At 37.9% G+C, this 72,089-nt stretch overlaps 1 protein-coding gene, 1 long non-coding RNA gene and 1 other non-coding gene across 3 annotated transcripts; 2 read left to right on the plus strand and 1 right to left on the minus strand.

The window, feature by feature from the left end:
- Positions 1–7,638: 7,638 nt before the first annotated feature.
- On the minus strand, positions 7,639–7,745 carry LOC111908047 (small nucleolar RNA R71). Its single transcript, XR_002855742.2, has one exon. It is a non-coding gene; the product is annotated as a small nucleolar RNA R71 (small nucleolar RNA).
- A 23,247-nt stretch (positions 7,746–30,992) lies between these two features.
- LOC111908037 (uncharacterized) lies at positions 30,993–32,662 on the plus strand. Its single transcript, XM_023903857.3, has 3 exons — positions 30,993–31,221; positions 31,824–32,055; positions 32,151–32,662. The coding sequence occupies exons 1-3, from the start codon at positions 31,058–31,060 to the stop codon at positions 32,448–32,450; spliced, it is 696 nt and encodes a 231-aa protein (XP_023759625.1). The 5' UTR covers positions 30,993–31,057; the 3' UTR covers positions 32,451–32,662.
- Positions 32,663–34,449: 1,787 nt separating this feature from the next.
- LOC122198007 (uncharacterized) lies at positions 34,450–35,241 on the plus strand. Its single transcript, XR_006191810.2, has 2 exons — positions 34,450–34,795; positions 34,929–35,241. It is a non-coding gene; the product is annotated as an uncharacterized LOC122198007 (long non-coding RNA).
- The last annotated feature ends 36,848 nt before the right edge of the window (positions 35,242–72,089 follow it).

Here is a 72,089-nt window from a genome sequence, read left to right on the forward strand (position 1 = left end):
CCTAGGGATGAAGTCACACATTGATAGGTTAAGAATGTTGGGATCCGTTGTTTGTAAGGAAATGGCTGTTGATTGGGTTCTTCAGTCACTTCCTAACTCATATAGTGAGTTCGTAAGAGAGTACTATATGATGAACCGCGACATGACCCTTATAGATCTCACCTATATGCTTATTGCTGCTGAATAAGCAATGGTTTGGCGCAATGGAAAAGCAAAGTTGATTGGTGAATCTACCTTCAAGACCTCTATGGGTATAGACAATGGAAACGAAAGACATGCTATGATCGAAAAGTTTGATCATATGAGAAAGGCAATGTCTAAAGTAGTTCCATGTCATGTTCCAAAAGAGTGAATTTGCTTTTATTGCCAAGAGAAAGGGCATTGGAGACGAAGCTGCCCCATTTACTTAAGAGATCTAAGAGATGGGAGAGTCGAAACGTATGGCTCTAATATAGGTAAAATCCATTAACTAACTCTTTTAAGCTTCTATTCTAGATTCTTAATACATAATGTGATAAGATTACATTTGATGTTTTGTAGGATCGAAGAAAAGAAAGGAAGCTTAAAGGAAGAAGTGAGCAGAATCTAACCATGAAGGAATGGATTTCGATTGCATTTCTCGAAGATTAGATTCTTAAGCTACTACTTAGAGTTAGAGTTAGATTGCTAAGAAAGATGTATTAGCATAAGTTTTTCAATGAGTTGCATTGTAAGGACAAATTTTTCCGCAATAAAATGAATTTTGATTTTAAATTTTATTTATTATCCTTACAATGGCGTGTATGAAAAATTGATGTTAAAACGTTTCTATTATTAGCAATAATGGATTTAGTTCTTATTATGTTATTTATGGAAAGTCGAGAATTTACCAAATAGGGAGAGTTTCTCATCGCCCAAGTTTCAATTGGATAGAAACTTGGAATCATGCAACTTGGTTGCACGATGAATGAGAAATTTCATATTTGAAAATTAGACTAATTCATTGACAAAGTGTCAAGTGAAGGACTAGGAGATCGAGTACACAAAGTTGTGTGTTGATCAAGTTCACCATAAGAGTAACAAATATATTCGTCATGATTTACTAAAGGTTTAGTAAATATGATTATACTTACAAGATTAAGTGTAATTCTGAATTGATTGAAAAAGTTTAAATCAATAGCAGAACGAATAAGAAGAATCAAGTAGGCAGAAAGATAAAAGTTTCTCCATTCTAAGAAGATGGGAGAGTACCTTTTATGCTTTATGATAGGTCTTAATGATTAACAACCATATGTCAATTGATTCTCTAAGTGAGTCTTAGTACAATTGTATGTCTAAGAAGAGGAATCAAGAATTGAAGAAATGGTTAAATCAATAAGTCAATCATACTTCGTTCCAATAACAAGTCTTAAAGTTAAGATTGTGACATCGAGTGAAAAAGTAAGGTTTATAACATTCATCAAATGTGGAAAGTTGTGATGTCTTGGATAAGACAAAGACCAACTAGGACCAATTTATGAAGTATTTTGATATGAGCTACACTAACTCTTGGATATTTGGTTGTCAAGAAATGGTTATTGACAAGAGAATCTTATATGTCAAGGAGTAAGTGGGAATCTTAATGGTCTTGAAAGGTTTCAAGAACAAATCAAATAAACCTTATCGATAATCACTAGCACACGAGTTGAGGTTTACAACCTATCGTGTTGACATTATTTTGTTTCTGTGCCAATCCAATCGAGTTAATTATGCATGTGAGTTCTATGAGTTCTCATTTTGAACGCATAAGAGGCAAAGCACCTTAATCAATGAAAGGTACATTGATAGGAAAGGGTGAGCTGCTTAACTACTTGGAAGCAATGGTGGGCAGTTGTGCTACCATAAGGCAAGAAATCAAAATTAAGAAAGTTCGGTCCATATGAGTTTGAATTTGTCGTAAACTTTAGTTTTAACAAATTCACATGGATAGGAACACATACACCGTTTAAATCTAAGTTTCATAAGATTTCCTCCTTCATGAAAATGACTGTGAGGAAATACTTTCACTAAGAGAGATTTTAAGAAGATAGTGATTGTAAAATTGCATTCTCGAATTCAATCATGGTTACGGTATCCCTTTCCATAATTTGAATTGTGAGATTTGGCAATTAGTCTTAATTGTTTAGACACACATATGAACTATCGAAGGCAAAGGTGTATAAGTTCAAGAAGCATTGATAAAGGATTATCGAAGCACTAAGTATTAGAAACATGAACTTAAGAAATTCAATAAGTATTGTTTTCTGAAAGTTAAGATGTTTATGAATACATGTCGAAGCTAGTGGGAGCATAAGTGTTATGTTTTATAATAATCATCATGATAGTGGGAGCATAAATGTTATGATTGTATGATTATTAAGGAAAGTATTGCAAGGTTAGCAATATTAATTATAGAAAACAAGAGTCATACTTTGCCAAGTTGTAAGAGTTGAAAGGTTGTTTTGCTATAATTAAGGGAGAGAATATTATGCTTCATTTCAAATCTAAAGGATTAGGTTGTGGAATGTTAATAAAATTTAGTCAAAGGTACGTAGTGTGTTCTTAAAATTTCGATTATGATTACGACATCCCTCTTCACAATTCGAATTTTGAGAACATAGCAAATAAAACATTGTGCGTCGTTTCCCATACGCTTCGGGTATAGGATCGATTGCAAATGCTTTAATGTTTGACCATTCTAAAATTTTCCAAATGTCGAGCACATTTAGAGGGAAAAAGGACTAGAATTGGTTTTGACTAAAATAATTAAACAACTATCAAAGGACAATCCAAGTTCGACGAGGATTGGTCGCTTGTGAGTAGTTGGAAGTATAGTATTGGAAAATATGGAAATGGTTCCATATTGGATGGACCATATCGACATCATTACGAATAGATAAGATTCTATTAAGAATGAGTTCTCATATGGAAAATATGGAAGCGTGTCCATATTGGGAATTGAATATTGAAAATCTATGTCTAGATTAGAAACTTTTATGCAAAAGGATGTTCAAAGGAATGTACTTTGAGTGAGAGACATCATATCTAAGGAATTGTCTTGTAACAATGTCCGATAGAGGACTTTGTAATATCATTGGCAATAGTCTTTGTGACTTTGGTGCAGTGACATTACGAAAGGATCATTGCATAGAATGTTAGAGTCTAGCATATTTTATAAGTAACAAGAATTTGATATTCTCACACTTATGAAAAAGGATTTGGAGTTGTGAAATGAGAATGATTGGAAATGTGTTCAATTTGATCTATTTCACAAAAGTAAGAACCATAGGTAAACATTGTGTGCATGCTAGGAGCATGGGACAAGTGTTGTAATTCAAGTAAGAAGTTGATTACCCGAAATGACAAATAATGAGTAATCGATATGGTGATAAATAAAAGGTGTTTTATTTATACTCAAATGTTTGAGGCCATATGGGATTAGTATTATTCTTGTGTTTCATATTTGCATGTTTTGACTTCCAGAATAATTGAGTTTATTAAGAATAATCGAATTATTCAAACGGGCCACAGTCGTTCATATGTTGGAAGTAGATATGAATGAAGACTGTCGTGAATTGGTGTGTGGATTGTCTAGAAAAGTATTAGACATAAGCAAATGTTTGCTGCAACGTTCATGAGTGCTTATGAATGTGATTTGAGCATTGGATTAGACCCACGCTCACTTGAATCACTCCATGGATTGTATCACGAGTGATTGGTGAGACGATAACATCTTATATTCTTGAAACCGAGATGTGTGAGTTGTATCTTGCGAATCGGTTGCACATTGATAATATGTAAACGCACTAGTAACTTGGTGTTATAAAACATATTGTTGTGTGTGATTCGGTGAGTGAGTGCAAGCAAGCATTGTATCAAAGTTTATCCGTTCCTTTTATCCAAGGTAGGATAAAAGCGATATCTTTGGGCCCTCGATGATTTTGTGATGACAAACGTAAATCTCGGCCGGGCTAGGGCTAATTTGATTTGTTCAATTAGTCAGTCGTCATAAATCGGGAATCGAGATATAGTACAAAGAGAATGATTTGAAATCATATCTCATATGATATCTAGATTGGAGGAATATATGATCCCTTATCTAAGGACACGCGTATCTGATAGGATCAGAGTTGACAACGGCTTTAGAAAGCTACGATTGCAGATCAGGATCTGAAGTCATACGCAAAATAGTTATTAGACTTATCCAAGTGGGAGACTGTTGGATTAGTGTCTAAGTCCATAACTGTTTTGGTATGTACTTGACCCGATGGTGCATGGTCCTTTTGGGTTGCCTTCACCAAAGCAACTTGATAGGATGAATTATGGAGAGAAAGGACTAAATATGATTTATTAATATATTATGGGAATAATATATTAAAGGAATAATCATATTGTTTAATTAATATTAGTCAATAATTAATTGGTAATTAGTTTTGTGACTAAAAGATATTAATTAAACTTAAGGGACTGGAATTGTAATTATAAGATAATTGCAATTTGGGCCATGGATTGCCTTTTATTATAAGGTGGACGAATTCTATGGGGGAAGCCCATATGAAATCGTCTAAGGCCTTATGGAAAGGGCTCCATGGGTTGCTTAGGGCTTAAGCAACTAAATTAGGGTTTCCTTATAAGATAACCCTAATTGCCTCACTATATATAGATCCCTTAAGGACCAAAAACGTGGCTAAGCTTCTTTTCTAGGGTTAGAACACGTTTTGGGCAGCCTCCATCCTCTCTCCTCTTCATCCTCTTACTTATGGTGTTTGTGAGCCATTAGAGGAGTGACACTTGTGACTCTAAGCCTTCCAAAGTCAATTCAAGGAGGAATTGAGATTGTTATTGCTACATAACAATCAAAGGTAATATCATAAACCTAATTATATGTTAATATTGATTTCCATATGCTACAATTAGGGTTTATAGTCTTGGATTCAAAGCATGTACAATAGAGAAACCTAGATCCAAGCATTAGGGTTTGTATGAGCACATAGGATGTCTTATGACCAAAACCCATCAAGATCTGGGGGCCGAAAGGGCCATACTTGTGGGAAGTGCAACAAGGAGCATAAGGATGCTTGTCGATCATTATCTGGGTGCCATAATTGTGGCCGACCGGGCCACATGGCGAGGGATTGCCGCCAGCAGGCTCCGACACTCAGTTTATGTGATTTGTTATCATTGCGACCAGGTTGGCCATGCGAAGGCATTGGTTAATCGCTCGCTGCCAGGTCAGCGCAGGCTCCAGTGCCGACTACTTTGAGGATCACTGACGAAAGTCAGGGCAGGGCAGAGACCTCGAGGGCTCGAGGTCGCTGATATGTGCATATTTAGTTCATATTAAGTATAGATTATTATTCATTTATTAGCTAAATTATTGCATTTTATGGACAAAAGGTACTTAAAAGTGTTTGAATTATATTTTTTGTCCAAAAATGAAGCTCGGAAGCAGGAGAAGCGGTTGGGAGATCGAGAATGGAACAAAGAAGAAAAACACCAAAAATAGCACCTACTCGGCGAGTCCAAGCGAAGATCCGAGAAGATAAAGACTCGAGATCCCAGAGTCTTATCACAATACGGGGACTAAGAGATGGACTCGACGAGTCGCCACCTGACTCAACGAGTCGATTCGTATATATAAAGATAACTCCTCAGAACGATGCAGAGAAAATTCTAGAACGATTCAGAAGAGTTTAGCTGCGATAAAGAGGTCAGAAAAACCCTAGAAGACGACGAGAGAAGCTAGAATTCAATCCCGAAGGAGAATTGAGGCAAAATTTCATCATCCCACTTAATCTTTTGTTTTGACATTTTGTTTAAACAATTAGACTTAGTTTGTTTGCTGTTATTTACTTCAATTATGAGCTAAACCCTTTAGACTTCTGTTTGGGGATACAAAATTGATAATATGGTTTGATTGATTGATAGGATTAATTCTAAGTTGGTGATTTTTGTTATTTTAGCTTGCTAAAGAACCTTGTGTGTGAATAATAATTAATTTTCTGTTAATAGGAAGATAATTGATTAGCATGAACATCTATTGATTATCAATCTCATATGCTATGTGATCACTTTGCCATATGTCTAGGATTAATGAACATGAAACTAGAGTTAATAAGAAAATTGAGTAAATTCATGTGCAAGCTTGTGTGATGACCATCAACAAGAAGTTAATTAAAAGATTAAATTAGTTAACTATTGCAAGTCTAAATTAACCCGAATAATTAATCTAGTAAATTTAATTGAATTAGACAACTGGCCACTGTTTAAGTTAGTTTATTTGCTAAGGATTAGTGTAGTGAATGCGAATCTAATCACTTGAATCGGTAACCAACAAAAGAATTAATACATTGCACCATTACCTTGAAATCAACCATAGGATCAATTGAGTTGAACTAAACAGAAGTTCCTTTCCAATTATTGAATCTAGTTAGTTCTTTGTTTTCTAGTTTTTAAATTAGTAATAGTTAGCAAGTTTGTAGTCTTGTAAAACTAGAGAAAACCCCCTATTTATTAATTAATTTATATAGAATTAGTTTTTAGTTTTAATTTGTCGTTCCCTGTGTTCGATACCCTACTTATTCAACTATACCACAATTGATAGGTTCACTGCCTTTGTGTGTTATTTAATAATTAAAAGTAGGTTTAAAACTAAGTGAGTTTGCAAACATCAAGTTTTTGGCGCCGTTGCCAGAGAACGGTTCTAAAATTAACATTAAATTCTAATTTAATCGATCCTTTGTGTGGGATTTATCTTACACAAAGTTATTTTAAAAGGTAATTCAGTAAGTAGAACTAGTTTTAATAAAATCCCGTTTTTAGAGTAACTAGAAAATTTTTCTGTTTTTGCCTTGAACTCGCCGAGTGCACTCGTTCCGACTCGGCGAGTACATCGCTGTTACAGCTTTAAATTTTTTATTTCATTTTTGTTCTTTTTACGTGTTTTCTGTTTTATTTACAGTTGTTTCATGACCCGAGGATCTGATACACCTCTGGTCCCTCCTCTTGAAGACCCGGAATCCGCACTAAGGAGGAGCAAAGGCAAAACCGTTGGAGAATCCGCTTCTTTAAAGAACTCACCACTCAAAAACCTAAAGTCCGTTTTTAGCAAGAAGAGAAGCAGCAAATCAGGAGCATCCAGTGCCTCTTTGACAATCGGCGACCCAATTCAAGAAGATATCGAGTACGAGACCGAGGAAGAAGAAGAGCCCACATACGAGCACGACTCCGAGTTTGAAGACGATTTAGCTATCACTATGGCTAATATCGATGAAGTCCCCATGGGGGAATGGAAGAAGAGGATGCGCGATGACACCGGCCCGGGACTTGTGCAGCCCGCAATTCCCGCGACCGCTACTTTCGAACTAAAAGGCCATATTCTCGCCCAACTCAAGGAGATCCCTTTTTTATGGGAAAGATCACGAAGACGCCTACAAGCACTTGGATGAAGTGAATGATGTGGTTGACTACTTCAATGTACCGAATGTCCCCCACGAGACCCAGCTTCTTCGCATGCTTCCAGTCACGTTCAAAGGAGCTGCAAAGGATTGGCTAAAGTTACTTCCTCCCCGATCGGTCACCACATGGGCCAAGATGAAAGAAGAGTTCATAGACCACTTTTGCCCGCCCTCCAAAATAGCCAAGCTAAAGAAAGCCATTTCCAACTTCGAGCAACAACCCGGAGAATCTCTTTATGAAGCTTGGGAAAGGTACAAGAGCTTGCTTAGAAATTGCCCACACCATGACCTTAATAGCCAACAAGAGGTCTCCATTTTCTATGATGGAGTCAATGTCACCACAAGGCAATTGCTCGATTCTCAAGGCCCGCTCACGAAGAAGCCGCCCCCGGTAATCAAGGAGCTAATTGAAGAATTCTCTAAGCACTCTAGGAATACCACAATCCAAGAAATAAAGTAAGTCGGGGGGTAGTGAACTTGGCAAGTGATAGCATGGCGGCGGTGATAGCTAAGCTCGATAATCTAGATAGGAGGATGGCAAAAATGGATCAAACAATCCATGCTATTCGGGTTGGATGTGAGAATTGTAGAGGGCCCCATCTCACAAAGGATTGTGATTTGGATGAGAATGGAAACAAAAAGGCTCAAGTATTCTATTCAAGTGGCAATCGATATGACGAAAATTGGCGGAAACCGAAGAAAGAATGGCTCCCATACGAAGAATATAAGAAGGCTAAGGAGGAGAAATACAAGCAGAAAGAGAGGGGGTATTATCAAAAGGAAGAACCGGTGATAGAAAAGAAAGCCGATTTGGAAGAATTGTTCACTAGATTCATAGCCGCGTCCGAAAAAAGACACAATGATCACGATGCTGCAATACACGAGACCAGAAACATGCTAAGGAATCAGCAGGCATCCATTCTCAACATTGAGAAACAGCTGGGACAGATTGCACACCAAGTGAACGAAAGAAGATCGGGTCAACTTCCAAGTAACACCGAAACCAATCCGAGAATGGAGAATGTGAGTGCAGTGACCTCCAGCAATGAAGAAATTGTCACACATGCACAGAGGATCTCCAAGAGGAAGACAGAAAAGGTAGAAGAGTCGGCTCCAGCTAAACCCGACCTGACCCGCCGAGTCCCTCTAATGGACTCGACGAGTCCAAGCGTAAATGACAAAACTGTCATTCCCTTAAATCCATATAATCCTCCTTTGCCATTCCCAATCAAAGCCATGCCTGTGGAAAAAGTTGAAGCCTATAGAGCCTTTATGAAGCATGTTAAATCCCTCCAAGTCAATGTGCCATTTGTAGAGACGATGCTCACAACACCCAAGTACTTCAACTTACTAGAAAGTCTCTTTGCTGCTAGGAAAGACTTGGCTGAAGAAGCGGAAATAATATTGAGTGAGCTACCCAAAAAGAAGGGCGATCCGGGGAATATTATAACTCCGTGCCAGTTTGGAAATACATTTGTCACTCAAGCGTTGACCGACTCAGGTGCAAGAATCAATCTGATGCCTTTCTCTTTCTTTAAGAAGTTGAATTTACCGGAGCCAAGACCGGTAAACATGAAGATCCATTTGGTGGACAAGACAACAATTCATCCACGAGGCGTTTGTGAGGATCTTCTCATTAATGTCGACAAGTTCATTTTTTCAGTAGACTTTGTGGTGATTGACATGGAAGAAGACCCCAAAATTCCAATTATTTTGGGGAGATCATTTTTAAACACCGCATGTGCTTTAATTGATGTATGTGAGTCTACACTAACGTTGAGGGTAGATGACGAGTCCGCAATGTTTAGAGCCGTACCAGAAGCCAAGCAAGAAGAAGAAAGAAAAGAAGAAATCTCATTTATCCATTTGGATGATGAGATACTACAAAAAGAACTTGAACTCTTGCAAGAAGAAGATCCAAGCAAGTTTCTGCTACATTCTGGAGAGGATGGAGATGTTAACAAGGACTTGGAGGAAATAGAAAAGCTACTGGGAGGAGCTTACTCGGAAAACACAGAGGAAATAGTGGAAAACAATCCGACTCGCCGAGTCACTCTCCTGGACTCGACGAGTCCAGTCGAAATCACTAACAACTTGGACGAATAGATCTGCTTGTTGCTAGTTCTATGCATATTCTGGACTTGGATATTTTTCATGATTCTTCAGAAGAACATACAGCAGAAGGAGAAATGGAAACGGAAGTTCAACACGCCCATATAGCATGTCTTGATGCAATTACGCTTGAAGATGGGGTAAGCATAGAAAAAGAGGAGAAGGCAAAGGATAGGAGAGTGGAGGCTGATCAACCATTCACTACCAAACCTAGAGCACGCACTTTCACAAAATACGAAGTAATTAAGTTTGAAGAAAAGGAGGTGCAAGAGAAGGTGAAAAAGAATGGGGTGAAGAAGAAAAAGAGGAGAAGGGAAGCCCAAGTAGCTGAGGATGATGTTGTGAAAAAGAAGAGAGAGGAATCAAAACGGGCTTACAAAAAGAAGATTCACGCTTACAAAACGAAGTACAAACCACAAAAGATTAGGCGTGTATTCCCGATGCTGGAAGATGACGAGACGTAGACGGGAAGGAGTCCAGCTAACGACTCCTTAAAAAGAAGCGCTTGGCTGGAGGCAACCCGTTATTTAGAGTTTGCTTTCTTTTACCTTTTTACTTTTGTTTGAATTTTTTTCGTTTCTTAGAATTTTAATTCTCCAAATCATCGGACATGTCTGCTTGAGAGTGCGTATGGACTAAGTGTGGGGTGGAATAAATTTTCTTTTCTAAATGAATGACAAAAACTTTATAATTTTTGAATTGTTTGCAAGAGACTCGCCGAGTCTGACCATGACTCGACGAGTCCATTTAGATTTCAGAAAAAAAATAAGATCGCGACCAGACTCACCGAGTCTGACCATGACTCGACGAGTCGACATTATTTACAGAAATAATAATAATAATAATAATGAATTTACTTTTACAACCGGTAACTAGGGTTTTAACCCTAAAGAAATCAGTTTCTTTTTCACAACACACTCGTCGTGCACCTCCCTCCAACATTTTCTCTCAAGCATTCATCTTCTTCAAATCTTCTTCCATTGTTCTTCAAGTTTTTCAAGTTCTATCACAAAAGGTAACTAATTTCTTCCTATTTTCTGTTAGAAGCATGATTTTAAGATGATATAGGGTAGTAATTTCATAGAAAACCCGATTTTAAAGAATAGTGAATTTCTAGGGTTTCAATTTTTCATGAATTATGTTGTTTTGCATGACTATTCTTGCCCTAATACCTTATAGACATGCCCCTGGACAAAACCCTTGAAGTAATTTTGAGATTTCATGGTTCAATTTAGACCGACTCGCCGACTGACTCGCACAGTTCTTGCGACTCGCCGAGTCGTTCATGGACTCGACGAGTCGAGTCGGGGACACAAGAGTGACTTATTTTAATGATTTTCTGGGTTTGCTTGGTTTTATGTTCTGTGTTGTGCAGGAAAATGTTTCACAGGGGGCAAGGTTGAAGTGGACACCAAGGAGATTTTCCTTGGTTAAATTTCCCTCAAATCGAGTCCGCTTCTACTATGACGAGGTGGAAGAAGAAATTGGCTGAAGTAAGAAAGAAAGAAATTTACGTGCCCAACAGAATTGATTGGGGTTGGTTGCAAAGCGTGCGCTATGAAGAGGAGTTGACTCCTTATCTTTTAAAGGAGTTTGTTTATGACAGAGAGACGATGGTATGCGATGGGTGGAGCCGGGTCTTCTGTATTCAAGAGCCGGTGTACCGGGAGCTTTTCCTGGAATTCTTCTCCACGGTATCTTTTCTTGGGGGGAATGACTGCTATCACCCGACAAGTGTCAGTTTCTGTCTTGGGGGTGAGTTTCATCAGTGCTCCGTTGTTGACTTGGCTTGTCGGATGGGTATATATGATCGGTCATTGGTGTTGACCGCTATTTTCTATGCATTTATGGAACACTCTCACAAAGTGTTCCCCGATGGAGTGACGAGCACGGGTTGGTGGAATACGATTGCCAACAAAGTGTACATTCCGAAATCAGCCCAGGAAGGAAGCATTCGATCGCCTTATCCACCGCCTTATTTCCACCACCATTAACTAAAGAAAGGATGATGACAAGGTTTCTAACCTTGATGTCTTCTACTTATGGAGCATTATCACACCCGATACTTTCTGCAATATTCCTTGGTGTTTAGCCTCATACTTGGCTGAGGGTGCGGTCAAAGACCGCAAGACATTAAAGATTAATGGTGGAATGTTTGTCACACGACTCGCTAATTCATTTGGATTGATGACCCGTGGCGCGTGGAACTTGATGACTATGATTCCTACCCCTCCATTCAATCCTATTCTTTTTAGGAGGGCCTAGGATCATTGAGGACTATGGTGGAGGTCATTATGCTATTCCACATGATGATCCTGTTGTTCGTCCCGAGGCGCCGGGAAGGAGGGTCCGGTCGAGGCGAGAGCGTGATGTAGAGGATGAACCGCCGGTGATTCCGGTAGACAATGATGAAGTACCAATGGATTGGTACAATGTTGAGATGAGGCGGTTACAAGATCAAATGGCGCGGGGTATCAACTTTAGCAATCAATCCCATATTTGGTTATTTGACCACTTCAACATTCCGCATATTGATGGTGGTAACTTCCCGTATATTCCGTCGTGGGAAGAGGTGATCAATGCGAGAAGGAGCGGTGCGAGTGGAAGTGGAGCGGCGCCGGATCATGACGATGATGAGGAGGATTAGTTTCTTTGTGTTTTTATTGAACAATTTTTATCTTTGTTTTTTTTTCTTATTTAGTGTGTTTGGAATTTGTTTAAAACTTTTTACTGTTTGGCTTGATGTTTGATTGCCTTGATTATTTTTCAGAATTGAATTAGGAGTGCTTGCATAGAAGGGTTAGAGTATAGAGTCAAGAGGGTTATAAAGAGTGCAAGAGAGAGTCGAGAAAGGAAAGCGTTAAAGTCAAAGTGTCGAGCCCGGTCCTTAGGGACATGAGCGAGTGAGTCCAGAAGTGAGGAGAAATTTTGAAGATTAATTAGAGGCTGGAACAAATGCATAATATCATTTTTTTTCGTCCAGCGGTCTACTCGTCGAGTGCACTAAACTGACTCGACGAGTCGCCTTGTAATCTCACATATTCGAAGATGTCCGCGCTTATACTCGACGAGTCGCATATATGACTCGACGAGTCATTCATTTTTATACCGTGAGGACTGCTGATTTGATGCTGATGAGTGTACCACTTGACCACTTATTCTTCCATATTTATTCTTGAAGATCTTACACTGTTTCCCCTACATATTTGGAGCTGCCACACGAGATTTTGATACCCAAGTCATGGATGAGCTGTTCCCATGGCTAAAGTCAAGAGAAGATGGAGCTGAAGAGAAGAGTATCAACCTATCGACTGCTACCCCAGGGGAGTTTGTTCCAATTCCCTATCTCTATATTTGCATTTTTATTATTTGCATAATATGCAATGAGGGCATTGCATAAAATAAGTGTGGGGTAGGGGGTTGGTCACATATTAGAAAATTTAGAATCTTAATTTAGTCTAATTTTGAAAAATTGTTGCATACCAAAAATATTACTTAGGGACTTAATTTAGAAAATCTTGGTAAAAGCAAATTAACATTCCATGTTAGAATTGTGTTGATAATTGCATGAAAACCCAAATGTTTAGTTGAGCCTATATACGTTCTAGTGCATTTGTGGCTTCCTTATTCCAGTGAAATCATGGAACAAAAACACGAGCTCGCTTAGTTTGAAGGATGCAATATGTTTAGCAACCTAAACCTGAAATGTATCCAAGAAAATTATTATCGTTAGCCAATAAAGGTTGAGGTTGAGCGCCCCTGATTAAGCATGTAGGTTTATTGAGTGAAAAAAGTGAGTTACATGTTTAAAAAAAAGAGAGAGAATTACAAGAAAAGTTGAAGAATTTTTGGAGCAAATAAAGTGAAGATCAAAAGATCAAAATTCCGAAGATTCAAAAAGTTGAAGATACCAAAAATTAAACAATAAAGGTGGTGAATTCAAAGAGATCAAAGATCAAATTATCAAGGAAGTGAAGAATTCAAAAGAGCTCCATAGTAGTATCAAAAAGTTGTAATTCTAGATTATGTATGCTTGGGTTGCTCAATTAAAAATACCTTGAGGGTAAGAGGTTTTCTGCGGATGGATTCGGAGGGTTGCAAAAAATGAGCATAGTTCGGGGTGAGTGGGCGAATGTCTATGAGGATTGTGAGTATTTGGAGTATGGGGGTACTTAAGGCAAATTTAGACACAAATGCATGCGTTGTGGTCTTGGCATAATGGTTGGGTTAGATTGGAGTTGTCATATGTGATTCTAATGTTTAAAATTCAGTTTTGCTTGGGGGCAAGCGAAAGTCAAGTGTGGGGTATTTTGATATGTGCATATTTAGTTCATATTAAGTATAGATTATTATTCATTTATTAGCTAAATTATTGCATTTTATGGACAAAAGGTACTTAAAAGTGTTTGAATTATATTTTCAGTCCAAAAATGAAGCTCGGAAGCAGAAGGAAGCAGGAGAAGCGGTTAGGAGATCGAGAATGGAACAAAGAAGAAAAACACCAAAAATAGCACCTACTCGGCGAGTCCAAGCGAAGATTCGAGAAGATGAAGACTCGAGATCCCAGAGACTTATCACAATACGGGGTCTGAGAGATGGACTCGATGAGTCGCCACCTGACTCGACGAGTCGATTCATATATATAAAGATAACTCCTCAGAACGATGGAGAGAAAATTCTGGAACGATTCAGAAGAGTTTAGCTGCGATAAAGAGGTCAGAAAAACCCTAGAAGACGACGAGAGAAGCTAGAATTCAATCCCGAAGGAGAATTGAGGCAAAATTTCATCATCCCACTTAATCTTTTGTTTTGACATTTTGTTTAAACAATTAGACTTAGTTTGTTTGCTGTTATTTACTTCAATTATGAGCTAAACCCTTTAGACTTCTGTTTGGGGATACAAAATTGATAATATGGTTTGATTGATTGATAGGATTAATTCTAAGTTGGTGATTTTTGTTATTTTAGCTTGCTAAAGAACCTTGTGTGTGAATAATAATTAATTTTCTGTTAATAGGAAGATAATTGATTAGCATGAACATCTATTGATTATCAATCTCATATGCTATGTGATCACTTTGCCATATGTCTAGGATTAATGAACATGAAACTAGAGTTAATAAGAAAATTGAGTAAATTCATGTGCAAGCTTGTGTGATGACCATCAACAAGAAGTTAATTAAAAGATTAAATTAGTTAACTATTGCAAGTCTAAATTAACCCGAATAATTAATCTAGTAAATTTAATTGAATTAGACAACTGGCCACTGTTTAAGTTAGTTTATTTGCTAAGGATTAGTGTAGTGAATGCGAATCTAATCACTTGAATCGGTAACCAACAAAAGAATTAATACATTGCACCATTACCTTGAAATCAACCATAGGATCAATTGAGTTGAACTAAACAGAAGTTCCTTTCCAATTATTGAATCTAGTTAGTTCTTTGTTTTCTAGTTTTTAAATTAGTAATAGTTAGCAAGTTTGTAGTCTTGTAAAACTAGAGAAAACCCCCTATTTATTAATTAATTTATATAGAATTAGTTTTTAGTTTTAATTTGTCGTTCCCTGTGTTCGATACCCTACTTATTCAACTATACCACAATTGATAGGTTCACTGCCTTTGTGTGTTATTTAATAATTAAAAGTAGGTTTAAAACTAAGTGAGTTTGCAAACATCAAGTTTTTGGCGCCGTTGCCAGAGAACGGTTCTAAAATTAACATTAAATTCTAATTTAATCGATCCTTTGTGTGGGATTTATCTTACACAAAGTTATTTTAAAAGGTAATTCAGTAAGTAGAACTATTTTTAATAAAATCCCGTTTTTAGAGTAACTAGAAAATTTTTTCTGTTTTTGCCTTGAACTCGCCGAGTGCACTCGTTCCGACTCGGCGAGTACATCGCTGTTACAGCTTAAAATTTTTTATTTCATTTTTGTTCTTTTTACGTGTTTTCTGTTTTATTTACAGTTGTTTCATGACTCGAGGACCTGATACACCTCTGGTCCCTCCTCTTGCACACATCAGTCGCGCTTTCTAATTTACTGCCGAGGAGGCCAGAGCAACACCATATGTTGTGATTGGTATGTTTCTATCCCTTATCTTATTGATTATGTTTGTATTATGCTTATATATTTTTACCTTTGGTAGGTACGTTGCTAGTGAACTCCTTGCCTGCTTTAGTGTTGTTTAACTCGGGTGCGTGTCGGTCCTTTATTTCTCGGTCATTTAGTAAGGAGTTTGCTATGCCCTTAGGGGAGTTGGAGTGTCCATTGTGGGTTTCTATCACCAACAGACATGGGGTTTCTGCTTCTTCAGTGTATCAGGGTTGTACTCTGGAGATCTTTGGGGTATCCTTTCCGATCGATTTGATCCTTATGCTCATAGGGGATGTTTGCGTGATTGTAGGTATAGATTGGCTTAGCTGTTTTGGTGCTATGATCGATTGCGAGGGCCAACACGTGGTAGTTTGAACCCCAAGTGGGGGAGAACTGGTTATTTATGGAGACGACACCAAGATGAGTTTAGGGTTTTGTTCTGCAACAAGGGCTCGAAAGTATATTCAGCATGGGTGTGCAGGTTATTTGGCTTATATGGTGGATACGCATGTTGGGGATCAGGTTTCAGTCTCAAGAGGTCTCGGTGGTCAAGGATTTCGCTGATGCATTTCTGGAGGAGTTACCCGGTACGTCTACTGAGAGGCAGGTCGAGTTCCCGATCGACCTCATGCCAGGTGCGGCCCCGATTGCCAAGGTTCCATCCTTTTTGGCACCTCCGGAGATGCAGGAGTTGTCATCTCAGTTACAGGAACTACTAGGCAAGCAGTTCATTAGATCGAGTAGTTCTCCATGGGGAGCACTGATTTTATTCGTCAAGAAGAAGGATGGTTCATACCAGATGTGTATTGATTACCGGGAGTTGAACAAGTTAACGGTGAAGAACAATTATCCCCTTCCGTGGATTGATGATCTCTTTGATCAGTTGTAGGGTGCATCTTGGTTGTCCAAGATAGATCTGAGATTCAGATATCATCATGTTAGGGCAAGAGAGGAGGACGTGAAGATGACCGCATTCCAGACTCGTTATGGGCACTAAGAGTTCGTAGTGATGCCATTTGGGCTCACCAATGCACCTGTAGTATTCATGGATTTGATGAACTGGGTATGCAAACCGATGCCCGATCGGTCGGTTATCATGTTTATTGATGATATCTTGGTATATTCTAAGATCAGAGAGTAGCATGAGGAGCATCTTCGTGAGCTTCTGGGGGTTTTGAGGCGAGAACGACTTTATGCTAAGTTCTCAAAGTGCGAGTTCTGGTTACGAGAGGTTTAGTTCCTTGGACACCTCGTTAACCAGGATAAGATTTTGGTCGATTTGGCCAAGATTGAGGCGTTGATGCAGTGGGATGTTTCGAAATCTCCCTTAGATTTCAGGAGTTTCTTGGGATTGGTAAGGTACTACCGGAGATTCATTCAGTGTTTCTCTAAGATTGCAACACCACTCACTCATTTGACGAGGAAGGGGGTGGATTTACGGTGGGCCCTGAGTAGGAGACGAAATTCGAGACCCTTCGGCAGAGATTATGTGTGGCCCCAGTTTTGACCCTCCCATAAGGGATTAAGGATTTTGTGGTGTTTTGTGATGCTTCCATCACTGGTTTAGGGGCAGTCCTCATGCATAGGGGACAAGTGATAACTTATAGCATGAGACGAGATATCCCACACATGATCTGGAATTGGGGGCGGTGCTCTTTACCCTCAAGATTCGGAGGCGTTATCTGTATGGGGTGTGCTGTACCATCTACATAGATCACAAGAGTTTGAGACACATTATGGATCAGCTAAACCTGAACATGAGGCAATGCAGGTAGCTATACATAGTCAAGGATTATGATTGTGAGATCCTTTTACCATCCGGGTAAAGCGAATGTGGTGGTGGATGCCTTGAGCGGAAAGTCGGCTGGACCTTCTGATAGGGTGTTGTGTATGAGGATTTTAATGAATTATTTACTTGTGGGATTGATTAGGGAGGCTTAGACTGAGGGTGTTCGGGAAGAGAATTGGAAGATTGAGAGAATCAAGGGGTTAATTCACCAGATTTGTTCTTGACAGTCGTGGTTTGTTAACCCGTTGTGGTCGAGTTTGTGTTCATAAGTCTCGTTTTTTTATTCATCCGGGGGCTACCAAGATGTATCGGGATCTGATATTGAGCTACCGGTGGCCGTGTATGAAGAGGGAGATTGTCTGGTACATGGAGAGGTGCTTGAACTGTAGGATGGTCAAGGCCGAGCATCATAGGCCGCATGACAAGCTGCAGCCTCTGAAGGTTCCCATGCGGAAATATGAGCAAATTCGATGAACTTCATCACCAAGTTGCTGAAGACGACAAAGGGTTTTGATGATATTTGGGTCATAGTGGATTGGTTGACAAAAATTGCCCATTTCGTGGCGATTCAAGAGAGTTCTTCGGCCAAGAAGTTGGCTGATGTGTATATTTGCGAGATCGTTGCTTGCCATGGGGTTCCGGTCTCCATTGTTTTAGAACGTGATGTTCTGTTCACCTCCCGATTTTGGCAGAAGTTCCATTAGGAACTCGGTACGAGGCTGCACGTCAACACAACTTATCATCTGCATACGTCCATAGTAAGAGGACGATACATACTCTAGATGATATGTTGCGAGCCTGTGTCATTGATTTTGGTGGGAGCTGGGACTCCCACCTACCTCTTGCAGAGTTCTCCTACAACAACAGCCACTCCATCATTGGTGCTCCGTCCTTTGAGCTCTTGTATGGACAGAGATGTCGTACCCCGGTTTACTGGGGCAATGTTGGTCACAGGGTTATGGGGTAGACCAAGGTGGCCCTTCAGAATACAGAGATAATCTAACAGATCAGGCAGAGATTGCAGACTCCTCAGATTCGGCAGAAGAGTTATGCCGATCGGCGCCGATCTGAGTTGGAGTTTCAGGTCGGCGACATGGTGTTGCTGAAGGTCTCACCTTGGAAAGGTGTGATTCACTTCAGGAAGAGGCGGAAGTTGGGTCCCTGATATATTGGGCCATTCCGGGTTATTGCCAGGGTTGGAAAAGTTGCTTATAGATTGGATCTTCCTGAGGAGCTTAGGGGTTGTTTGGTAGGATCTGAATTTTTAGAGGTCTAAACTTCTAAGAGGGTCTGAACTTTTAAGATTTGAACTTTTAACATATTGTTTGGTTGGAACCTCTGAATTGTAATCTGAATGATAAAAAAAATGGCCAGTTTACCCTTCTATATCTCTATGCTGTGCTAAATGATACATGCATAATTGATAAAAATTACAGGTGATCATACAATAACCAAATTGAACATAAATTCTTTCAAAGTCATTTTTTTCGATCCATTGTAACATACAAATATACAATATAACTAAATTAAACATAAATTCTTCCAAATTCACTTCTTTCAATCCATGGAAACATAAACATCATACAATAGCCAAATAAAAAATACTTCTTTCAATCCATGGTGCAACTAGTGAACCAAAGATCTTCTATTTCCTGCACATTTAAGAAACAACCATACAATTTATCACTCTTTTATCAACAAAAAAATAACGAAAACTTTTCAGCACAAATCAAAAGAAATCATTCATTTCAACAAGAAATTGCCCATTAGCAACAAGTGCACAAGTTAATAATCATTCATAACATTATTTAACATCATATTTTTTGATTTCATAGTATCATTTGACAACATATTTTCTGATTTATTAGATTTCATAACATCATATAACAACATATTTTCTTATTTATCAAACATTAGATTTCAAGCATATCAAACAATAACATCATATTATAGATTTCAACCACATTTAAGGGTTTTAGAAAAAAACCAAGAGAAATAGAGGGAACTCTGATTAGATTTCTGATTTATCAAATATACACATATTTAATTTCACTTAACAGAAAAAGAAAAAAAAAAGAAGCAACTTTTCTGTGAAATCAAATCATCGTGACTTGCAGATAAAATATACAAACCTTCTAAATACGCTGAGAAAAGATTACATAGAAGGATAACGATTACATAGAGAAAAGATTACATAGCAGGAGAAAGAGAGAAGATTGAAAGTTTTCCTGCAAAAGTTGTCGGATGTGCAGCTGTCGGAGAGGACACCAAAGATGAAGCTGGAGGCGAAGAGGAAGCCAATTATTACAATGACGGGGAGGGAACATGACTTCTCAGTGGATCGGGAAGGAGGTTCTTGTGTGCGACAATGAGAACGAAAAAAGTGGAGGCGTGAAAGAAAGGGCGAGACCTAGAAGTGAAGGGCATCACAGACTTTTTTTTGTTTTCGGATGCGGACTGATCTCTTATTTTTGAAGAGGCATTTTTTAGATTTAGAGGTATTTAATAAGAGGGTACCAAACAAGCCACATCTGATTTTTTAAGAGATACCTCTTAAAATTTCAATTAAGAGGTAAACAAACAGGTCCTTAGTTATATTCATAGCACTTTCCATGTTTCGCAGCCGTGAAAGTAAGTATTGGACGAGGATGCAGTGGTATCATTGGATGATATTTAGGCTGATGAGGGCCTGAACTATGTCGAGAGGCTGGTAGCTATTCTCGAAAATAAGTTAAAGGTTACGTAGCAAGGAAGTACCTTTTGTAAAGGTACGGTGGCAACACTGAAGGGACTCTGAGTGGACCTAGGAGCTGGAGGCTGAGATGCGGGAGCATTATTTGGATTTGTTCACTGCAACAGGCTTTGAGGACGAATCCTAGTCCGAGTGGAGGAGAGTTGTAACATCCCGAATTCTAGGTATGAGACTTATTCTTTTAAGTATGTTTTTCCATTGGAACACTGCATGGTGGAGGCCTCACCATGGCGAGTTGAAGGACTTCGGGTCGCGTATTTTTATGGACCAACACGGCGTGTTGGTAGGGGGAAACTCGGCCTGTTGGCGACTGGATGAGAAACCTTAAATTTTAGGGTTTTGCACCCTATATAATCCCATTAAGTCCCTAGGGCTGATCTTTTATCAGCCTCTAAACCCCCATATCGGCCCTTGTGAACCCTAATCATCCTTCCCTCTTATTTGTGAACTAGTGTGGTATTTTGCAACAAAAGAAGAAGAAAGTTGGAAGAAGGAAGCAATGATGTAGCAAGCAAAACTCCCATCTTCAGTTTGGCACTCTTCTGGACCTTTGTAATTGTCCAAGATCCAATTTTTATTCCTTTATGTAGCTAGATCTCGAGTTTTGTCCATTTTTCTCCTTATTCTTGGATGTTGCAATGGATGGATCTCATAAAGTTTGCAACTTTATGAATCTCTAGGTCAAGGTGACCTTGTAGTGGTTTGGATCTGGTCTTTAGCCAAGTTTTGATGCCATGCATGGAGTTTAGGTCATATTTCCCCCTTTTGACCCCTTTTGGCTTCAAGAAATGCATTGGACTTGCATGTCTATAAAACACCAACCTTTGGGTCGATTTTGATGCTAGATTCTCTTCTGGAAAGGTTAGGTTTCAGATCTCAAGGATTTTGTGCTTATTGGTTAAGCCATTGAATCTTCAAGCCTTGTGGATGGGTTTTTGAACACTTGGAATAGCCCCAAAGGATAAAGTTGAAAACTTTATCCTTTTTGATAGCATTTGAGTTTAGATTTGAGTCTTGGAGTCCCTAGAATCGTAGGAATAGCTGAATGTATTAAGCTCGGGAAAACACGGCGTGTTGGTTGGGATTTTCCCGACCATCTAATTACTATAGAAACACGACGTGTTTATTGGTGCACTTGACGAGTTAGGTCAACATGGACTATTGACCTTGACCTTTTACTTTGACTTTGACCTTGACCATTGTCATACCCCCGAACCAGGACGGCGGAAATGTCCGAGGGCGGATGACGTCATTGTATAGTATCATCACAATTGAATACAAATGGACATAGCAACCCACACAAACATATATTAAGAGATACCAACATACATTGTTTACATACTGTATTTGTTCATCAATTACACAAAAGTGACATAAAGTAAGAAATTCCAAAATGTAGCAAATCCGGTTCTTAGGTACCTGCTTACCGGTTCCCTGAGAATAAAAGTCATTTTGAAAATCATTAACATTGAATGTTGGTGAGTTCATAAGCATATTTGTATGAAAAGATTTGTAACATATTTGTTTGTAATAATTTGTATGACTCCAGAAAGTCCGATATTTTCTATGAAAATGGTTTGTAAGTCTCGTTCCAAAACTGTGAATATACGCATGCATGCCCTGTGTTTTCTTTTGTTTGTAATTGTAAAGTGTATGTTCCCAGAAAATCCAATATTTTCTATTGTATGAAAAACTGTGGTCTTAAACCCTAGACCAATAGTGGAAACAATAGTATATCGGGAGTAAAAATGCAGTTTTATATTTATTAAAACCGGTGAAGTGTAAGCTTCCCATAAATCAAGATAGTATTGTTAATCCCTAAGTGAGTTATTATAACCATGCTTGATGTGACTGTTATGCCTGTTACGACATTCTCAGGCGTCGGAATCGGTAAGATATTTGTCACCCTAGGATGGCCCCGTCTAGCTGTAGTGAACAGTTCAGGTGTGAGGGTGTCAATCCCCATATAGATCTATACACAACTATCTCGCTCTCCATCCAGGAGACTCTGGTTATAATGCAAGACTTAGAATGTACACTAAGTAGGTATGGTGAAGATAGTGTCTCACTAGAGCCTTAACGGATTTACGCGAACTTTGACTCCCATTATTGAATAATGAAAAGGACATTACTAGTGTGAATTTATGACTGAATTTGTATGACACGTGATTCACAGGTTTCATGACTCGCTGTTTATGACACGCGTTTTACAGATTTCATGACATGCAGCTTATTACTCATGCTTTATGAGCTTTATGATAGGCAGATTATGACACACGAATGTTTCTGTCACAAGTTCTGTTTTGTATACCAATTTTGTTAAATTATTTATGATACTTTTTATGAATAATCATTAGTGAACATGTCTAATTGTAGCATATGTTGTGTAAATAGCATAATATCTTAGGTTTTAAGCCATCAAAATAGTGACAACATAGTTACGACTATTTTACTAATAAAATTATTTTTAGCAAAATATCAAGTTTTGTAGTTTTTTTAACACGCCATAACCGTTTTGAAAGTTTTTTAACATAAAATATTTTATTTTGTTTTGACTCTAATAAGTCACGATTTTTACAACACCCATTTAATAACTTTAAAACTTATTTTATTCAAACATTGGTGTAAAGTACAAGAGGTGAACATGCATATGTCCATGAGTTAAACATGCTTGGACATATGCATGCCATGAATTTGACATTTTTCTAGTGAATAAACCAAGACCACAAAAATATTATGTAACAAAGATGTTAACAACACTTATTTCACGATTTTTATGTAGCTAACATATGATAAAAATCTTATTATCCAAGAATCTGTTCCATTTTCAACATATAACTATGATGCATGAAATTATCCAAAGGATAAACTTATTCTAGCATACATGAAGCTTGTAAAAATCGATTTTAAGGTGTGTTAGTATGAGATATTCAACACCATAAGCACAAATTGTTACATAAACATGTAGGTGTATGCAAATATCCTATGGTTAAATGAAACTTGACTTGTATTCCCCTTTAAAAGCATATAAAACATGAAAATCATTGGGGTATGAAGTTCACCTTGTTGATTTCGTGAGTTGTAGGAAGGAGAAGAAGGAAGTTTTCGAGCCTAGCTTGAGTCTTGGAGAGATTCTCGAAAGATTGATGTTTCTAAGAAGCTACACATGAAAGTGTTGTGTAAACATGGAGTTTTAGCTTGAAGTGGTGCAAAAATACTTGAAGTTGACAAGAATACTTACCAAGTTCTTATGAGTTTTTGGAGAAAAACCCTTGAAGATGGTACACAGGAAATGAGAGAGATATGGGAGGAATATTGAGATTTAAGTGAGTAGAATGATTTTTATGAGGATGTGTGTGGGTGTTCGGCCGAACCCTCTTAAAATAAAGGGGAAATGGCTTGGTCTTTACTTGTTGAATCTTGTAATGCAATGCATGGGAGTATGATGGGTGGTAGAGGGTGTTGTATAGTTGTCTTATGGTCTAAAGAGTGTAAAGTGGTGAGGTGTCAACACCCTTTATGATTTTTTTTTGTCTCATGCTCAAACGGATTTCATTAAGTGTGTAGAGGGGTTTTTGGTTTTTGGGTGACCGAGAACACCCTACACAACTTCAAGGTTTTCGGTTCTAAGATGGGTATGGGCATTTGGGTTTAATTTGGTCCAATAAAGGAGTTTTCGGCCAAAGGAAGGCCCAAAAGAAGGGGTTTTCGGCCTAATAAGGTGTTTGGGCCGAGAACTCTACGCAAAGCCCGAAAATTGATTTTGTCTAACTATTGGATCAAACTTGGGTTTTCATGAGGTTATGACAACTTGATTCTAAGTGTTTGCACATATGTATTCAAATAACATTGTACTTTGAATTTCACTATTTTGATGCAACAAGGTTACATAGTAGAATTGTTTTGTACAAGCTTCACAATCTCAACTCTAAATTGCTAGTTGTGACATCATCCCCCCGTTAGAGGGAATTTCGTCCCAGAATTCGTTCTAAAGCAGCTTTCACGAAGTAGGGAAGAGATGTGAGTATTTCTACATCATCTGGTCTTTGCGTTCCCATGTGAACTCAAGTCCTCGTTTGGCACTCCATCAGACCTTCACAATGGGGATGCGACTTTGTTTTGTTCGTTTCACCTCCCTGTCCATTATTCCAACTGGTTCGTCAACAAAATGGAGGTTATCATTTATTTCAATCTCATCGAGTGGAATAATGAGAGTTTCGTCATATAGAAATTTGTTCAAGTTTGACACATGAAAGACAGGGTGTACATTGCCGAGCTCTGGTGGTAACTGCAGTTTGTAAGCCACCGAACCTATCCTGGCAAGGATTTCGAATAGTCCGATGTATATTGGGTTCAACTTTCCACACTTCCCAAAGCATATCATCCCTTTCCAAGGAGAGACTTTTAGCAGTACGCAATCACCCACTTGAAATTCCAGAGGCTTTTGTCTTTTATCTGCGTAGCTCTTTTGTCTGTCCCTGGATGCTTTTAGTCGTTCCCTAATCTGGAAGATCTTCTCAGTTGTTTCTCTGATGATTTTAGGACCGGTTAGAGTGTTGTTGGGTACTAGCCCCTTTGCCACTTGTGTCTCTCCTACCTCCGCCCAATAGAGAGGTGATCTACATTTTCCTCCATATAGGGCCTCGAAGGGAGCGACCTTAATACTCGTGTGATAGCTATTGTTGTATGAGAATTCAATCAGCGACAAGTTGGCATCCCATGCCTTGCCAAAATCTATCACACAGGCCCTCAACATATCCTCCAATGTATTGATGGTCCTCTCACTCTGACCATCTGTTTGAGGATGGTAGGCAATGCTCATGTCAAGCTAAGTTCCCAACGATCTCTGGAGTGACTGCCAAACTTGTGATGTAAATATACTATCCCTGTTAGAGATAATAGATATCGGCATGCCATGTAATCTCATAACCTCCTTTATGTAGATCCGGGTCAGCTTTTCCATTTTATACGTTTCCTTTATTGGCAGGAAATGGGCGGATTTAGTCAACCGATCGACAATCATCCAAATGGCGTCCAGTCCGTCAGCCGAATTAGGTAATTTGGTTATAAAATCCATTGTTATTCGTTCCCATTTCCACTCGGGTATCACTGGATATTGTAGGAGATCCGAGGGCTTCTAATACTCTACCTTAACCTTAGCGCAAGTTAGGAACTTTCTCACATAGGTAGCAATCTCGGCTTTCATATTAGCCCAGCAATAGTGTTGTTTGAGATCCAAATACATTTTATCGGAACCCGGATGGACGAAGTACTTTGTTTTGTGTGCTTCATTCATAACCACTTCTCTAAACCCACCGAACTTCGGTATCCAGATCCGGTGCATGAGGTAGTAGGCTCCATCCTCTTTGATCATAAAATTCTTGTCCATCCCACGCAAGGCTTCGTTTGTGATGTTTTTTGGTTTCAAGACTTCCAGTTGAGCCTCTCTGATCTGCGAAGTCAAGTGGGAATGGATGGTCATTGTTAGTTTTCTTACTCGGCAACTTGAGTATTCCTTTCTGCTTAGGGCATCGGCCACCACATTGGCCATGACCGGATGGTACCTGATCTCGCATTCATAATCGTTCATCAGCTCAACCCATCGTTGTTGTCTCATGTTTAGTTCTTTCTGGTTCAGGATATATTGGAGGCTTTTGTGGTCCGTGAAAATGGTGCACTTCGTCCTGTAGAGGTAGTGCCTCCAAATCTTTAGAGTGAAGACCACAACTCCCAACTCAAGATCGTGAATGGTATAGTTCACCTCGTGGGTCTACAATTGTCTTGACGCATAGGCTATAACTTTTCCGCGCTACATAAGTACATAGCCTAACCCCTGGTTGGAAGCGTCACAATACACCACGAAGTCTTCTGTTCCCTCTGGAAGAGACAAAACCGGAGCGCTGCAGAGGGCTTGTTTCAAGGTTTGAAAGGCAGTCTCTTGTTTCCTCTCCCAGATGAAGGGTACACCCTTTTGAGTTAGGGAGGTGAGTGGCTTGGCGATCTTAGAGAAATTCTGTATGAACCTCCTGTAATCACCAACGAGGCCTAAGAATTGTCTGATCTCCGTTGGGGTTCTTGGGGTTGCCTAACTCTTAATTGCTTTGACCTTGGAAGGTTCCACATGTATTCCCTCCTCACTGACCACATGGCCTAGAAAATCCAACCTTCAAATCCAAAACTCGCATTTGGAGAACTTTGCATACAACTTCTCTGCCTTAATGTTTCCAGAACCTGCCGTAGATGTTTATTGTGCTCTTCTTTACTTCGTAAATAGACGAGTATATCTTCGATAAAGACAATCACGAAGTTTTCGAGGTAGGGTCAGCATACTCGGTTCATCAAATCCATAAATGTTGCATGTGCATTTGTTAGACCGAAGGGCATCACTACGAATTCGTAGTGTCCATAGTGGGTTCGGAATGCGGTCTTAGGGATATCTTCTTCTTGGAACCGTAGCTGGTGATACCCGGACCTTAAATCTATCTTGGAAAAGTATCTTGCTCCTTGCAGCTGGTCAAATAGATCATCGATCAGGAAGAGGGTATCGATTCTTGACGGTGAGCTTGTTGAGTTCGCGGTAATCGATGAACATATGCAATGACCCATCCTTCTTCTTTACGAATAGGACCAGAGCTCCCCAAGGTGAGAAGCTTGGTCTTATAAACCCCTTGTCCAGTAATTCACTTAATTGACTGGAAACATCATGCATCTCTGCAGGAGCTAATCTATATGGTGACTTGGCGATTAGTGTGGCTCCAGGAATCAAGTCGATTCGAAATTCGACTTGTCATTTGGGAGGTATTCCCGGAAGGTCTTCGGGAAACACATCGAGAAAATCGCACACCTACGGGATGTCTTTAATGTTCTTTTCTTCTTTCTTCTTATCAACCACATGAGCTAAGAAGACGTGGTTTTTCTTGTGTAATCACTTTTGTGCCTTGATATACGAGATGAGACGAAGGTTCATACCGGGTTTGTATTCGTATATAACTAGGGTTTCATTGTTGGGTAGGTGAAGACGAACGACCTTCTCGTAGCACATAATATCGACACGGTGGGGGCTTAACCAGTCCATGCCAATGATCACATCAAAACTCCTAATAGTAACCGACATTAAGTTGATTTGAAATAAGTGATTATTTAATGTTAACATGCACCTTATGAATACATCGTTGGTTGTTTCTGTTTTCCGATTAGCCATTTCCACAGTGAAAGTTTCATTCAATTTTTGGGGATTTTGACCGACTAAGTGTTTAAATTTATGACTCACGAATCTTCTTTCTGCCCCGCTATCAAATAAAATGCATGCATAGATGTTGTTGAGGAGGAACGTACCAGTGACTACCGTCGGATCCTTTACAGCCTCCTCATGTCCTATTGTTGGGACTCTGCTTGTTCCCCTGCATTCCGATTGTGAGCCTTGGGACAGTTTCTTTTGAAGTGGCCAGTCTCTCCGCACCCATAACACGCTTGACTTGACCCAATGTTGTTGGGTTGGTTGTTCTGTTGTGCTGGTGACTTGTAGTATCGGGCAATGTGCCCTTTCTTGTTGCAGGTTGTACATTGTATCTTCATGCCGGCTCTGTGGTGGTGGAAGGGGCATTTGTCACATTTTGTCATATTACTGGCACATTGCTTTGTGGGAGCCGATGTGGCAGGAGTAGTAGCGGCGTGAACCACCACTATTTGTTGCTTTTTGGAGGATTCCTATGTTTGTTGCCCTTTTCTCTTGTTTCCCGTGTTTTTCTTGTTATCATTCCCTTTCTTCGGTTCAGTGATGGAAGTCCTCGTGCCCTTTTGTACCCCATGGTCATATAGCTTTTGCGCGAGGCGTTTGGCGCTGGTAAACGTTGTTGGGTTTGCAGCGATCACATTCCCTTGAATCGAGGGAGTTAGCCCCCAAATGAAACGTTCGACCTTCTTACTTTTAGAGGTGATCATTCTCGGACACAAGATCGCCAGATCGCTGAACCTGGAAATGTAAGCTTCAATGTCGGAGTCCTTTACATTGAGATTCCACAATTCTTGCTCAAGTTTCTGTACCTCCCCTCTAGGACAGTACTCTTCAAGCATCATGGTCTTGAGGTCTTCCCAAGCCATCGAGTTCGCCACCGGAAGCGTTAGAGCCTTTATGTGGCCATTCCACCACAAAAGAGCTCTATCAACAAAAGTACAGGTTGCAAATTTCACCTTGCTTTCTTCCGAACATCCGCAAATCTCGAAGAATGATTCCATCTTCTCAAACCAACGAGTTGGGGGCTATGACACCCCCGCTTTCGTTGAATGGCCTTGGCTTCCCGTTTGTGAAGTCTTTATATGAGCATACTCGTTAAGGCCCTTGATTAATCCCATGCTTAGAACTGCCCATTCCATTCCCACTTCCACCTCCATTTGCACCATTGTTGTTGATATGTGCTAGAGCCGCAGTGATTGCAGCTGAAACTGCTGCTTGAAATGCAACCGAATCCATTTGTGGTGGAGGCGACGGCGGTGGTGCTGTCTCGTTGTTCTTGCGTCAGATGTATCTTCGGGGCGACATTCTACTGCCACAAGTAGAATTTGATAATTTTTTGATAAAGTTTATGTTGCATATACAATTATAATGAAACATCGCGTTTAGATATGTCAGGTATAGTGATTATTGAACGTTATTTTGTACTTACAATTGAAATATTGTTTTACCAAATAAAAATGAATAGATAAGACATAGCAGATAACAACATCCATAAATAAAACACATGCTTGTTTCATTAACAATAAAGTTTTGGTACATACCTTTTTGGAAAATTTGGCCTTTATAAGGTCTACAATACGTAATAATCTGACATCATAACGACCCTCCGAACAATGTAATCACTTAGACGTAGGGTCGGTCCTACATACAAAAAAAAAAAGAAAAAAGGGGTAGCACCAACACATACCCAAACATCTAGTCTATCATAGCTGGTGAGTAGGATAGATCCTACTCACGTCGAGTAGTCCCCTGCGGTGCCTGGGATGATGTAGAGGCGCCCTGCAACTCGGCCAAACGGCACTCGGCTACCCGCACCCTCTCCTCTAGGGCAACATGCATCTCCTGATATTCCCTCACTTCCGCTCGCGTAGTAGTAAGGTCCTTGACGATCCGATCCATAAGGAAGTAATCCCTTTAGAGATCTCGAGTGAGTATGGTCGTGACCTCCATAACAACCCTCATCTCCATGACTCGGTGAACTGTCGTCTGAGCTTGGTCTTCGATGTCTGAAATCCTCCGGACCATGACGGGAAATGCTCGGTTCGCGGGCCCTTCATGGAGAAGGTCGTAAAATCCTCGCTCTATCCCGAAAGGTGGGCGTTACCTTTAATGCAGGCTCCACCTATCAAGGTCATAGGCCCAAGGGGGGCGCATGACCATTATAGCCCCATCAGTGTGCTGGTACCCTAGCCATGTAGGGAGGGTCGATGACTTCGGACTCCGCGTCCGACTCATCATCCTCCTCCTCCTCGTCTATCTCCTCATCTACTTCCTCCTCGACTTCCTCCTCCGACTCATCCTCCAGAATCTCCTCGGGATCCTCCTAAGGATTCTCTACTATCCACCCCGCGTTCCCCTAGTTGGGGAAGTAAGGATCTCATGGGTGGTGAAAACCCGCCATGGCGTCTGTACAAAAGTATATAAGCACAAGAAAATAGATAGAATGCAAAAAATACTCCTATAGTATTTTATTTCTTTTAGTTTTGTTCCTAGACCCTTTTGGTTTAAAGTTGGTAAGTTTTAGATTTATTGTCCACCTCGACCACTCCTAAATACATGTTGGTCATATCTCGGATAAATATAGTTGATCAGACTATATTTACCCTAGATATGATTACATAACTGTCTAAGTTTAATCGCGATGTCTAACTCTTCTAAATACTTCTTATTATAACCTTATTTTCTAATATGCATGTATGTATGTACACTTTTATAAAATACTTATATTTTTAAAGTATACTTTTAGTTAGAGTGTTTTAGTCCCATTGTATTTATAGTTGTATATCTTGTATGGTTAGATATACTACTTCACTATAAACAATACTCTGATACCAATCTGTCACACCCCCGAACGAGGACGACAGAAACGTCCGGGGGCAGATGACTTCATTGTATAGTATCATCACAATTGAATATAAATAGACATAGCAACCCACATAACATACATTAAAAGATACCAACATACATTGTTTACATTAGTTAAAGGGGAAAAAACAAAATTCACCTTCCGAAAGAATATTTCATAGAAATTGATTAGTAGTGTATTTTTATGTACTAATCATATGTAATAATACTTTCCAACAATGAAATATAAGCATATTTTAAGTTTTATCGCGTATTGAAATCTTTTTATTTGTTTGATGTTATAAAAGATATTTAAAAGAAAATATCGAAATCTAATGACGCGACTTGGTGAGGTCTGCAAAAACCCAAGACATAACCCGATTGAGACGCACACACGTCCCTGTTTTTGGGAAACTAGCTTGTATTTAGCTTAGAAACTAACTTATCAATAACTTATTCTAGACTAACTTGTTAACTAATAACTTATTTCAAATTACCTTATCAGTAATTTACTTTTATGATTTTACCAAAATGCTAAATTGCAATAAACTAAATTCATTTTTGATACACTTAAAAAAAAAAACTGCCTGATGGGCCTGTTGATTCGTGCCCGGGTATCGCCAAAGCCCAGAAGGCACGGCCCCCTTGTGCACCCTAGACATAAATGTGTAAATGTAATTAATCTTTATGGATAAACCTTTGCAAAATTTTACAAGTCAAGTTGCTGTAATGAGCAATTAAAAAGTTTGGGGGCTAAATGCTAATATAATACACTGTATGATTGCAGGCCTCATTCAGTCTTCTAGAAGTCGGATTTGTAGTTGCGATCTCCTTTCTCTCTCACTGACTCTCACTCTAACAATGGCGAAGCTGGCGAATCTTCCGATATATGCAGCTCGCGTTTACTTTTTCCTCATCATCCTCCAAATTCCGTTTTTCAGGTATTATTAATAATTTAATTTGTTTACAATTCGATTCATATCTTTAATGTTTGTGTGTGGTTCACGATTTATTGAACTCGATATCACTTGTAGTTTTACTCAATCTTTGTATTGATTGCGCTAGTGGTTACTGGATCCCCTTCTCTGATGAATATCTGCCTTGTTCACTTGACTCGAATTGGGGCTATCATACATACGTTATTTAAGAACGAATTGAACTGCATAAACTTTCTTAGAACAGATCTTTAGATGATTGAACTGCATATTCAAGAATTTTCTCATATTTCTCTTGTTGGATCGACTTTAGAAACCCTAAAGTAAAACTCATTCGCTAGTCAACTTTCACACTTTGTTATATAATATAGACATTTTTTTTTGGAGAAGGATACATTTTTTAACAGCATTACAGCTTTCCAAATATGATAGGACTAACAAGGATTTGCATTAAGCTTTCAAGTTATCAATTTATAACAATATAAACCATAAGGTAATAGCAAAAGATCGACAGTTAGAAGCAATTATTGCTATTTCTTATCCTATGATCAACATATTCATGATTCCTTTGTGATATTAAAATATTAGTAATAATTTTTGTAAATCAGGATACCATGTAGATCGGGTATGTGTACATCACCTATCCAGATCACATCAAGCCAGCTAATTGCAAGTGAGATCTTTCCATCAGCAGCAGTTAAAGGTCTTCTTTACCCAGGGGCTATTTTTAATGAGTTAATCTACAACATGAGTTTTCCAAGCTGGAATAATGTTCTTCACATTTACAATTTGACTGATATAAAAGTAGTCTCAGCAATACCTGATCTACAACGCCTAGAGGTTTCTATCTCTTCCCTTGAATACTTGTAATAAATGAAAGTAGGCTGCTGTTTTTTTAATAAATAATAAAAAAAAAAATTGGGACTTGTTTTCAGGTTCTAGCAGGAAGCTACTTCTCAGTGGCAGGAGCGTTTATCGGTTTACTAAAGCCTCAAAGAATGAGCATGTTTGGGACACTTTTAATTGTATGGGGACTTGTGAAAGAAGGTTTACTGGGAAAACAACCGGTGAATACGGACCCCACAAGATCCGTTTACGTTTACCCAACGATGCTAATTGCAGTGCTTTGTGCTTTTTCTTCTGTTAAATATAACTTCCAAAAAGCCATTGCAAAACCTGCTCCTCGTCCTTTAGCTAAACCCCTTAAAAGCTCAAAAAAATCTAAGTTAAGATGAGTTCACAACATATCAGTAATTTTACCCACTGGATTCGTTTTGTAAAACTTTTTTTTTTTTTTTAATTTATGATGTTGAAATTGGAAAAGATTATAGAACATGATGTTTGTTTGAGTTTATTATGGATAAAGGAATAATGATGTTTGTTGGGATAAAATGTATGATTTTTTTTTGTTAGATTGAATAAACAGTTTGAATGGGCTAAATGATCATTTTAGTGTTACATTTTTAAATCATCGTTAATTTAAAAATATTTATTAATTCTATCATGGCAGGTGAAACCATGTTTTATGGTGTAACTCAATAAATGAATATGTCCATTTTAAATAAGAAAAAAAATCTGACAGTGTATATAGTTGTCCAATTTAAATGTTAACTTCATTAAAAAGAAAGTATAATATTTATTTGTAGGGTTAGAATGCGAGATGTCGAAGTGTCTTAGGTCATTTCTTGTGTTGAAGTCTGTATTGATGTTTTAATTATATGTATTTTATAAGGGAGCTTTGTATTAGCCCTTATGTACATTTTGGTTATTTATGATCATTTTGTTTATTTATGGTGTTCCTATAAATAGAGATAGGTATAAGGGTTAGAATAACTTTTGTCATGAAGTGTACTTTACTTTCATTTACTTTTGTATCTTTCAAAAGTATTAATCGAGACAAAAAGTTTCTATTTACAATTTGTGTTCTTGATTGATTTATACTTTGATTTCATTTCATTCATTCAATTCATACGAACTATATTTGGTATCAAAGCATGATTCTCTCGGTTGATTTATAATTTTCTCGTGTTTTCAAAAGTTTTTGAATCTTATTTCAAATTCAAAAATATTCTGCACTTTTGATCTAGAAAATCTTTTTTGATCAACTGTTTTGATTCGATTATGCGTTTCGTCTGATATCTATTTTCGCTTAACATGCTTTTGAATGGTTGATAAGAATAATTGGTGTTTATATCTGGAGTTAAAAATGAATTTTTTACTTTATGATTTTTGGATCGTTAAAAATTTATTAGTTTATTATATGATTAATAAATTATTTGGAAATAGATTAAATTAATTAATAATTGGTCATAATTAATTTGGACTAAATTTAAGATCAATTGGAATTAATTAAAAATGCAAGGACTGTTTGGTAATTGCTTAACAATTGAGCAAAAAAATTGTTTTAGAAACCTCTTCCATTGGATGGTTTTGGAGTGCCTCACAAGGCAATCCATAATGCTCCATTTGATAAAATGAAAGTAGATAAGTATTAGGATTTGAGATAATTGTAACACCTTATTTCTAGTTGTTTAATAATTTAGGGTCATGACCCAAAGATTAAATATTATAAGAATTTGGGTATTGGGGAAAGAGAGGTTTAGTCTTATTTGGATGTGGATAATATAGATTATGTGATCAAAGAGTTCAGTTTAGACCCATTTGCTAAATTAGCATTCACTAAAGAAATCTGATGAATAATTATGAAAACTAGTTCAAAATAAAATTTCGTAGCTAAATTACTACAAACATTGCTACAAAATGAAATTTGGTACCTAAATTACGAATAAATACGAAATTGACTATGTAATATGATTATGTTAGCTATCCGACTACTGAATTGTCTACATAGTCCGATTGTGTAATATCCAACTACATAATCAAATTTTGTAACTATCCAACTATGAATTTGACTACAAAATCAAATTCCATAGATATCCAACGATGAAATTGACTAAGTAATCACAATATTTAGCTATTTGTCTAATTAAAAAAAGTTTTAAAATTTTGATAAAAGCTTCTTGCTTAAAAATTATAGAAAATAGCTTCTAAATAAAATTGTGTAAATAATAAAAATTAATGTACATAGATGTATATCTCGAAAGTTATAAAAAAAACTATATCTTAATAAAAACTTATACACAAAAATTATGAAAAATTTATCTCAAAAATAAGGTTTTAAAAAATTTAAACTATTTTCCAGACCCTCCAATAAAAATTCGAACTGCCGCAAATATTTTGAACTCCCTCCAAATTCTCCCTCCTTCCCCATTTTAGCCATATTTTAGGTTTCCCCAAATAATTATAAATATTAGTGAAAAGCTACCTCCGAACTCCCAAATTAACCGCTTCTCACCATTGACGACAATTCGGTGCAGCAGTCCATCGAACGCCCACATCTACTCTCTTATCGACCGCCAATCACCACCACGCCACACAGAAAAAAACCAATTTAGAACCTATTTTAGTGACCCTGAAATCCCGAAATCTCATACATGTCATTGGAATCGATTCTTTTGATATATTTTTGCAGGTTTTTGGATATACATTAATAGTTTTTATTAGCTTAAACAACATTCAGGTGCATATTTTTTTTTCTTCCAAATCTAATGTGGTTTAGTTTCGTTCCTCATACTTGCATCTTATGATTATTTTATTGATTTATGCAATGTGCTAAACTTATTTACTTGTAATATCTTGTGTACTTTTTTTAGGCAACACCCATCGAAGTGTCTTCAATACATCAACATTTGAGGTTTCAAGGCCTACTTTATATGAAGGTGGGATATGGTCTTGTTTGGAATCTTTTTGGGGTTGTCCTTTCACCTGGACGGTTAACTACTATGGGAGCTGAGAGAACCAATGTGCATCAATAAACAATCTTTAGGTATCCCTGGCTTAACGACATTTGGACCTTTCAGTTCCCTCTCGTTCTCTAGATTATTAGGAAAATCACACCAATTGCTACTTTTGTATATGCTCATTTTCAAGTAATCATAATCCATATATTTTTGCTTTTGTCGTCCATTAGTGATTTTCTTTTGATGATTAATCTTTCATTTGTGTTTGTCATCTATATTCTTTGTTTATAGATATCATTTCAAATTGACATCAAGGGCTGTTTCTCATTTTTATGGCTTTGTTATACAAGATGGATTATAAATCTAATATATTGGTATATGGATTATAAATCAAATAGAGAATAATAAAATTAAAAAGCAGTTAAAGAACCGGTTGTATACATAAGAACTGGGTTGTTTAATCAGCCAACACATCATCTAAGCTGTATAAAAGAACTCGGTTCTTTGGTTGAGAACCGGACTATATGATTGCACAAAAGCCTGCATGTTAACCATTAAAGGACCCGTTTCCTTTATAGAAACCGAGATATATTACATTAATAGAGCCCGGTTGGTGAACCGGGTTTTATTAGGATTTTTACATAGGGCTCGCCCCATAAAAGACCCGGTTGTAAACCGGGTTATATTAAGCTTTTAACTGGGTTTTTTAATCCATTTTGTAGTAGTGTATCTCGGATTTACAAAACTGTATCGAATTCGCCGCGTTCGAAGAGTAGAGACTAAGCTTCGTCCATATCTTTCGCATACGAGCTCCGTTTCAACTGTCTTTTTTTTTTCGTTTAACTCCTATTAACGATATATTCATTTATCGTTTAGATTATTTTGGCTGAAAATCGACCGATCTAAAATTCGAATTTTTGGGTTGTGCACTTTATGCTAAATGTTAGAAAAATCATAACTACCTCATACGAAGTCAGATTTGGGTGTTCCTTTTATGGACACTCTCATTTTAACATATTATAAGACTTTTGTTTAGAATACTAAGGCTAAAAAGTCCTCCATCGTAAATTCACTATTTACGTCTCTCGGTGTCGTGTCGGTTTTGCCGTAAAACTTCGACGAACCATAACTTTTTCGTTATAACTCGGATTTCGGCGTTCTTTATATGTACGGAACCCTTGAGATGTATTCTAGAACTTGGTTAAGATTATTTATTCTAAATAATCTTTTGTCGAAAAGTCGTTTTCGACCCCTATTATTTCTAAATTGACTAGCCCGGATCTACGGGCGTTACAGTGACCAATCCATTCCAGACCAAGAGGAAGATGAAGTCATGGTTTTATTTGCTGACATACAATTCGACTCAGAGGAAGAAACTATTCCTGATCATATGCTTATGTATGGAAAACAGTTCAAGATTTTGAATCGAAAACTAAATTCCTTAATTCAGACCCAGGAAGACACCGGGACTCGAAACACTGTTACTGGAATTGACGTTGATGTTCTACTAAAAGCCCAAGAACATCAGTTGAAAATGGCCATGGAGCAGATTGAATCAAAATATGAAGAACGTTTAAAGCGCCAGGCTGAGAATTTTCAATCTGAGGTTAAGGATTTGATGGCAGTTGCAAAAGAAAGACATATTTTTTCGTTGAAGAAGTTCAGAAAGTAGAGAAGTCTGTTACTCTCCAAGTCGAGGCCATCAAAACCAAAATGTCCAAGGAGATTGCTAAACTTGATTAGAATTAATCAACCCTTCATTCTAAGGTTGATTTAATTGCTGATGCTGTTACAAAAATGGAGTTTTAGAATTCTCTTAACACCAAGGTTGATTCAAAGTCGGAGTCTGATTCCAAAGTGTTTGCTAAATTGGACAAGTTTTTGGGGGAGTTCGAAGGAATACCTTTCAAAACTTGATGCTACTTCTCCATCTTCGGTTTCTCAGGAGTCACTCTCAAAGATGTTTTCCTCTCTGGAGTCGAATTTGAAAGCTGAATTGGCTCCTCTTCTGAAGCTTGTACATTTGATGCCAACTGATGCCCCACCTATTAAAACAGGAGTGCAAGGGGCAGAAAAGGATGTTGGATCATTGAAGGATCCTGATCAAGGTAAGGTTGTTGGGAAGGTGATGAGTACACAAATTTCGACTTCACTTCCTAAGTCTATGTCAACAACCTCAACCACAGTAACTTCAAAGCCATTGATAAGAGGCATAGTCATTGGTTCAACTGCTGGGGGTTCAAGTTCTAAACCACCACCTTCTAATCAAGCCAAAGGTGATAGAGGGAAGGGCATTGTCAGGGATTTGTTAGAAGAAGAGAAAAAGAAGAATGTTGAGAAGGAGATGGAAAGACAAACACAAATCAACAACATATTGAGGCAAAGGCAGGGTGATCCTCCAGGTATTGAAAAAGGAGATCCAACCAAGCAATACTGTTACTAAATAATTGAACATATTGTTTCTATTGGTAACATGTATGATTTTGAGAAGATACCAAAGAAGAGCTATGATATAGAGAATTCAGATTTCAACCAACTGGATTTCCCTATTAATCATATGATGTTTATTTCTTCTCAATATCATCTGGTAGACAAGTTTGAAGATAAAGAGGAGTACAAGAAGCTACAGTTAAGATTTCATGCTGTACTTGGGAAGAAAGAATAGGAAATCTGGTCCTTAGTGAAGATTGTGAAAGTGATGAACATTTCCAAGGACACATTATTCAAAGGATTGTTATAGAACTTTCGTTTTTATGTAGTTCGTGCTAACAATGTGGCTTGCAACTTCTCAATTGCAGAGTTTCCTTTGATAAATCTCAATGATCTTATCAATGTTGCAAAGATCTTGAGTAGTGTTGATGTGTCGAACTTCAATTGACCAACAAAGAAGATTTTTTGATTGGGTTTGCACATATTAAGTTGTTCATAGACAATTACTATGATTGTCTAGCCTTAACTGATGTCGAACTTGCTTTAGCAATGGGAAGACAAGTGACTGTGCCATAAACATTACTTAAAGGTCAAGGCAGCTTAAAGGATTTCGAAGATGGTGAAATATGTGTCAAGCCACTGGGAGTTGTTTTGGTTGGGAAGAACAAAAATCAGAAGATTACTAAGTTTTTGTTCAAGGTAGAAAATGTTGAAAGATACACAAATTCTCAGTATACGAATCTTCTGGTTCGTCTTAATAACTACAAAAGGAACACAGTTGCTGACAAAGTTGAGGTTCGAAAGACGATTGTATCGTATACATAGATTCAAAAAGTACTTCATCAAGCTACCAAGATGCTAATGACTTAGGATTCGACATTTCTCACAAAGGGGGATAATGTAGGGTTTGAAATATATGTGAGATGTCGAAGTGTCTTTGTTCATGTCTTATGTCAAAGTCTGTATTGATGTTTTCATTTTATGAATTTCATAAGGGCAACTTAGATGTCGAAGCATACTTGTATTAGCCCTTATGTACATTTTGTTTACTTCTGATGTTCCTATAAATATGGATAGGTATAAGGGTTAGAGTAACTTTTGTCACAAAGTGTACTTTACTCTCATTTACTCTTGTATCTTTCAGAAGTATTAACTGAGACAAACAAATTCTATTTACAAATTGTGTTCTTGATTGATTCATACTCTGATTTCATTTCATTCACTCGATTCACACGAACTACATTATTGTTTATGTGGCCTTTTTGGATGGGTCCAATCATGTATATATATTTTTGAAACCAACAAATATATTATAAAAACCAAACAAACTACCCTCTAGTAGCTAGAAGTGGAATAGGAACAACATACAAATTAAAAGTGAAACAAATAAAAGATCAAACAGTTACAACCACCTCAATTAAAGAGGACTGTATACACCAATCAACCAAATTAAATAGATAATTAGGGCTCCTATGTTTAATACATACACATGTGATTGAATGTTATATGCAACCTTTGTTGGTGTTACATGTAGAATTTTAAATAACATGTAACTCTTTCCTTTCTATATCCATTATATGGTGCCATAAGAGATGCTCAGCAAAAGCTTTCTACTTTTAGGACAGTTCCCTCGGTTTGCTCCACATGTCATATCATATTGGTTGTATATTCTTCTTGTGTGCCGTGTATATTTTTACAAATTTATTTTGCATTCATGTATTTTGTTTGTAAATTTATGGTGATGGATATAAATGATGATTTCTTGTAATCTATAATATTTAAAATAAATAATGGAATTTGTTATTATATCTATTTTTTTAATTCTAATTTACAAATAATGTTTATAACTTTTTTTTATCTAATGCTAGATTGGTTAGGAGAACACTAATGAAAGAGCTTTGTTTATAATTTGTTACTATTTTTTTATTGATCATTTAAAATTTGTTAGGAGAATGTATAATGAAAGAGCTTTGTTTATAATTTATTATTTTTTTTTATTGATTATTTAAAATGATTAGAGCATACGACATATTTGTTTTCTTATTGACCATTCAATATCTACTTAATGATGAATGTATTTGTATGCTTACTATAATTAATTCTTTATTTTTTATTATATTTTATTTTACCCTTTAATTATATTTGAGTTTTAAATATTTTTATTTCTTTCTTTATTAATTAATTTTTTATATTAAGCATTTAATGATAAATCACTATGAAATATAAATTCCATATGGATTATATAAAATTTTAATTTCCTTTTTATTTTGATAATTATGACCTAAGATTTTTATTTATTTATTTATTCATTTTTTTGTATTTTATGTAAATAAAATAAAAACCTGAAATAGTTATTTTTGTATTTCTGTTTGTTTGTGAAATTTTAGATATAATGTATGTTCAAAAACTACTAATTAAATTAAAGGGTTTTATAGCACATATTATATATATATATATATATATATATATATATATATATATATATATATATATATATATATATATATATAACGAATATATAAGTTAATTAAAAAAAATGCTATTGTAAGAGGTTCATTGAAAATATCATTTAATTAGATGTTAAAGTTAGTGAAATTATTGAATTGATAACTTTTATATTATAATATTGTTTAACCATTATAAATACTCTAAATTTAAGGCCAACCAATCACACTCACAATAACAATAATAATAACATGATGTTTATAAATTTTGATAGAAATACTTTACTGTATCAAGTTCTTAGAATGTTTCATAAAAGCATCAAAATAACAAACATATGAAATAACTTATTAGTTGCTTAAATCCATGTTTTGTTGTATTGTTCAGCCCGATTTAATCAAATTCTAATATCTTAAATTGGCCTCAATTAAACAAAATAAGGTTTTAGTTAAATTAGTTTTAGATTATTTAGTTTAGTTTATTTTGGTTACGACGTGATCTTTTACTCTATTTTAGCCTTTAATAGCTGGTACACCATGCGATATTGGCCATTTAGACCAAATAACATACATTAAGCCGTCTTATAAAGCCAAAAAAATAAGTTCGAAGATTTTCATATCGAGGACGAAGACCAACTCATTGGTGAGTATTGCTTTCTTTCAGGTGAGTAGGTTTTCATATCAAGGACGAAGGTTTCGATTGAAGTCGATTTCGTGAGTTTTGGTTTAAATGATTCCCAAATTTATTTCTTTGGCATTATAGGGGCATAATGTGAGTTTATTTTGGTGTAAATGGTTACTGTCTCATGATGTACTGGCTATTAAAGGTTGAAAAAGGAGTAAAAGAGCGGGTCATAACCTACCTTATACCCCAATAAAGCGACAAAATTAAATTTAGGGATTGATTCGACCAAACCTAGAAACTTTGTAGGGTATTTGTGTCATTTCCCCTTGTTAGGTAGTAAACCAGATAACTAGGAAAACCAAAAGCACACAAGATACAATATTTACGTGGTTACGTTAAAGTGACCTACGTCCACGGGTAGGATGGGATTATTTTTATTTCAGAGTTCTCAAACAGAGGTTTCAAATGCAGTTTCATAGAGATTCGTCTATCACTCTAGAATTTCAGACACTTTAAATGACTTAGCATGCATCCATATTTAGACTTGAGGGATCAGACCTAAAATCCTAATGGGCCAAGCCCATTGGCCCATAGGCCCATGAAAGGTGTCAACCAATCATATTCCGTCATGCAACATCTTTTGGAACATTCATCCATGACATACAACATATGAGTATCGGCACCGCACATGATGGAGCACCTTATGCCATAGTGGAGTGCACTGGTGGCGCATCATGAACACTAATGGCTCAACATCCATCATGGTTTCACAACATGGTGTATTCCTTGAGCATCACTAGCTTCTGAGCATGAAAGGGGACTTTGTGACTCATTAGGGATATAATGGCTCATCAAGGAACCAAGATGGAACAACATCTTCCTTCATGGCACAATTTCATCCTTCATGGCCCAAATTCATTACTTATGGTGCAACATGTTCACTTGTGGTGCAAGATGCTTCCTCGTGGTGCAACTCCCTTCACTGTAGCGCAACATGCTCCAAAAGATGGCACGGCTCTTCACATGACGCAACATTCGTCAAGAGATGGCACACTATACAACCTCTTGGCACAACTTCAACATGGATGGTGTAACATGTTGCTCCAAGTTGCTCAAAGTTATCTAAGTTTCTCCAAGTCGCTTCTTAACCAATTTCGGAAGATCCTTTCCTCTGTCACTTGATTTATTCCTTTGCCTGATGATCCATTCCTTACTCAAATGATCATTTCCTTTGTCACATTCTCCATGAATCCCAAGTGCTCCATTGAGTTCTAAGTGCTCCATTCAAATTAATTGATCCATGAGAATGCTCCAAATTCTCAAGTCACATTTAACAATATCCACCTTAACTTTAGCATCCTTCTTGTCATTCATCCCTAAAAAGTACTTACCTCCTGCGAACATCAAGCAAGTCCAAGCAAAGCTTGGACTTCTCTCTTGGAAACAACCTTGTCACCATGTCTTATGGATTCTCCTTGGCACCAAACTTTTGAATGCATAACTTGTCATAAAACATGATAGGTTTCTCCTCTTTCAAGAGAAGACTCTTAAAGAGACCAATCGTCAATGATCTTCTTATCTCCAGATCACTTTTGTAGTCAGAGTCTATCAATCCAACCAAGTCCGTATGTTGTGCATTGGCACCATACACCATACAAACATCAAGTGTTACCTTTAAGTGTCGCATGATCCACTTGACCACTTCCCAATGAGGTTTTCCCTGATTTCCTTGAACCACTAAAAAAGTACCAACAAGTTTGGACTAATCATAATAGAACGACCACAAGACTTTCTCAATGCAGTGAGAAATGTATGAACATCTTTTTCTTCTATCTCTCTAAATCTCCATCCATGCTATCTTCTTTTCAGCTCCTAAATCATTCATCACAAACTCATTCTCGATAAGCTTTTTCAACTTATCTTTCCTGGCATCAACATCACTAGACACTTCTGCTAGGTTTTGAGAATAACAACAATTACTAAGTATGCATGCAACCCTAATGCTTTGGATCTAGTTTTTCTCTAACTAAACATGCAAACTTGAACACAAAAGGAGAAACCCTAGGAAGTGTCTACTATTTTTGAAAGTCATACAAAACTAGGGTTAGATTACATACCTTGATTGTTATATTGTAATAACAATGATTCCCTTGTAGATCTTGAAGCTTGAGAACTTAGTGTCACAAGTGTAACACCTCTAATGGCTCACAAACACACAATGCAAGAGAATGATACGAGAGAGGAGGAATCGATCCAAAATTTCGGTTTCTTCTTCTAAGAAAGAGTGACCAAAATTCTCATGCTCAAGGATCCTATTTATAGTGAACCAAGGATGATATGGATAACCCTAATTTCAATAAAATATCATTATCTCAAATATGGTAATTATCCACCTCATTTGATTATCCATATATGATAAGATTTTCTCGAAACTCTAGAATCACCTTATATATATATATATATATATATATATATATATATATATATATATATATATATATATATAATTTCGTCCATATCCTTCCATAGGAAGGTTTTGGACCCTTTTGCTCAACTATTGAACAGTTACACTTTCAGTCCCTACACTTTCAATTAACTCCTTTAATCCTAAAATTAATTCCAAATTAATTTTTGATTAAATATTAATTAACAATATGATTACTAATTAATATATATTTCCATAACATATTAATAAATCATTTATTCCAATTTATTAATCAATTAATAAATTCTTCCTCTTACTCAATAATCATCATGTCTGGTTTCACATGTGAAGGCAACCCAAAAGGACCATGCCACTGTCAATTCATGTACATACCAATTATATTTATGAACTTAGACACCTAATCCAACAACTTCTTCCCTGGGCTATTCAAGGGATTCCTCATGTCTATGTTGTTTCATGCCTCCTTGCTGTTCCTTATTTATCAAAAAACTGTGTGGGGTTTCTTTTTTAAACTCCACCTTCTGGCTAGCATCCTAATTGTTCCCTTCAATACTTGTACCCCCTCCTCTCTGGTTACACATTATATATTTAAAGGTCACATCTATGCTAATAATGAAAATTGGAGTTTTTTTTCCTTCTTTTGTACACCATAGACGATGAACTTTCCCTCCATATGCATATCCTAGAAATATGCACTTCATTGCCCTTGGCTCCAGTTTACCATCATTCACATGAGCGTAAGCAGGGTATCCATACATTCCAAACAAGAATTCTCAGAGGGTTTCCCAGACCAAACCTCTTGAGGAGTGTTACAATCAATTGAAGTTGATGGAGATCTATTCACTAGATAACAAGCAGTGTTAACTGCTTCTACCTATAATTTCTCCGATAAATCAAAAAATAATCGCATGTACTGAGCATTCTCCATCAGTGTTTGCTTGGTTCATCTATTTTGTAACTCCGCTTTGCTGAGGTGTTATCTGTAAAGTGTGATACCTCACTGCACCTTCTGTTTTTGCAGAAGTTGTCAAATGAAGCCTTGTATAACTCCAACCTATTTTTTGTTCCGAATGACCTGTCATGATCCGCGGTTGCTATAATAATTAAGAGTTGATCGATAGATTCTAAACAGAAAAGTAAATCAGACAATGAATGCAAATATCAAACTTGTGTCGAATGATTAAAAACCAATGCCTTGGAAGAGCTCGATGAAGAACTTCTACTGTAAAGGCGAGTAGGGAAAAATACAATCGATACCTTAATATGGTGTATGCCTGCAGCATATATAGTCTAATCCTATAAAATTTAAACATTAAAGACCAGGTGGATAGGCTCAACCCATCAGATAATGGATTATTATAGTACAAAACATAATTGACACAACATAAAATATCACAACAATCTCCCCCTTTGTGTCAATAAGGAATGCAAATTCTTCAATTCTGTTGGCGTTTTTGAACAATAAAAAGTTTCAACATTATCCCCAACGGAGTTTTGTGAACCAAGATGTACCACTTGATCATATCTGTGAAACATTTCTTGTCCCCAACACTATTCACTTTGCATTGATTTATCAACTCCAAGATGTATTCCAGGCATTGAGTGGAGTATAGATGCTTGTCAGGCAGAAAGAAGCAAACTCTATGAAAATCAGAATCAACTCTTTCTCGTATTTGAAATGCCACACTCCAATAATCCTTTCGTATTCTTCCCAATTTCATATTCTCAAGATCTTTCGGAGGCTCCTTAGGAAGCACTGTAGGTTTCTTGCTAAGGGCAATCACAATTTCCACATCCATCTTCCCAATTTCTTGGATGTAACAAACCAAAAAACTTTTGATATGCGCAACAAGTGGTTCAAATTTGTTTTCATCCTTTATCAAGAGAAGAAGCAGAGAAATCCAATCAAATGGGTTCAAACACGGCAAATTAGTGAGTGTAAATTCAAATACTAAACTTGCAGTTCTTCATGCAACTTTGAAACAAGCATTCAGGAAGCTTTCATTCTCAATGGTGACATAAAACTTCACAACAATTATTTTCTTTGAACTGCATGTTTCGTAATGTGGCTTCATGTGCTTGAGATAAAATGAGAACAACATCTGATCAACATAAACTTCAGAAAGAGAAGCGTTTGCAATCTTGTCAAAACAACAAAAATGAAAAGGCCTTTAGAGTAATTGGCAGATCAAGATGCGAATCAAGAGAGTTCTCCAATTCAAACAATCCAACAGGTTCTAGCGAAAAAACATTTGGGTTATTGGTGGCTTCATTCAAGATGTGTTCCATTGACCATAAAGGGAAAAGAGTTTTCTAAGACTCCAAAGTTTCCTCAGCTTCACGAACTGCCTTCTCTTGTTCTTCAGCCTCCCTAGCAACTCGCAGGTTTTCATCAATTTCAGCATCATGAGTTTTACGCTTTAACTTTTCATTTTCATCTTCTTCTTCCTCATCATCATCATTAACCAATTTCTCTTTTCCTCTTGATGCCGAAGCTACATTATTCTTCAGATCATTAGACTTTAGTTTTTATTCGTGATCATCACCACCATCAGTTGCTTTGTCATCACCAGAAGTTTTCCCCGTTTCTCCCCCTTGTTTTGGAATCGAAGATTACGAAACACCCTTAATTCGGTCAAGAATGGAGAAGATGGGCTTCAATTTCTTAGCAAGATGCTGATCAACAGAGACTGTGAGGAGGGAATCACGAGTCTTGATGAGATTACGCAAGTGATCATTAACATCAGCAACCCAACTCTTGATTACAACTTTTTCGGACTTTAGGTCTTCAATATCCTTGTTGGCATGAGAGAGACGGGCATAAAAAACTTTCACATTTTCTGTTTTAATGGCAAACTTATCCATGAGAGCATTCTCATTAGTAATATCTACTTGAAGCTTTTCAATCTTGGAAGTGATCGACGTTTGTAGCTCTGCATTATTAGACTAAATGTCAGAGCGAACCTTGGAAAGAGCTTCTTTATCAGTTGAGAGTGTTGTACAAAGGTTCATAATTACCTTGTTTGCAGAGCCTGTTTTATGTTCCGAAGAAGTTCGCAAGTCTTCCATAAATGGTTTAACATCAGAAAGTAGTTTATCGACTTTTTCGGTACTAGACGAAGATTTAGAAGACTCAAGGAGAGTACCCAACTTATCATTTAGAGCTTTAAATTGCCCCATTGTCATCAGATCATCTTCATCATCACTAGGCTGTTAGACGTTGAAAGGGCTGTAGTGTAAGTCTTCAAAAGCATCCCGATCATTACCAAACAATGCATCAGGATCATCATGGAGAAGAGGTGAGATGGGAGTGAAATTAGCACCAAAAGTAAAACCAGAAGCCCTTGCCCCTATATCATACAGGTTGACAGTGACCGATGGTGTACTAGTGGTTGTTATTGTCGTTGCTGTTGAGTCTGTGAAGAAAGGAACGAATTGTGCAACAGACACCTGGGATTGCGAAACTCCCACAAAAACATTCAGACAGGGATCTATCATGATAGGTGTAGTAGTAGTAGTAGGAGAAGGTTGAGAGAAATCCTGGAAAACTTCATCTATTATGGGAACATAAGTTGGCACAGAAAAAGTTACCTCAGGATTGGTTGTTGATGGCTCCGAAACCATGGGTTGTGAAGTCGTAGCTATGTCTTCAGTCTCACGTTGGGATTTCTCTGTGTACAAACTTCAAAGATGGTGTGTGACTTTGAATCCTCCTCATTATCTGGGGAAGGGGACCTTGGCTTATGTTAGGCTCGTTGGAGTTTCTTATTCGGAGTATGAATAGGCTTGGAGTGTCCAACCTTCGCTTTTTGTTTACCCCTTTCTTTGGCTTGTCAGCCTCTTCTAAGACCTTTCGCATCTCAGCGGTTAGTGGTCGAGGACCGGATGCTGGTTGTCTGATATTCTTTGATAACTTCACTGTTTGCTGGAAGATTACGAAGCATGGTCTCTAAAATATATCCGATGAAGGCGAACCTTGAACTGTCAGACAAAATAACATTTGAAGTGTGAAAATAGGAATTGATGCAAGCACCGAACCCTAGATCACTAGAATGTTGTGACGATCAAGAGCCCTATGAACAATGATGGACCAAAAACAAGCACATGATATCTTCGAGTGCCATGTAACAGATAGAATACTCTAAACTAGTTGAGCCCAAAGGACTGACCCATAATCTAGATTGATCCCAGAGTAAATACCATAAAGAATAGTAAGAAAAAGCTTACTTGCGCTATCGAAACACGTTACCCTCTCTAAAAAACTCTTGAAAATTAGGGTAAATAACCCATTCCACATGGGAGGAAGATTAGGCTTATTGAACTTGGATACAATCACAAGATAGTTTCTGTAACCCATGTGGTAGAACATCTCTAGAATAGCAAAAGAGGAGATGGACTCTAGATTCATCAAATCCCTAGCTAACGAAAGCCCCAATAATCGACTATATCTGGAATTGGTGATTGATGTTTTAAGATTACCAAGATCGAAAATAATAGTAGCACTACTCTCTTCATAATGAGCAGTAGAGAAAGCTCTGGATAGAAGAGACAAAGGAACAAGTTCTGTCTTCGATAGTACAGTAGCCAAAGGAGAATGTATTAGGAATTCAATTAGCGGTTGGAGAAAGGCATCATATTTTGATGGATCAAGGTCCAAGATGAGAGTATGATTAGCCTTGATGCCCATTAGCGCTGATGAAGCAGTCTGATCAGCAGCAGAAGGAGTTTCTGATGAAGCAGCCATGGAAATTGGTGGAGAAGATGATGAACAGTAGTGAGAGAAAAGGGCTTTCTTGCACCGGAAGAAGAAATTATGTGAAAGCGGTGAATGAGAATGATGCTTTAAATTTCCTTATATACGTAATTAGTGGTGAGAGAAAATCGGCATTTGGTGCTCCATAATCACTGAAAAGCGCCTAAAAAGGCGTGACATGTTGGCATGTGTCAGGAGGCGTGATGTCAGGCTAAGTTTGAAATCTTCACACTCCAATATCGCAATCTTATCCCTTAAAATCCGCCGTTCCAGTTTACACTTTCGTAGTAGTTCACTAATTCCTGTTCTCCGAATCTGAAATTAATCATTAGAACTACGAGCCAGACTTTTTGAAAATCACAAGGATCTTCATGCAAGATTGTTCCAAAGATAAAGATATAAAGCAAGTTATCTAAGGGATTCTAGTGATGTCAATAAAGACAAGAAACTATTGGATCCCGAGCAGTGATCTCTTCCTTCGGAGTCAAGAGAGACTCGAAAGTGTCTGTGTAGTATCCCATTGAATTATGATCATCTGTTTGTTGAGAAAAAGTGAAAGGCTTGTTTTCATTAAGGCTTAAGGGTGGCTTCATCTTCAACCAAACTACGAAAACGTTCAGAAGAAGTACTTGTCTGACCAGTGTAGCCATAAGAACAAGTATGCTTTGGAAATATCTGAGTGGATGGATAGTATAGAAATATCAAGAAAAATAAAAGCTAGATCTTATGGGAAGAAATATCTTAGGTCTAGAACATTTCATTAAGATCTCGCAAAAATAAAATAATGAGATATCTGTTGTATTAGGTGTCTAAGCCCATAACTATAATTTGTATGTATTTGATTCGATAGTAGCATGGTCCTTTTGGGTTGCATTCACTATAGCAACTTGACAGGATGACTTATGGAAAAAGAGGTTGATAAATACTTTATTAATATATTATAAGAATAATATATTAATTGAGAAATCATATTCTTTAATTAGTATTGATCAGAAATTAATTGGGAATTAATTTAGTGATCAAAAGAGACTGATTAAAAGTAAGGGGGACTGATATTGCAAATCATATTTAGTTGCAAGTTGGGCTGTTGGATCACCTTGGAAGGGGCTGAATGAAATCTATGGGAAGCCCATAGAAGATTTCGTCCAAGGGTCCTTCTAGAAGGTGTCCATGGATTGCTTAACGCTTAAGTAGAGAATTAGGGTTTCCACCTAAAACCATAGCAGTCTCAGCTATATAAAGGACCTTGGCTTATAGTTTTCGGCTCTATGCATTCATAGAGAACCCTAGCCGAAATCAAGAAGCCTCTATCACCTCTCTCTTCTTCATCCTTTGCTAAGTGGTGTTTGTGACTCCATTAGAGGTGCAATACTTGAGACACTAAGCTCTTGAAGGTCAAGATCAAGCTACTAACAAGAAAAGTATTCTTCTAAACCCTAATATGTTTAGATTTTGTTTTCTAGTATGCTAGATTAGGGTTTTGCTTTGGAAAAATTAATTTACATGTATAATTTGAGAAAAAACTAGATCCAAAGCAGTTAGGGTTGCATGTGCACATAGGGATGTTGTAATGCTCAAAAACCCATCAGTGGTATCAGAACTTAGGGTATTTTTCTGTTATATTTGATGCAATTGTAATTGTTTCAAGTTGGATCAAAAATCATTTTTTGCTCACTGTCTGCTGAACTCGACGAGTTCTATGATGAACTCGATGAGTTGGATCAACCCGTCGAGTCCACACCCTAACTCGATGAGTTGGTTCGTCTGTTGGCAGATTTTTCGGATTTCAAGCCTAAATTAGATAAGGATAACTACCTTAAATTGTTTTAACTAATTAAAATGGAATTTTCTGATATGGTAATGGATATCCTCATCTAATTAGAAGATAAAGATCAAATTTTAGGATAATGTTCAAAATTATATGATTAATTTAATTATTTAAAATTTGATCTAGAAAGTTTTGAAAAGTTTCAAAATTTTCCCTCAAGTTTTGGATTTTAAAATTTAATTAAAAGTTTAATTTTGAAATATTAAATTCTAAAACCCTAGTATTTTAAAAGTTTAAAACACAACCCTTATACTATTATAATATTAAAAGATTATATATATATATATATATATATATATATATATATATATATATATATATAAGATGAGTCTGTCTTACCATTAGTATGCCTCATTCATGAAGCCGATCTATAAACCATAAGGAAACTGCCTATAAAATGGCGGTTGAATGGGTGTCCACTCTCACCCATTGCTTCGTTGATTGGTGGAGGGTCGTTAGCTGAATGGGTAGGATAGGACTTTAATTCCTCATTAGCAAGTATACTGAAATGTATAAAGTAACTAAATGTTTTTATAAATTTCCAATATTAGTTACTTTAGGAAAATGGGAAAATGATGCTAGTACATGAAATTGCACTTTGCACCTTTCCAAGTCGTTAATGGAGCAAGTGTGGTTAACCGATACATTAACTTGGACTAACAAGTGTGGCAAAGGGTAGCTCGAGAATTACCATTGATCAATGGTGCGTGTGTGGTTAACCGACACATTGATTAGATGGTAAATGACATCGAGAGTGCCAAGCTAGTTTGGATGGTTATTTACACCTTGTTTGTGATCCTCGGTATCCCACTCACAAACTTGAAGCGAATAATCGAGATTAAACTTGCCATTGAAAAGTTCAATGAATCTCAAAAGAATCTAGGAATTTCATTTCTTTTAAAACCTAATTCTTTATTTTGTTTTTCATGGTGGAATTGGTAAAGCATCATTTACCTACCTTCAAATAATTTGCAATTGGATTACGGAATCCCTCTTCCGAATTGTGAAATATTGTGTTGGGTCCTAGCCTTAATATTTTATTTGGGTGTTATATTAAGGATTCTTTATCTAATCTAAACTTTGCTCTTTTCTTTTTCGGATGTCTGGCTCAAACAACGCTTCTGGCTAGAACTCCAACTCCTCAAGCTCCTTTTCTCTCATGTAACATCCCGACTCTCAGGTATTATATTTATATATTTATTTTCGGGATTTAATGAGTGACTCGACGAGTTGTATGACCGACTCGTCGAGTAGAGTTGGTTTAAGCACATGGGTTTAATGACTGACTCAACAAGTCAGAGTGTCGACTCGCCGGGTTGGTGCTGAGTGAGGAAACCCTAAATCCCCGAGTTTGTGATCTATTTAAGGGTCCTTAAGCCCTTATTTCCGCCTCACCATTTACCTTACACCCTTGAGAGAAACCCTAATCGTCCACTTGAGCTAGAGAGTGAGAGAGGAGCTAATCATGTGGTTGTTAAGTGCAATTTTGAAGGAGAAGAGGAGAGTATCAAAGGTTGGATCAAGAGGAGGCTATGGATCTTGAGGTTCAACAAAATTTTGCTTCAGTTGGAGGTAAAAAGATGCTAACTTGATCATTTCCTTATGATATCTTGGTTTAGGGAGTTTCTAGGGTTTTCTCCCATCCCCTTGGTGTCATTTGAGTCCTTTGAGCATGATTTGTGGTAAAAACCTCAGATATGGAGTGTAGGAGGTCTTGTGAGTCCAAGGACCCGAACTTTATTGAGCTAGAGATAAGATCTTGTGCATATAACCCTTGTTTTGGCTTGAATTGGCATTATGGAGCAAATATACCATGCATGGACGTAGAGATCGATGCTTTACGTCATAATTGAGCCTTAGGAAGTCAGATCTAGAGTATGTGGCATGATTTTTGCCTTAAAATGTCTGAATGATAATTTGACTTAAGGGACTCGACGAGTCGGCTAGGGTTTTCTCCCGATGAGTCTGGACAAGGGTAACTCGGTGAGCTGATGAGACAACTCGATGAGTTAAGTCGGGTTTTCACGATGTTCTAAAGGAACAAGGGGTACTCAGTGAGACACATAGATGCACTCGGCGAGTCAGGTCAACATGGACAGTTGACTTAAGGGCTTGGTCAAGCCAGGGGTTAAGGGGACCATGGAGGGGTAAAATGGTCTTTTACCTATTCCAAGCGTTGGAGTGAGAAAATAACTTAGTTATTTAGAGTCGTGACTTAAATGTTAAATAAAGATAATTATCTTATGTGATTAGGCGGAGGCTAGTTCAAGATTCGTGTACGAGATTATTTACTTGGTTGCTTACGAGGTGAGTCTTTTAGCTATACTTTACCTGGAGTGGTAATCTTTGTGTGACTGGAGGGTCTTATGTGTTATATTGAGTATTGTGATATCCTGCATTATGCCTTTGTGATTTGTGTTGTGTATTATTCTGAGCTTACTGAGTTAGGACCGGAGGGTCCACTCGAGTTGTGGGACTGGAGGGTCCTACTTAGACACATTGACCAGAGGGTCTTATTTGAGTATATCGATGAGAGGCTAATGAGATATGTGTGGTATTGTGAGGAAATCACTAAGCTTCGTGATTACCGTGTTATGTGTTATGTGTTTCAGGTACCTCTCAGGATCACAGGAAGGCACCAACTTGATTATACACACCGATTCGAGATTATGGGGATGATTATGGGATAATGACATTTTTACGTGGATTTGTGTTGACACTTGATACCATTATGTTTTGAGATATATTATGTGTTTTTATGTGTTTTGAAAATGAAAAATTTGGTTTGAAAATTTACGTTGTTACAAGTTGGTATCAGAGCCTTGGTTTGAGGGATTCAGATGTACCTTTGGGTATGTCTGGACTCAAACTGAGGATTTGAGAAAAGTTTTCAAAAGAAATGATTTTTCTAAAGCGGGTAAAAGTGTGTAATAGAAAAACGAGAAGGAGCAGGTGTACAATCAGCTAGAGCCCGAATGGTGATTTCCCAAAATACCCTTATGTATTTGTGTTATGAGATATTTATGAAATGTTAGAGATGCATACTAGAGGATAGGCCAGGTATTTCATTTTTAGGGCTAGAGTTACCTAATATGTGATGCCTTAGCCTAGGAGTTTCTTGTATCTGCCTTGAGTATATGCTGAGTAGGAGTATTTAGCAGGAATCACTTAGAGAGAGTTCTGAGTCGAGGGATAATCTAGGAGAGAAGCCTAGATGAGCATATGAGGGGTCTACTAAGAGAGTAGTTGAATACCCACGAGAGGTAGGGTTGCCTGAGTTCAGTAACAACATTTAGAGTTGCGGATGGAGCGAGTGGAGTTGAATGTTAGAGTGATTTTACGTGATTGGTGGAGGTGATTCGATGCCTGAATGTCGCTTGCTTTGTGCTTTGTGGAACTCTTGATGATGGGAGACAGCTACTAAGTGAATATGACGATATTCAGGAGGTAGATGACCGGAATCATGAGGAGTTCTTCAGCGGCTGATGGCAGAGAAGTGTGAGAACCTAGGAAGAGCCTAGGGAGTGACCTTAGTTAGACGAATAAGTTGATAAGGGAGAGTACTCGCTGGAGAGCGAACATGTGTAATGAGATTGGTGATCGAGGAGGTTGGGCAACTACTTAGGAAACCTAGGACGATCCATGTGGAAAGTATGGGTAGATGTGGAAGGTAGTATGGGCCCGTACTACTGAAAGCAAAGGACCCACACTTGAAACAGGGAGAATTCCAGAGGTTCTAAGTAGCAGATTGAGAGGAGGTAACATGGTTTGAGTACCATGGTTAGTAGCAGATTGAGAGGAGGTAACATGGTTTGAGTACCATGATTAGTATTAGATTGAGAGGAGATAACATGGTTCGAGTACCATGATTGGTAGTCGTTAGTGCTTCTGTCCTTACCAGTTGTCTCGTTGTGGTTGTCCGGACTGAGAACTGATGTGATAGGGTGTGGGGCCAGAGGCCCATGTCGGACGAGCTTCAATGGAACAAACCTTGAGAGGGATATTGATTTAGGTTCCGAGAGATTTTATTAGTGAGATGCCAGTTGGAGTCACAAGACTCAGGGATGAGCAGACATGATGATTCGTGGAGGACTGTGATCTGAGATGAGCAATCAGACGATAGTTGAGATGTCACTATCTGTGACAAGAGTTGCGCTATTCCCATTTCCTGTGAGGAGCAAAAGAGATAACGAGCTTCTGGTTTCCATGTTTGGAGGTTAAACCCATGGGGTAGCATATGGTTGCGACCTTTTCACCAGAGTATTTGGGCAGTATGTCTGCCGCAAGGTGTCCCTTATACCATGAGAGAGTCATCAGTAGGGACTGAGATGGATGAGGACAGGGGGGATACCCTCGTTGAATACAGTAAGGTATAATCAGTAGCAGTTCCGGGTTATCAAGAGGAATATATCAGGGTGATGGCCCTCATGGTTTACATCGGACATCGAATGTGAGAGTGAGATCTCTTGCTTCTTTGATGATCCATGTGATGGAATGTTGGTTGAGGGATCAGGGATGAGACGTATGATAGTACATTACTATCAGACGGAGGGTCACGTCTACTTTGGAATAGTTGAGATGTTCAATAGTGTGTCGATATGGGATTTTGGTGACTAGGGACAATCACGTTGGAAAGTTTCCAGGGATTTCATATGAGATTTGGGATATTTGGAGTTGCATGGTCTTTAGCGGAAGATCATCGAGTGTTATGTGGTACAATTCAAGAGTAGGTGTGTTGTACCTGGTGAACCAGTCCGTGGTGTAGTCTGTTGGTATGCCAATTGGTGATGGTTCGAACCCTAAGTGGGGGAGAACTGGGGCATTCTGTTGGGTAGATCAGCGATTTATTTTGAGTTGTGGTTTAGAGTTTTGGGTTATGGGGATTCACGGTGCGAATATTTAAGACTTGGGTAGTGGCGGGCAAGGTCGGATATAGAGCGAGATGATGCATATGTACGTGTTCAAGAAGGGATGAGTGTATCCATGACAGGTGGCCGTTGGTCATGGAAATAAATTGAGGTTTGGATTCGATTGTCAAAGTACCAGTTCAATGTATGGATTGTTATCTGCACTCCGGGAAGGGCAACAAATGTTTTGGTGGCTAATCTCAGAGTCGGGATGAGTATTCTCGCACGGGCCTTGTTCAATGGAGAATAGAAGTTAGGATTATCGTCAACATGTTCTCAGTCATTGGCGACTTTTTCGTGTTTCAACCATCATATTGGTGTATTTCGAAGTTACAAATTGTGCGAAAGGGAGATCAGTGGTCGTAACAAGATGTTGGGAGAGTCTGAGACGGTGCATTGCGGTATCCGAGTGTGACGCCGTGAATGGAAGATCAATGGGTGATGCAAGACATCATGGGATTTTGGGATGTTGTATCTGGGTATCCGAGGATGAATCCCTAGATTATTAGATCAATATGAGATATGGGTTTGTTAGATGGCAAGTGGAAAACCTGGCGACTATATTTTCGAGTAAGAGGTCATCAGTTAGTTGTCGCCAGACGCAGATTGTCCAGGGGTGTAACTGTGCCGAGAAAAGGTGCCTTGTCTAAGAGAAGTCACATCGAGAGTAGTGATGCATAATCCGGGTAAGTGTGTGCACCTATCTAAGTTGGATCGCAGAGCATGATTTAGTGCATGGAGAATGGTAATGAATTGAGGATGAGTCTATGGGATGATAAAAGAGAGTGTTGTACGACTACGAGGAGCCGTAGCACCCATGAGTCCGTAAGAGAGAGTTATGTAATAATGCAGGGAGCCGTAGTATTCAATAGTCAGTGAGAGAGTGTTGTGATACTACGGGGAGCCATAGTACTCACTAGTCAGCAAGTGGGAGTTGTGATACCGTGGGGAGCTGTAGTATTCACTAGTCAGCAAGTGAGAGCGTTGTGATACTGCGGTGAGCCGTAGTATTCACTAGTCAGCGAGAGGGAGACGTGATACTGCGGGGAGCCGTAGTACTCACTAGTCAGCGAGCGAGCGTTGTGATACTATGGGGAGCCGTATTATTCGCTAGTCAGAGAATTACACTGAGGAGTTCATAGGCTTGGATAGCCTTACCAAATGAGTCATCGGGAACCTGGTAGCTGGACCAGGGGCGAGATTGGGGTCTCTATGATGGTCGGGAATCATTATATCCTGAGTTGAGGAAGGATTATCACAATCAGAAGGAATTAGAGAGATGGTGTGCGCATGAATTCGCGGATCTCGGGTCATGAGTTCAATATCAGAATGGAAGTGAGTGGTTCCAATTTTTGTGTTGAATCAGACTCTTGAGCTTGAGTTTGGATCAATTTGTGTATTGAGTAGTCGGAATGAGATTTCGGATTCATAGATGGGTTTCATATTGAGGGGGTATTGATTTACATCTGATGTCTTTGACCTGAGTGGGTTAGTTCGTTGGTATGGGAAGGACCGCGAGATTCTTGGAACCGGTGAGTAGTAGACGAAAGAGGTCAGAGGTGAGGTGACTTCAGATGGGGTTTAAGTGTTCGTTGGAGGTAATGCGAACTTTGTGACTTGTGTGTCACGATGGGCTGAGATAGTTATTATGAGAGGAAAGCCTGTAAAATCGTTTTTATTGGGTGTGCAATGGATAGTCCTTGGAGGTTCAACTGTTGGGTCGGGAGCCGACCTGGTGCTCCTTGTTGGAAGGGATATGTGAGAGGAACCTGGCGCTTATGTACTTAGAGGCCCGAGGGTACTGTTGAGCGGACAAGATCATTTCTTGTGTTTGACAATAGAGTATCGAGGTTCATTTTTTCCAGGTGGGTTCTGATAGCAGTGCAGTTGATGGGTCCCTGATGGGATGTGACCCTTTTCGTTCTGTGGAGTACGATCTAGATTGACTGTTATGTCAGGTATGGGTGTTCGGAAGTTGTTATGGTCATCAGTCGCATCAAGATAGTCAGAGATGGAAGTATGATTTTGAGATCGGCCATTCGATGAGCGAATGACTTGATTTCTTGCATGAACGCTCGTGTAGGGAGTCAGACTACTAGAGTTTCCAGGTTCGGAAGAGTTGGAACTGGAACCGCAATGGCAGAAGGATCCTTCTTCTTTCGGGACAGGGAGTTCCTAAATGGGTACGGGTGTCTTGGGAAAGAGATTGATGCATGACATGAGTTGGCAGTGGTGCCATTGGGGAATACTCACATTGGTGACCGCCTGAGCTATATTAAAAGGCCAATTATGATTTTGGATAAGTAAAGAACCTGAGGAATAAGGAGGTGTGCCTAGTTAAGGTGCAGTGGGAGCACCTCAGAGGATTCGAGTAGACTTGAGAGCCAAAGTTTCAGATGCGAGAGCAATACCCCGAGTTGTTTCTGGAGGCTAACTTCAAGGGTGAATTTTGATTCTAGTAGGGGAGAATTGTAACATCCTGACTCTTAGGTATTATATTTATATATTTATTTTTGGGATTTAATGAGTAACTCGATGAGTTGTATGCCCGACTCATCGAGTAGAGTTGGTTTGAGCACGTGGGTTTAATGACCGACTCGACGAGTCAGATAGCCGACTCGCCGAGTTGGCATTGAGTGAGGAAACCCTAAATCCCCGAGTTTGTCACCTATTTAAGGGGCCTTAAGCCCTCATTACCGCCTCACCGGTCACCTTACACCCTTGAGAGAAATCCTAATCGTCCACTTGAGCTAGAGAGTGAGAGAGGAGCTAATCTTGTGGTTGTTAATTCCACTTTTGAAGGAGAAGAGGAGAGTATCAAAGGTTGGATCAAGAGGAGTCTTTGTATCTAGAGGTTCAACAAAGTTTTTCTTCAGTTGGAGGTAAAAATATGATAACTTTATCATTTCCTTATGAGATCTTGGTTTAGGGAGTTTCTAGGGTTTTCTCCCATCCCTTTGGTGTCATTTGAGTCCTTTGAGCATGATTTGAGGTTGAAACCTCAGATCTGTAGTGTAGGAGGTCTTATGAGTCCAAAGACCGGAACTTTATTGAGCTAGAGATAAGATCTTGTGCATCTAACCGTTGTTGCGGCGTGAATTGGCATTATGGAGAAAATATGCCATGCACGAACGTAAAGATCGAAGCTTTACGTCATAATCGAGCCTTAGGAAGTCAGATCTAGAAAATAGGGCATGGGGACCATGGAGGGGCAAAATGGTCTTTTACCTATTCTGAGAGTTGGAGATAGAGAATAACTTAGTTATTTAGAGTCGTGACTTAAATGTTAAATAGAGATAATTATCTTATATGATTAGGCAGAGGCTAGTTCGAGATTCGTGTACGAGATTATTTTCTTGCTTGCTTACGAGGTGAGTCTTCTCACTATACTTTACCTAGAGTGGTAATCTTTTTGTGACTGGAGGGTCTTATGTGTTATATTGAGTATTGTGATATCCTGCATTATGCCTTTGTTATTTGTGCTGTGTATTATTCTGAGCTTACCGAGTTAGGATCGGAGGGTCCACCCGAGTTGTGGGACTAGAGGGTCTCACTGAGACACATTGACCAGAGGGTCTTATTTGAGTATATAGATGAGAGGCTAATGAGATATGTGTGGTATTTTGGGGAAATCACTAAGCTTCGTGCTTACCGTGTTATGCGTTATGTGTTTTAGGTACCTCTTAGGATCACGGGAAGGCACCGGCTTGATTGTACACACCGATTCGAGATTATGTGGATGATTTTGGGATAGTGACATTTTTACGTGGATTTGTGTTGACACTTAAGACAAGTGTGTTTTGAGATATATTATGTGTTTTGAAAATGAAAAATTTGGTTTGAAAGTTTACCTTGTTACATCTCAAGAACATTTGTGCGAGGATTACCTTCGATGGATCCAATTTAAATGATTGGATTCGTAACATTCGAATGGCCTTGCGATATGAAGAGAAGGAATACGTTCTCGACAAGAAACTCAATGAGATCAATGAAACCTAATATACTCCAGAACAAATAGCTGAGTATAGGGCTTAGGAAATGGATGCGACAAAGGTGGCGTGTATCATGGTAGCCACTATGACTCCTGAGCTGCTGCGGTTCTATGAGGACTACTGGCCTTGTGAGATGTGCCAAGATTTGATGGAAAAGTATCATCAAAGTGCGCGTCAAGAAAGGTACGATATTGTTGCCTCGCTAATAATAACGAAGATGAAGGATGGAGAGTCCATCATGAGCCACTTGCAAAGAATGCAAAGATACATGGATCGTTTGCTGAATCCAAAGGTAAAGCCGGTTCTGCCACTCCCTCATTCGATCCTAAAGAAGCAACGTGCTTCTACTGTCACGAGAAGGGGCATTGGAAACGAAGCCGCCCGAAATACTTGCAGGACATCAAGGATGGGAAGATAAAGCCCACCTTTGCAAAAATTTATAGTATTCAATCTAATAACTCATCACATGCTAGTTCTTGGGTCCTTAATACAAGAGGTTTTCACATTTGTTCTGATTTGCATGGGCTAAAAAATAGTAGGGATATGGAGCATGGGAAGATGAACCTGATAATGGGGAATAGGAAATTGTCGCCTATCACCAAGATCGGGATTTACTTTTTCGTGCTTAGTAGTGGGTTAGGATTAGAGTTGAATGATCGTTGCTACTCGTCAGAGATGACGAGGAATATTCTTTCTTTTCATGGTTTGTACAAACAAGTTTTTAGATTTTCGTTTAACAATTAAGTTGGTCCTATTAATGATTTCTGTAATGGTACTTTTTATTTTAAAGCATTGCCTTGTAATGGTGTATATGAAACTGTGATGGTTGTAGATAACTTAGGAAATAATCTGTTGCATATCGATTTGTCTATTGGTTTAGAAAAGGAATGCTTGTGGCATTGTCGTCTTGGACATGTTAACAAGAAGCGCATAGACCAAATCCAAAAGGATGAAGTCTTGGAATCATTTGAACTAAATTCAGATGACATGTGCGGATCTTCTTTACTTGGAAAGATGACTAAGTCACCTTTCACTGGAACTTGTGAAAGAGGTGAAGGATCGTTGGATCTCATACACACAGATTTGTGTGGGCCCTTTAGATCCGCCACAAGGGATGCTAACTGCTTCTATGTGACTATTACCGATGATTATAGTAGATATGGATATATCTACTTAATCAAACACAAGTCGGAAACCTTTGAAAAGTTCAAAGAGTTTAAGCAAGAAGTGGAGAATCAATTGGGCAGGAAGATAAAGATGTTCAGATCCGATAGGGTGGTGAGTATCCTAGTATCGAGTTCCACGACTATCTTAAGGAATATGGAATTGTTTCGGAATTGATGCCGCATAGAACACCGCAACTAAATGGTGTAGCTGAGAAGGACAATCGAACCTTGTTGCACATGGTTCGTTCCATGATGAGTTGAGCTTCGTTACCTATCTCATTCTGGGGGTATGCCTTAGAGACTGCCGCCCACATCCTTAATCTAGTCCCAACTAAGAAGGTTGTCAAAACACCTCATGAGATGTGGACAGGGAAGGTTCCCTCGTTGGCACATATCAAGGTTTGGGGTTGTGAAGCATTCGTAAGACAAGAGACTTACAACAAGATTGAACCTCGAAATCAGTGGTGTATTTTCATCGGCTACCCACATAAATTTTTTGGATATCTTTTCTACAGACCTAGTGACAACGTGGTCTTTGTAGCAAGGAGAGGGGTTTTCCGCGAAAGAGAACTAATATGCCAAGAGGATAATGGGAGGAAAATTGATATTGATGAGCTTCAAGAGTCAAACGATGAAGGAACCTCTAACACTAGCACTCAACCTGAGGAAGAGATTCCTCTTGAATCGATTGACGAGTCATTACCTCTAAGACGTTCCTCTCGAGTTAGAATGGTATCGGAGTTTTATGGTTTTCATATTACTATGGAAGGTGATACGTTTATCAGTGATAGTACATAGGTAAATTTGGATGAGCCTACTAACTACAAGGAAGCCATGGCAGGCCCCGAGTCTGCAAAATGGAAAGAGGCAATGGACAGCGAGATCCAATCAATGTATGGCAATCAATTTTGGAACTTGCTTGACAATGTACCAGGTCGAAAGATAGTTGGGTGCAAATGGATCTTCAAGAAAAAGACTGACATGGATGGTAAGGTGCATACGTTTAAGGCATGACTGGTTGCGAAGGGCTTTACTCAAACCCCGGGGTTGACTACGATGAGACCTTCTCACCAGTAGCCAAAATCAAGTCTATTAGGGTTATATTAGCTATCACTGTGTTTCACGACTATGGAATTTGGCAGATGGATGTCAAAACTGCTTTCCTTAATGGGAAGCAGGATGAAGATGTTTACATATGTCAACCAGAAGGTTTTATGGATGCTAAATACCCCAATAGAGTATGAAAGCTTGAGAAATCCATTTATGGATTAAAGCAAACGTCTCGTAGATGGAATCTTTGCTTCGATGAGAAAGTCAAAGATTTTGGTTTCTCTAGAAGTGAGGATGAGTCTTGTATGTATTTCAAGGCTAGTGGGAGTATAATTAGCTTTCTTGTGTTGTATGTTGATGACATACTGCTCATAGGAAACGATATCCCGACCTTGCAGGAGGTTAAGTCTTGGATTGGGAAGTGTTTCGCTACAAAGGATATAGGGGAAGCTGGTTCTATTCTGGGGATAAGGATTTTGAGAAATAGGAGTAGAAGACTAATACAACTTTATCAAAGTACTTACTTGGACAAGGTGCTGAAACGTTTTAGCATGGAGAATTCCAAGAAAGGGGAACTGCCAATCCAGAGTAATACCAAGCTGAGTAAGACTCAGATTCTGAGTACTGATGCCGAGATATCAGAAATGAGTCGAGTGCCATGCTTCTTCCGTTGGCCCGATCATGTATGCTATGACATGTACTCACCCTGATGTGGCTTTTGCGTTGAGCATGCTTAGCCGATACCAAAGGAACCCGATAGAGCTCACTGGACAATAGTAAAGAACATTCTTAAGTACCCATGAAGGACTAAGGATTGGGTCCTTATGCTTGGTGGGAGTGAGGACTTGAGAGTGACAAGGTATAGTGATTCCATTTTCAGACTGATAGAGATAACTTACGCTCTTCGTCAGGCTGGGTGGTTACCCTAAATGGAGGAACAGTTACTTGGAAAAGTTCCAAGCAGGAGACCGTGGCTGATTCAATGTATGTATAAGAGTACATAACAACGAGTGAATCGTGGAAGGACGCGATATGGTTGAATAAATTCATTGGAGACCTTGGAGTTATACCAGCCATAAATGAGTCCATGGATATTTTCTATGATAACGAAGGAGCAGTTGCCTTAACTAAGGAACCAAGGGATCATGGCATATCCAGAAACATCGACAAAAAATACCACTTCATCAAACATTGGGTAGAAGGACTCCTTTTGGTTAAGAGGGTATCGTTAGATGAGAATCTTGCAGACCCCCTCAAAAAGGGTCTTAGTAGGGTGAAGCATGTTCAACATGCGGGGAGCATTGGTCTGAAGGAAGATATTAGTTTTAGTGATTAGATAGATGTTTAAAAACTTGTAATAGATAAATGTAATTGACATTTGATGATTATGTAATGGAGATTTATTTATGAGTAAAGTTTAGTATCTTGTGCCGATTGTTTACTATTGTTTCACTTTTTCATGTGTTACTTCCAGAATAATTAGATTGTTCAAGTTATCCACAGTCGATCATACTTTGGGAGTAATTGTCTAAGTGCTTAGACATAGCAAAGGTATGCTGCAACGTTCATGAGTACTCTTGAAATAAGATTTGGGTATTGGATTAAATCCAATCTCATGTGAATCACTTCATGGAATTTATCACGAGTGATTGTTAGACGATAATATCTTATAATCTTCAAACCGAGATATATGAGTTGTTGTTTACGAGTTGGGTGTGCATTGATAATGCGTAAACGCATCAGTAACTTGATGTTATAAAACATATTGTTGTGTATGATTTGATGAGTAAATAGTAAAATCATATAAGTCAAAATTTATCTATTCCTTTTATCCTAAGAGGATAAATGAGATATCATGGGCCCCTCAATGATTTTGTGTTGAATTATGTGCTGGGCCCAGTCAGGACTGAATTGATGTGTTCAAATAAGTTCTATGTCAAACAAATCAGAAGTCGGGAAACAAAATGTTGGACATTGTGAATGATTATGTTCCATATCTTTGTCCACACGATATCTTGCAGTACGAAGGATTATATGATCCCTTACCTAAAGGACGCGTCATTGACTAGGTTAGAGTATGATAACGGTTTTTGAGAGTTATGATTGCTAATCAGATTCTGAACATGCATTGACAGTTATAGTTATTAGACTTATCCAAGTGGGAGACTGTTGGATTAGGTGTCTAAGCCCATAACTATAATTGGTATGTACTTGATCCGATAATAGCATGGTCCTTTTGGGTTGCCGTCACCATAGCAACTTGACAGGATGATTTATGGAAAAAGAGGTTGATAAATGATTTATTAATATAGAATAATATATTAATTGAGAAATCATATTATTTAATTACTATTGATCATAAAATTAATTTAGAATTAATTTAGTAATCAAAAGAGACTGATTAAAAGTAAGGGGGACTAATATTGAAAATCATTGATAGTTGTAAGTTGGTTTGTTGGATCACCTTGGATGGGGTGGACGAAGTCTATGGGAAGCCCATATAATATTTCGTCCAAGGGGCCTTATAGAAGGTGTCCAAGGATTTCTTAAGGCTTAAGTAGAGAATTAGGGTTTCCACCTAAAACCCTAGCAGCCTCAACTATATAAAGGACCCTTGGCTTATAGTTTTCGGCCCTATGCATTCATAGAGAATCCTAACCGAAATCAAGAAGCCTTAATCACATCTCTCTTCTTCATCCTTTGCTAAGTGGTGTTTGTGACTCCATTAGAGGTGCAACACTTGAGGCACTAAGCTCTTGATGGTCAAGATCAAGCTACTAACAAGAAAGGTATTCTTCTACACCCTAATATGTTTAGATTTTGTTTTCTAGTATGCTAGATTAGATTTTTGCTTTGGAAAAATTAATTTGCATGTATAACTTGAGAATAACCTAAATCCAAAGCAATTAGGGTTGCATGTGCACATAGGAATGTTGTAATGCTCAAAAACCCATCAATATCAAGGTACAAACCACGAATGTGGATTCACATCAATTCCATGGTGAAAAGATAGAACATATCAATTGTTCACTGTCAGTTCAAAAATATGTTTTGGATTTTGGGTTTCACTCAATTCGTGGTGATAACGAATTTAAGATCATGAACACAGAAGTTGTTAACCATAAACCTTAGTGGTAATATCTGAGAGTCTCAAGGGTTACTATTGTGAAAGCAAATGTGATATGGAGAAATGGTAAAGGTGGTTCCGAAGATAAAAGTGTACCTCTGCTATGAAAGAATGACCAAGCAGTCAACTCTTAACTCAATATGAGAAGAGTAAGGTAGCTTAATGACTTATGTGAATATTAGCTTGATTGGGAAGAAACGATTGATATTATCGATTCATTAAGGCTTCAAACATAGAGTCTCAGAGGCTTTGGACATCATGCATCATCATGCTTCTAGGGACACTTAACTAGTGCACATATTAGGATTTAAATACCTGCCCCATCATTCATAATTGAGAGTATAATGATATGTTCCTCAAATCTTTCTCAATCATCTATTATTTTTGGTGTTTTAATTTTTCTGAAAAGGAAATTAAAAATAGAACATATTTTTGTATTTTTTATTTTTCTAAAAAAGAAATTAAAAATAGAAAATAAAGAAAATATTTTTGAGTTTTTGATTTTCTGAAAAAGAAATAAAAACTGAAAAAAAAAGAAAATATTTTTGAGTTTTTGATTTTCTGATAAAGAAATAAAAATAGAAAATAATACAAACGAAAACACAAGTGTACAAAGACATAAGAAAACATAATATGCAAAGGATACATGAAGTTACAAACCTCCGAATGAACAGTGGATTCCGAATCACTCCGAGCATTTGGACCAATTTGCAGCATAAATAGTAGAATCCAAACCACTCCGTGTGTTCGGACCAATTCTCAGCATAAACAGTAGACTCTGAACCACTGCGAGCGTTCAGACCCATTCACAGTGAATACTTACCAAATACTAAGATAGTTTTGGAACGGATTCAACTTCAATCATTCCTAAGCCTTGAAGTATTCTATTGAAGGTTTGTTCTGGTAAGGCCTTTGTAAAGATATCGGCCAGTTGATCAACAAATCTTACTATGTAAATTTCAGCATTTCCATCTTCCACATGATCCTTAATGAAATGATACCTCAGTGCAATATGTTTAGTCTTGGAGTGCTACAGTGGGTTGTGGCAAATGCGAATTGCACTTTCAGAATCGCAGTATAAGGGGATTTGCATCATATTCATCCCATAGTCCCTTAGCTGACTTTGAATCCAAATGACTTGTGAGGTGCATGAGGCGGCTGCAATATACTTAACTTCAGTGATAGATAGGGAGACACATGTTTTCTTTTTCGATTCCCAACTTACGAGTTTGCCATCAAGAAATTGACATCCCGCAATTGTACTTTTCCGATCCAGACCACATCCGCCAAGATCAGCATTAGAGAATGCTTGCACAAACAACCTTGAGCTAGAAGGATACCATATTCCGATTGAGGATGTTCATTTAAGCTATTAGAAGATATTCTTTACAACAGTCATGTGGGGTTCACGAGGATTTGCTTGAAACTTGGCATAATAGCCAACAGAAAACATGATGTTTGGACGACTAGCTATTTGATACAACAATAAACCTATCATTTGTTGATAGAGAGTCATATCGGTAGCTGTTTTGTGCAAAGACGGTGTTAGCTTCATTCTTAATGCCATTGGTACCTTCACTTTCGAATCTCCCACCATTCCGAACTTTGCAAGTAAGGTCTTCGTATAAGCCTCCTGGTTGATAAATATTCCCTCTTGACTCTGTCTAATCTTCAAAACAAGGAAAAATTTAATCGGAACCATGAAGCTCATCTCAAACTTAGTTTCCATCAACTTTCGGAACTTTGTAGTTAATCTAGGATTATAGATCCGAAAATGATATCATCAACATAAATTTAGACGATCATCAGATGGTCACCATCTTTCTTGCAAATGAAGGTTGGGTCGACCGAGCCTTGTTTAAATTTAGATTGTTTAAGAATCTAGTGAGAGTTTCATACCATGCTTGTGGAGCTTGCTTCAGAACATACACAACTTTATCCAAAATATAGTAGTGGTTCAGATATTTATCATTTACAAACCCAGGTGGTTGTTCCACATAAACTGTTTCTTCTAGTTCTCCATTCAGAAAGGCACACTTAACATCCATTTGATGGACTTCAAAGTTCTTGTGAGCTGCATATGCCAGAAAGATGCGAACATACTCCACCCTTGTTACTGGTGTGAAAGTTTCCTCGTAGTTTATGCCTTCCTCTTGGAAATACCCTTTTACGACTAACCGAGCCTTGTTTCGTATCACATTACCCTCCTTTTCAAGCTTATTACGGAACACCCATTTGAGACCAACAACAGATGCATCCTTCGGAGTTGGAATCAGTCTCCAAACCTTGTTACGTTCAAACTCATTGAGCGCATCCTATACTGCTTGCACCCAATCAGAGTGATCAAGAGCTATTTTAACATTTTTGGGTTCAATCTTGGAGATAAAGGAATTAAACATGCAAAATTACATCTTGGAAAACAATGCAGTCTGATTCGCCTTTTGTTGTACTCTCGTAAGAACTCATGAAGATTCATTTATGATTACTTGTGTTTTAGGATGATCTCTGGTCCATTTGATCAATAGAGGGTAGTTTGGATCATAGGATGGATCTAGTTCAACATTCACATCTTCAAATTCAGACTGAGCATATGAATCATCATTTATGTTCACCTTCTCCCACTCGAATGATGGATTTGGCTCTTCATTTGGAATAGGATTCTCCTCCTAGATTGGAATTTCATGGTTTACTTGAGGATTTGAATGCTCCCCCTGAATATGTGTGCTAGGAGTGGAGGTTGACTTAGAACCCTCCCCCTGAATAAGAGCATTCACAGCTTGTGGTTGAGATGGAATGTCAGAAACTTTTAGATTTGGGGGCTTGTTTTCAAGATCCTTTGCAACATCATCAATGATTTTCTAGAGCTCATCTTCCTTGTTATCGACTGCTTTGGATTTCTAAGAGATCTCCTTCACTGGCTCATCAAATGGGTTCATGAATTCCTCGTAAAGATTTGAGAGAGGAATGGTAATTGGATTCATTACTGGAAATATCTCCTCAGTTGACGATATGATGTCTGGTACTTCTTTAGATAGGAATCGTCGAACATAACATAATATGTTTCTTCAATCCTCTTGGATTTCTTGTTGAGAACCCTATATGCTTTTGAAGCCAGAGAGTACCCTAAGAAAACTCCTTCGTCTGCTTTCACATCGAACTTGTTCCTTTGCTCCTTTGAATTGAAAATGAAACACCTAGATCCGAGACATGAAAGAAATTAACATTAGGTTTTATTTTATTAAGAAATTCATAAGGGGTGATGGATAATCTTTTATTAAGGAGAGATCGATTCTAAGTAAAACAGGCTGTGCCAATAGCTTCTACGCATAAGTAAAGGGGAAAGTTTGCAAACGATAGCATATTCTTCGCAGTTTCACACAGAGAACAGTTTCATCTTTCAACAACTACATTTTGTTGGGGAATGTAAGGAGCCGAGAAGTTGTGAGCAACTTCCTTTTTAGTCAGGAATTCTTCAAACGCATGGTTTTTGAACTCCGAACCATTATTGCTGCGAACGTTCCGAACTAGCTTTTGTAGTTGAAGCTCAATCTTCTTGATAAAGTCCTTAAGATTGGAAGTAGTTTCAGATTTCTGTTTAAGAAAATAAACCCACATAAATCTGGAAAAATCATCAACAATAACTAAAATGTACTTGTTACCACCAATGCTCTTGATGGCAGATGGACCACAGAGGTCTATATGTAAAAGCTCAAGTGGCTCGATCAATTTGGTGTTTATAATTGTTGAATGACTCTTCCTGCTCTGTTTCCCAAGTTCGCAGGCTGCACATATATGTTCTTTCACAAACTTTAGAATTGGAAAGCCTCGCATATGATCACCAAGCATGAGTTTGTTGATATCCTTGAAGTTTAGGTGCGAGAGCCTTCGGTGCCAGATCCAAATCTCATCTGAAGGTGCTTTCGTAAGAAGGCATATGGCTAGCTTTCCTTTGATAGGATTCAGATTCAACAGATACATCTCGCCTTTTCTCTTGGACTTTAGAAGCACTGTTTTAGTCTTCTTTTCAATGATATCAGATCCCTCATCATCAAACAACACTTTCAGTCCGATACCTACAACCAATTGAGATACACTAATTAGGTTGTATTGCAGGCCTTCCTCATAGGCTACCTTCTGAATGGAGAATTACCCATTCGTAATCATGCCGTATCCCTTGATTTCTCCGAGTGAGTTATTTCGAAATTTGACTCGCCCACCATCCTTCAACGATCTAAATTCTCTTAATTCTTCCTTCCTTCCTGTTATGTGACATGGGAAACCACTATCAATGTACCATTTGGAGTCAAACTGCTCGTCACAAATCACCTACAAAATTTAAAGAGATTTAGGAACCCAAAGTTGTTTGGTTCCATGTGAGGTTTTTGTAGTAACTAGAAAAGTTATCTTTTCATCAACCAAGTAATATCATTTTACCAAAATGGAATTATCTCTTTTCTTGATTTTGAAAATGACAATCCTATTATCTTTAGGATTCTTTTCTTGGAAAAAGGAATTTCTTTGTTTAGATGGAATTTGTTGTTTGACAACCTTTTTCTCAAACTTCTTAACCTTCCCTTTTAAATGTGTTTTGGATCTCTTGATGGGAGTTTTAGGTTCCGAAACAATCTTTGCTTTGCCCTTCACATCTTTCAATGTGTTGGCAGATTTTGATACATTAGGATTTGAAGAAAAATTAGGCTTGGACTTTCCAAAAGGTTTCGTTGGTTTTGAAAAACTTTTGGTTTTGAAACCTATGAAGACGAAGACTGGGGTTTTGAAAACTTTTTAGGATTCGGAGAAGAGACTTTCGCGTTCGGATTTATCAATCTTTCTTGATTGACAAAATTGGAATTTTAGATCTCCAGAAATGTTTTCCTTCTTTTAGATTTTTATGATATCTAGCATTTATTTGATGTTTTTGAGCAACAAATTCCTTAGCAGACTTATGAATACTAGCCCTAGGTTTCGCCTTTCTAATAGGGGTTTCAGACTATTCGGATGACGTATCTGTTGGAACATTTTTGGTTCCACTCGGACTTCCTTTCTTGTAACTTGAGTTGACATTGTTCAGTGGTTCTGCCACATATATTCCTTTCGTTTTCCAAGAGGTCATCTGCATTATCAATGGGACCAGATCAAAAGAATTCGCCGCATCCATCAACGTTGTCTTATTCTAAGAGGGATGATAATTCCCAAGTCTGATTTTTCTTAAGTCCAGAAGTTGTGAAACCTAATTTGGAATAGTTTGAACTATCGGAAAAACTGTTTCCTTTTCTTTTAAATCTTTAAACCTTTATTTTTAGAAACTTGAACATACTCAACCGAATTTTCAAAAATCAGATTTTTCTTATATTCAGATGTGCTTTTTATAAATTCCGAGCAATCAACCTCATCCTACACAGAAATCTCACTCATGTCACTATCATCATCAAATTTAGATACATTTTCAACATTAAGAGTATTTTATGAACTCAAATTAGTTCATAATGAGTCAAATTTCTATCCAGTATCAGATTTAATTTTCTCTTTATTTTTTTCGCTTAAAATTTGTTTCAGCATGCCTTTATGTTCTATGGACTGTATGTAAGCTTCAATTTTGTCCAATCCAACTTTGTAAGAGTTAGAGACATCGTCAGGAGAGACAATGGATTCTCACCTGTAGCAGACTGCATTGATTTCATCCTCTTTCAATTCGAGAAAGGGCAAAATCGTTTTATGGATATTCTTGCCTATTTCACGGTTAATATGCAGCTGAGTGATATTAAAATAAAGACATTTAGCAATCAAACATAAAACATTTCGCTATTTCAAAAGATCTAAATTGTCTCGTTAAATCAAATCATCCCTAGACCTAGACAAATTCGACTCCAACTTCTCAATCCACAGTTGTCTCTCTTCACTCTTTGATGTTACCCTGCTGATTTGATCAGTTAAGTTAGTATTACTTAAACGAGTTCCTTTTAAACTATCACTTACACTAGAGTCTGTAAATTTTAAATCATCCAATTCAGTTTCATATCGTAAGATAGGACTATTAAGTGATTCGAGAATTACATGTACCTTACTGATCACTTTCTCACATTCGTTGATCTGTTTGAAGGCATGTTTAGTAGCGAAGCGGTTGTGTGAAGTCTTGCTACCATCAGTGGAGTATCCCCTTTGCTCCGAAACGTCATTGCGAACCATCATACACTTTCCCTCGTACTCAGGGAACTCAACTGTCGCAACAAAACACTCTCCATGTGTGGGTCTGCAAACCTCTTCATCCTCCGAATTGGTCGACCACACTTCAACTCTTCCGAACTCATCATCATCTTCCGGAACAATCAAATCAGGCTTAGCATTATCTATATTCTTCTTCTGTTTAATCTCCTCTAACTTTCTGAGATAGTAAGCCTCATAATCTTCTTCGTCTTTCTTCTCATTCATTCTTCTCAACATGCAATCCTTGGCCAAATGATTTTTGCCGTGACAGTAGTTGCAATCATAGCCGGAGTCTCCCATCATCCTTTTCTCCTTCTTCACTTCCTCCTTTTGAGTGTTGCTGATACTTTCATCCTTAGCCTTTTCAGAACTGTAATTCCCTTGCCAATTTCTGTTTTTGAGACATCCAAAGTTCTTTTTGGTGAACCTTTTGGGAATGGACACCATCAAAGCATATTCTGAAGGGCTTTGAACATTCTAACACTCCTATGGTGTACATGCAACCCTAGATGCTTTTGATCTATGTTTTCTTTAATATACATGCAAAATTTGTTTTTCTAAAGCATCATCCTAACTAGCATACAATGGAGTATCTTTACTACAAAATTCTGGTTAGATGACATACCTTTTGTTGTATTTGGAAACCTTGGACCTTTAAGAACTTAGCACCAATAGTATGAATGCCTCAAATGGAATCACAACACACCTAAGTCAAAGGATGACTTTTAAGAGAGTTTCTAACACCAAAATCGGCTCATGGATTCCAATGACTAATAGTGCACATTTTTGGATGCTATGGGGTTTCTTATATATTGTGGCAAGATTAGGGTTACACCAAGTAAACCTTAATGGCCATGACCTTCCATATTCCTTAGGATCCATGGGTTTAAACCTCTATGGATCATCGATGGGTTTAGCCCAACCTAAGGAATCATGGATCATTGGCCCACACCATAAGAATGAATGATTTACCAATCAACCCCTTATATTTAATTAGTCTCTTTTTGATCACAAAATTAATCCCAATTTAATTCTTGATCAATACTAATTAAATAATATGATTTCATATTAATATATTAGAACTTATAATATATTAACAAAAATCATAAATAACCTCTTCTCAAAAGTCCATCCTATCAAATTGTCTTCGCAATATGCAACCCAAATGAACCATGCTACTCTCGGGTCAAGTACATACCAATTATAGTTATGGACTTAGACATTAATCCAATAGTCTCCCACTTGGATAAGTCTAATAACTATTACTGCAAGCACGACTCCACAACCCGACTAGCCATCGTAGCTCTTAAAAGCCACTGTCGAACTCTGACCCAATCAATGATGCATCCATTAGATAAGGGATCATATATTCCTCCATTCTAGATATCATATGGACATGATACATGGATGATAATCATTCCCCCTATCCATCTCTTGTTTCCCAATTTTCGATTTATGACGACTGATTAATTGAACAAATCAAATCAGTCCAGGCTTGGCCAAGCGCTTATGGGTGTCATCACTAAACCATCAAGGGGCCCACACATATCGCTTTTAACCACATGGGATAAAAGGAACGGATAAAATTCAACTCAAATGCTTGCTTGTACTTACTCATCAAGTTACACACAATGATATGTTATATAACACCAAGTTACTAGTGCGTTTACATATGTCAATGTGAACTGACTCGCAACTACAACTCACATGTCTCCGTTTCAAGAATACAAGATATTATCATCTGACAACCACTCATGATAAAATCCATGAAGTGATTCAGATGAGCATGGGTTGAATTGAATACTCGAATCTTATTCCAGGAGCACTCATGAACAATGTAACAAGCTTGTGCTATGACTAAAACACCTCTACATACCCATTAATGAGAATCTTGCCTGAATACCTACTTCCAAAGTATGATCGACTGTGGATGGTTTGAATATCCTAGTTATTCGGGAAGTCAAAATATGCAAAGTGAAACACAAGAATAATACTAATCCTATATGGCCCCAAAACTTTTGCATGCTATATTGATTACTTATTATTCATTGTATAATGTTTCGATTTATCAACTTAACACTTGAATTAAAACAATAGCTAACCCA

This window comes from Lactuca sativa, chromosome 5 (genome assembly GCF_002870075.4).
Source record: "Lactuca sativa cultivar Salinas chromosome 5, Lsat_Salinas_v11, whole genome shotgun sequence".
NCBI classification, from domain to species: domain Eukaryota; kingdom Viridiplantae; phylum Streptophyta; class Magnoliopsida; order Asterales; family Asteraceae; genus Lactuca; species Lactuca sativa.

Coding starts and splice junctions, on each gene's coding strand:
- LOC111908037 (XM_023903857.3), top strand. CDS start 31,058: ATGATTGCAGGCCTCATTCAGTCTTCTAGAAGTCGGATTTGTAGTTGC. Junction 31,222..31,823: donor CTCCAAATTCCGTTTTTCAG/GTATTATTAATA, acceptor TTTGTAAATCAG/GATACCATGTAGATCGGGTA. Junction 32,056..32,150: donor CTGATCTACAACGCCTAGAG/GTTTCTATCTCT, acceptor ACTTGTTTTCAG/GTTCTAGCAGGAAGCTACTT.